The sequence below is a fragment of the Hemitrygon akajei genome, chromosome 9 (genome assembly GCF_048418815.1).
Source record: "Hemitrygon akajei chromosome 9, sHemAka1.3, whole genome shotgun sequence".
NCBI lineage: Eukaryota > Metazoa > Chordata > Chondrichthyes > Myliobatiformes > Dasyatidae > Hemitrygon > Hemitrygon akajei.
In genome coordinates, this window is record NC_133132.1 from 149,749,525 (window position 1) to 149,821,613 (window position 72,089).

A 72,089-nucleotide genomic window follows, 5' to 3' on the forward strand; every position below is an offset into this window, starting at 1 on the left:
CCCACAAATATTCCACATTTTCTGATCCTATGTCACCTCTTTCTAAAGATATACTAATTCCATTCCTGCCAACAGAGCCACACCACTGCCTATGCCTTTCTAACTGTCCTTTCGATAAAAGTATATCCTTTGATGTTAAGCTCCCAACTATGGCCTTCTTTCAGCCACAGATCAGTGATGCTTTGGTGATAACTGGGAAGATTTTAGCATAGCAGAGTTGAGGATGTAATCAGATCAGCCATTATCTTACTAAATGTGGAGTATGGATGAGGGGTGGATGGAGGAGGGATCAGATGGGCTAATTCTTATGATCAAACAGGGATCAGATTGGAGAGGCTGGTCATTTCTCCTTGGAATAAAGAAGGCTGAGGGGAGATTTAGTTTGAAGTATACAAGATTATGGCAGGTTTGAATAAGGCCAAAGAAAAGTTGTTCCAACAGCAACTAGGGGGCCGTAGAATCTGGGCTTCAGTGAAGAAATATACGAGTGCTCTGTAGAGAAAATATTTTCACACATTTGGTGGCAATGAAACAGAGTTGATTAATGAGTATTCAGGAAAGTAAATGCAAAAACATAGATCGGGGAATGGGTCAGTTTGGGTCATTCTAAACAGATCTAGCATGAAAATAATGCGGACCAAGCATCTTTTTTCTCTATCATAATAGCTCTACCTGCAGTTCTCTTTGATATCTGAAAAATCTAGTGGACCACGTATGTCTGGCTGCTTGTGTTTCCTTGCTTTGAAGGAATTTGTATAATTTCTGAACGTATTCTGTCAGGCCCAATTGCCCGCTAGGGATCTTTGTTGGTGGAATGTCCAATGCAGGTATCTGTCCTTTGCCACACCGGCTGATAGAAACTTCTGCCAGCATGAGCTAAAGCAGACAACTTAGTACAAATATTCCTCCAAGTGCCTGTCTGTAAGATTAAAGAGGATTTTAGTTTCATGTCCGAGTGGCATAAGGCTGCAGTGTTAGCCCCTGGCATTGTCGTCTGTGGAGCATCAATTCTAGTTTAACACAAACAAGCCAATGTGGAAAGTACTGGGCAGGTGAATAATAAAGTAAAAGAAATAGGAGCAAGACTAGGTCAACTCTGTCAAAGCCCTCTCTGCCAAGCCAGAACTTATTAAATACACTCATGGAGCATGACATAAGCTTGGGGAAACTAGACTGTTTACCTTTTGGAAAACTATATAATATTTCCTTCAACAGAAGATGAAATTCCCTGCACCGACAGCGAATTTGGAACAACAAAATTTAATTCCACTGCGGAAATTCCCTGTCAGGGAACGGAAGGTGTCAGGAAAAGAAGATGTGGAAAGAATGGGCAATATGATGATGAACATGATTTCTGTCTAATACCTGCAGTTAGTTATCTTCTTAAGGTAGGTACTGCAAATAATGTACTCAAATAAAAGGTTTAACCAAAGTTCAAAGTTCAAGGTAATTTTTTTTATCAAAATCGATAGATGCTATCATATTGAACACTGAGAATCATTTTCTTGTGGACATACTCAATAAATCCAATAACCATAACAGAATCAATGAAAAATTGCACCAGCTGGGTGCACTGCCGGTGTGCAAAAGACAACAAACTGTGCAAATACAAGAAGAAAGAAGAAATAATAATAATAATAATAATTATTATTATTATTAGCTAGAAAGAGCTAGAAAGAAACCCTACAAAATACCACACCAATGTTATGCAAGAAAATAATGGAGATGCAACCCAATGAAGCACTGTTCAAATACAACTACTTCAACTGCTCTGCAAGTTGATGATAGCAGCTTGATGATAACAAACACAGATGTTCAACCTCTGCAGAATGCTGACAATGACGCTGAGTTTACAGACAAAATTATCCTAATATTTAACAGAATATATGGGCATGGACCTAACAAAAGACCTTACATTTCAAAGCAAAATATGACATCAAAATTGGCAAAAAAATTATTTGCAAAAATCTCAACAATATTATAATACCACAATATTTAGGAAAAGTTGAAACATTTGAAGATCTACACATAATAATAATATACTGTGCAACATTAACAGCAGTGTAGTATAATGACTTCAAAGTAGAGGCACTCATTAATAGAAACACAAAAATGGGAGAAAAAATTAAGAAACAAAATTGAAATCTTCATAGCAGAAATACCCCACCTAATGGAGTATAAAATGGATAACCTGAGCAAGAAAGTTAAGAGAAAAGCAAAGGACATACTAAAGAAATATAAGGTCCATACAAGATATGATCAACTTAACAAAAGCATTGTAGAATTTAGAGATATGCTAACACAAATGCTTGGTGCATATAAAGCAAGATAAATAGATACATGAAATGTGCCAGTTGAAGAAAGCAGAATGATCAGTTTAGAAACAATGAAAAGGGATTTTACAGGACATTGAAACTAAATTTAAGGTGCCAAAATGTCACCAACCCCAACACATAATTACCAACAAACACAGAGATAATGAACTTTTGGTCTAATATCTGGTCAGACAGGGTGTTGCACAATGATAAAGCAAGCTAGATCAGGGAGGAAAAAGAACGCACTCGTACAAATGAAGAAATGCAAACACCTGAAATTACAATGAATATGATAAAAGCAATTATAAAAAATAATTCCAACTGGAAAAGTAATAGCAATGATACAATTGGTATAAAAATTTACTTAACCTTTATCTGTACTTATTAATACACATCAACAATTTTCTTAAAAATTCTGAAAACCTACCCAAATTTTTGGCAGAAGGTCAAACATATCTCTTATTGAAAGGAGAAATCATAAATGATCAATCAAAACATTGTCTTATTACTTATTTATAAACTTTAAACCCACTTTCTAATTTACTGAATTGAATGAAAATTGGGAATCAAATAAGAAACAAATAACTGAATTAGACCTTGACACACCTTCTATATATGGACACATCTTCATCATTGAAGATAAAGCAATTAATACACATAGTAGAACTATTTTCTAAAGATATAAACATTAATTTTGGACTTGATAAGTGCAGAGCATCAAACAGAAAGAAAGATGCAATAGAGCTGATAGAATACAAAACAGAGCAGCAGGATACAATACAACCAACGGATGAATATGAAACATATAAGTATCTGGGATATCAACAAGCAAAGAAAATACGGTAGATCATAGTGCGATATAAGAAAAACTTCCAACAGAATTTATTTCAAGGCTTAAGAAAATCTCCCAAACTGAGTTCAATAGTAAAAATATAACAAAGCAATATACACTTTTGTTATATCCACGTTAAAATATTCTTTTTTTTAATATAATCCTATATAAAACAAAACAATATGACCAGGTGGTTAAAACAGAAATATTATCTAAAATACATGGTAAAAGACCAACACATTCAAGATGATAAATGCCAAGAGAACCAGAAACAATTCAGTACATTTCAGGATCCTGCATCAGTTCAACTCAATTTGATTACTTACATGGACATAATCAAGTGATAAAGATAATTCACCAAAATCTTGCTTTAAAATACAATCTCATAAAAGAAACTATACCTTACTATAAATACAAGACTGAACAAGTTTTAGATTCAGAGTCCTACAAATTATATTATTCACTAATATGTAGTACAGTTCAGAAAATCCATAATAACCATTTGGATATAATAATAAAGGATAAACAAGCAAGAACAAATTACTTAATAGATCCACAAACGTGAGAAAACCTGCAGATGCTGGAAATACAAAGCAATACACTCAGAATGCTGGAGGATCTCAGCAGACCAGGCAGCATCTATGGAGAAGAATAAACAGTTTTGGGCCGAGACCCTTCACCCAGATTACATTGTTCCAATAGTAACATCTACAACTGGTATCATCCCAAAGTCACTACGCAATAGAATTAAACAATTTGGCCTACACAGCAGTATTTATGTAAACCTTTAGAAACCACAATACTAAACAACACCATAATAGTCCGAAAGTTCCTAGCAACTGAGAAGTGAATGTTCTTGGCTATGCCTGTACCTCAGGTTTTACCAGTCGAGCTGAGTAAAAATAAAAATACTCCAAAAATAATAATAAATAAGCAACAAATATTGAGAACATGAATGGAAGTATCCTTGAAAGTAGGTCCAGTTGTTGTGGGAACAGTTTAGTGATGGGCAAGAGAAGGTCAATGAAGTTATCTCCTCTGGTTCAAGAGCCTGATGGTTTAGGGTTAATAACTGAACCTGGTGGTGTGAGCGAGTCCTGAGGCTCTTGCATGATCTTCCTGATGGCAGCAGTGAGAAAAGTGCTTGACTTGTGTGGTGGGATTCCCAATGTGATACAATGGAAGGATTTAACCAAACTCTTTGCTGTATTTTAACACATCTGAGAGCTGGTTTAAAGTTGTTGTGCTTTTGATTGCTTGATTTTGGAAAGATTTGATGAGACAATTACAATAATGAAGAGATTACACCGTGACCAGTTATAAACCCAAATAGTCATCCCTCAACACTGTAACCAAAGGAGTATAGTTTGGGTGTCTGGAGTTTGTGCTCAGAAGCTCTCGGACCAGTTACTCGGATTGAATATTCACAGGGATTCTGCTAATTGGGATGTGCTCTCATTGTAAGTAGATGTCCTTATAAGCACTTCTACTTTCATTTTGCAGGTGACAAAATCTTCTGCTGAAGTGACAAAGAATTTTTCCAGTCTTCTTCATCAATTATCTATGGCCTCACAAGAGCAAAACATCACCAAACCTGGAAATGTAGAAGCTGTCGTAACCATCCTGACAACATTTTCAGAAATAAACAATACTGTTAATGAAACAGATTTGGAGGTAAGAACAAGCATCTAGCAGGAGAAGTCCAGGGCATTTTCTGCAATGTGTCTTTTACCATTAAAGTGGTTCAGCAAGGTGAACAGTATGTAAGCAGTTCGTTGAATCATCTCCAGCAACTCTGGGTAATGCATGATGAAACTGATCTTTCACCTCAGTGACTTTGCCCAACTCAGAGTCCATTTGATGTGAGGATCTGAGTTTGGGCTTGTATTATCTAGTTTAGGGCATCTTTGATGTGCAGCCCAGAAAATGGACCACCTTTCCCTGGCACATTAAGGGGGCAGCACAATATTAAGCCCTGAAGCTCATAGGATCACCTGCAAATCATTGTAAAACGGCAGCAATCTGTGTTTGAAATGATCTATGGTGTTTTACAGCCAAAAATCATGCATATATAGGGTCAAATGTATTTTGTAGTAGTTCACCCTATTCCCTACTGTAGTCACAGAGGGCATCAGCATTTAATGCCACATAAAGAGGCAAAACAACTTCACCAACCTCGGAGGAAATAGAGGCTTCAGCGATGAGACAGGCAACCTGTAGATTTACTGAACAAGATCCGGACTTTCTCATTAGTTAGATAGATATAAAGAGGGAGCTCCTGTGTAGAGCGAGCCCAGAGCTCAACCAAAGACACCACATGAAGAACCTGGTGTTGATACGTGGCTGTTTCCTCCATTGTGTCAATCCGCCCTCACATCCTCAGGAAATGTCAGGGTGAGCTGCACAGTTATATTGACAGACTTCAGCAATGGGATCAGAGATTCTTTCATTACTATGTTCTGATTGTTGCAGGTAGTCCTGCAAACGATGGTATGAGGGACGTGTCATCAGGGCTCACTTGGGATAATAACTGATGAACATTGCAGGTATTAGAGACACCCCAGCGAGTGGTTTTGTGGACTATGATTATGTATTCTCCTTTGATAAGATGTTTCTTCTCAATGGGCTCTTTATTACCGGTGTCTCCTGGAACATCTCTCCTGTAGTCCTGCACATCCTCCTGCTCCTCTGCCTACTCCTCATGCCCCTAAGGATTTTGTTCTGTGTGCTGACCTTCCTCTGACACTTACTACTGTCTTGCAATGTTCAAGTTGTGGAGCAAACACAAGAAAATTGGAGCAGGAGCTGTCCACCAGGCTTCCCCAAAGCCTGTCCTGCCATTCGAAATGATCCTGGCTGATCTCAGCCAGCCTAAATTCCTCTTCTGTGTCAGGTCCCAAAAGCCTAGCATTCTCTGATCTTTCAATTACCCTAACTATACCTATTTATCAATTTCTGATAATCCACCAATCATAGGGGCAGCAATTACAGACTCACTACTGTCCAAGAGAAGGAATTTCTATGATTCTAGGTTTTAAATGACTGGCCTTCTAACTATACAGCAGACAATAATTTCATTTCTGTAACCACCAGGATGTCCCTGGATGGATGTCAGCATTGGGATCCCATTTTCTTGGAACACATTAGAGGTCCTTTAGCCTATGATGTGCCAACCTTTTCACCTAATCCAAGATCAATTTAATCCTTTTCTCCTACATAGCCCTCCAATTTTCTTTCATCCATGTGCCTATCTAAGAGTTTTTAAAATGCCCCTTATGTATCTGACTTAATCACCACACCCATCAGTACATTCCACGCACCCTTCATTCTCTGTGTGAAAAACCTAACTTTGACATTCCCCCTATGCTTTCCTCCAAACATCTTGAAGTTATGTCCCCTTGTATCCACCCTGGGAAAAAGTCACTGGTTGACCCCTCTATCAATGCCTTTCATCATTGTATTCACCTCACATCCTCCTTCTCTACAAAGAATACAGATCACGTTCACTCAACCTACAGTACCTTCATATGACATGCTCTCCAATCCAGGTAGCATCCTGGTAAATCTCTGCACATTCTGTAAAGCTTCCACATCTTTTCTGTAAAGAGGTGACCAGAACTGAATGCAATACTTCTTGTGTGATCTAACCAGAATTTTACAGAGCTGCAACATTACCTCATGGCTCTTCAAATCACGTCATGTTTAATTGTCATTCAAACCATACATGGATACAGCGAAATGAGACAGTGTTCCTCTGGCACCAAGGTGTGAAAAACATACATGACCCTTCAAAATATTGAGAAAGAGAAAAGGAAGAGCATAGAAAACACATTTTTAGTCCAAGAATCTGAGCAACAAGTCCTGCAAACTGATGGTTCCCAGCTGGTAATTCCTCCAATACAACACTTGAGGACAGCACTGACGAGAGAGGCCACCCCCAACCGAGCCCGGACACCATGCTACAACATAAGCCGGCAACTAGTGGCCGAGTCCTCACTACAACTCAGGTGACACTGCTGCCTCACTGTCTATTTCTTCACCAATCATGGGAAGCAGGCCTGTGGCAATCGTTGTCTAACAGGGTCCTGCGATCGCAAAAGTAATGACCAAGACAGTCGCTCACAGTTTCACTGTATGCCACCTTTGCTCCATCTGGTCCCAACATATCGATGCAGCTATAAAGAAGGCAAGAGAGTGCCTATACTTCATTAGCATTTTGAAGAGATTTGGTGTGTCAACAAATACACTCAAAAACTTCTATTGATGTATTGTGGAGAGCATTCTGACAAGCTGCATCATTATCTGGTATGGGAGGGGTGCTACTGCATAGGACTGAAGGAAGCTGCAGAGGGTTGTAAATTTAGTCGGCTCCATCTTGGGTACGAGCCTCAACAAGCAGTGTCTCAGAAAGGCAGTGTCCATTATTAAGGACCTCCAGCACCCAGGGCATGCCCTTTTCTCACTGTTACCATCAGGTAGGAGATACAGAAGCCTGAAGGCACACACTCAGCGATTCAGGAACAGCTTCTTCCCCTCTGCCTTCCGATTCCTAAATGGACATTGATCCCGTGAACATTACTTCACTTTTTAAACATATATTATGTCTGCTTTTGCACGATTTTAATCTACTTATTACACATGTAGTGTAATTTATTTATTTATGTATTTATTTATGATTATTACTTTTCTTCTTCTATATGATGTACTGCATTGAACTGCTGCTGGTAAGTTAACAAATTTCACGTAACATGCCGGTGATAATAAACCTGATTCTGATACTGAATCAGACGATAATACACAACCACCTGCACATTTGGAAGTAGAAAGCTTTGTAAGTGAGTAAATGATCTGGATTTTTATGCCCTGATTGGGACACAAGTGTATTCAGTGATGCCTGACTGATCTATGCAGGCTTCATCTCCTCTCTGTACCAGATCCCCGTAACTCCTACTAAACTTGCAAGAAACTTACAGTATCTCACTGCACAGGCGATTCCACAGATGCTGGAAATCTTGATCAACACACGCAGAATAACAGAGGAACTCAGCAAGTCAGGTTGACTATAGAGGGGAATAGACAGTCGGTGTTTCGGACTGAGACCCTTCATCAGGATGGAACCGTTGACTATTTATTCCCTTCTATAGATGCTGCCTGACTTGCTGAGTTTTTCTAGCACATTGTGTTTGTTGTTCTGTATCTTACTGCACAAGGTCCCACCTGCTCTTCACTGAGATAAAGTGGGTGAAATAATCTCTGTACGAGCACAGTGCCTGATGCAGTCATGAGCAGCAGATTGCAAGACAAAGCGGAGATTTAGAGGAGGTATTTGGAAAGATCCCACGGTGTGAAGGTTGGGAATCCACATGACCCTGAGCTTTGTGAAGCTGAGTGTGGTTAATGATCCTTATTCAGCATTTCACATATTTCAGTGATGACAGTTGTTTGTTGAAATATTCCAGTGTGATGAATCTCTGGAATTCTCTATCCCAGAGTGTTGTGGAGACTCTGGGGGAATTTAAGGTGGAGGAATCAGGGAACAGAAAGCCCTGGGAACTGGCATAGGAAAGGAGATGAGGCCTGGAGCAGATAATCCTTTTTCATATTGAATGGCAGGGCAAATTTGAGAAACCGAATGGCCATTTCCTGTTCATACATTCATACACCCTTATGCAGCTAGGATATGTGTTTTTGCCATTCTTTTTTGGGGAGGGTGTTTCTCTTTGAACTGACTTCCTTGTTTTTTTTTTGTTTTGTGATAATCCGGAAAAGAAGAATCTCAGAGTTGTATTTGGCATACATACTTGGATAATAAATGAACCTTTGAACATTTGACCCTTGTTGAAGCTTTGAAGATGGTGGAAACAGGCTGTTTCCAAATGGCTTCCTGCCTTGAGCTCCTCAATCAATTCTGCAAGACCAATCATTCCAATGATGCAGTTGTTTCCTTCAGTCATGGGGTGCTGCCTGCAGTGGCTATCTTACAACAGTGGGAATCTGATGCCTTGTATTAAGAATTAGATCCAGTTCTTTGGTTAATAATTAGCGAGGCATGAATTACCAGCTCTTTTCCTTCAGGGATGGCGTCAGACACTACAGTTACATTTGTGTTTGTGAATGGCCTTGAAAGTTACGTTCATCATCACAGTGAGTAGGTTTGTTAACAATTTCAATATTTCTACACTTGAAGTGTTCCCTCTGATGGGAGAATAGGTTAAATGATATTTTTGCTTAAAGACAATACATCTTGATGGTCACAGCAGAGAATTAGATTTGAAATTAGATTAATTATGTGCACAGTTCACTTTAGTGCTGTGACTAATCCAGAGAAACATCAGCAGAATAAACAGGATATTGAATGATGTTTATAGAATCACTAAGTGCTTATTAAGAATTATAAGTTTTCAATAGATTTTTGGGATACATTGCATTGTTTTTAAGTGGTTGAAGGATAAATGGCTAATGTTTGGAAAAAAAAAAGAATAATTCATAATGCAGAACATTTTACAGATTTGGCAATTTAACAATTAGGGAGGACCGGTCAGTCACTTGTCCTTTCCAGGAAGAGGAGGCTGTTCTTTTCCCAGAGTAGCTGGAATATTTTGCTGTCTTGGGTTGTCCCTCTGCAAGCCTTCAAAGAGAAATTGCAAAAGTTCTTGGCTGAAGCAAACACCACATTGTAGAAAAAACTGGGTGTTTTCAGTTCTTGTACATATAACAAGAATGATGTTCTAGAGCGGTTTTGCTATGGACAGCTGTGGAGCCTAAGTCATTGGGTATATTTAAAGTGGAGGTTTATGGGTTCTTCATTAGTAACGGTGTTAAAAGTTATGGAGAGAATGCAGAAGAATAAATCAGTCATGAAAGAATTACCAAGCAGACTTGATGGGCCAAATGGCATAATACTGCTTCTATGTCTTATAGTCTTAGAGTCATAGAAAAGTACAGCAGAGAAATAACCATTCAGTGTCAAACCATTTAAACTGCCTACTTCCATCGACCTACACACAGACCACGGCCCTCCATACCCTTACCATCCACGTACCTATCCAAACTTCTCTTAAATGTTGAAATCAAGTTTGCACGCATCACTTGTGCAGGCAACTCAATCCAAATGCTCACGATCTTCTGAGTGAAGACATTTCTCCTCATGTTCTCCTTAAGCCTTTCACCTTTAACCCATGACCTCTAGTTGTAGTCCCACCCAACCTCAGTGGAAAAAGCCTGCTTTCATTTACCCTGTCTATACCCCTCATAATTTTGTATAGTTCTATCAAATCTCCTCTCAATCTTCTACATTCCAAGGAATAAAGTCCTAATCTATTCAATCTTTCCTTACAACTCAGTTCCTCCAGACTAAGCAACCTCCTTGTAAATTTTCTCTGTATTCTTTCAACCTTATTTACATCTTTCCTATAGGCAGGTGAGTAAAACCTGCATTCAATAATCCAGATTAGGCCTCACCAAAGTCTTATACAAATTCAATGTAACATCCCATCTCCTGTACTCATGTTTATAATTATCCAAGGAGGTGGGGGAAAATTTTTTTCAAACTTTTTGACTTTACTAGCCCTTGCTTCTCTGATTCAGTATCTCTAAAGATATTTTGTGGCTTTGAGGAGGAGGGGTGCTGGGGGGCTGAGTAAAGTTCGAGTCAACTTGCTTCAGTCATTTCTTGAATGTTTTGTATGTTCAAGTCTTTATCTTTGTCCACTTCTATTTTAAAAGTATGTGAGTTGCTGAGAATTACATTTGATTGATTAATAATGAATTCCTTTTGTGCTTTTCAGAATTTCTTGCAAACTGTAAACACCGTGATTTCTCATGAATCAATAGAAGCCTGGAAGTTTCTCTCCAGCCTAACAGCTAAAACAAATATCAGTTCTAAATTATTACTGTCAGTGGAGACATTTAGTTGTCAACTCAATCTGATGAATGACACTTTAGATATTAAAATGGAGAATCTACAGTTCAGAGCTACTAAAATTGACAGCCGTGGATCAAAAAGCCCCTTTGATGTAACCTTTGATAATTTTGGCACTGAAGGCTACACCAGTTTATTTACTAATATATTCATTCCCACTGATGAACTTGAAAAGTTGGTAAACAAGGTAGTTGTCACAATTGCATATCCAACATGGGTTGATATTTTACCCAGCAATGCAAACTTCGAAGGAAATTTCTCAATTAATGGTCTTGTTGTGACAATAACATTAAGTGATAAGAAACCAATTAATACGAAGTTGACCTTCTCAACGAGAAACCCTACACTTGATTTTAACTCTGCCCAATGTGCATTTTGGGATTTTAGTCGTAATGGTATATGGAATAATGATGGCTGTACGCCAGATCTTGATGGAGAAAACATCATTTGTAATTGTGAGCATTTAACATCCTTTTCCATTTTAATGTCCGCTAAGCCAGTGAAGGACAGTATTCTGAGTTCTATAACCCAAATTGGAGTTGCCGTTTCTCTAGCAAGCTTAATAATAACCATCATTATAGAAGCAGTGGTATGGAGGCACGTGACCAAGAGTAAAGCATCACATATTCGCCACGTGGCAATTCTGAACATTGCTATCAACTTGCTAATAGCAGATGTATGGTTTATCATGGCAGACACTGTAAAACAAGATACAGCAGCTTGTGTGGCTGCAACCTTTTTCTTTCATGTTTTCTACCTCGCCGTATTCTTTTGGATGTTCACCCTTGGCCTTCTACTTGTCTACCACCTGGTTTTCTTACTCCACAATATCAGCAAATCTGTTTTGATGGGAATCTCATTTGGCATCGGCTATCTGTGTCCAATAATAATTTCAGCCATTACAATTGGAGTTACCTATCCACAGAACAGTTACATAAGAAAAGATGCCTGTTGGCTCAGTTGGAGGGAAAAATACCCAATACTTGCTTTCATTATACCGGCTTTGTCTATCGTCGCAAGCAACTTTATTGTTCTAGTTGTGGTCATATTCAAGCCCCTACAACCAACAATTGGAGACAGGCGCAAAGGCCATAATGAGGAGAAGGATACAATAAAACCGATTGTGAGGAGCATTGCAGTGCTAACACCAATCCTTGGACTCACGTGGGCATTTGGAATACCAACCTTTCAAAAGAACCCCCATATTGCTTTCCAATATATATTTACAATTCTCAATGTTTTTCAGGTATGCATTAAAAAAGAATTATGACCTTTGTTGTATAACGGCATAGTTATAATTATGTACTAGATTTTATGTAAAGCAATCAAGATCAATTAAATATCTTCTAGTGGTTCAGTTCAATAGATAATTTGATTAAAGTCTGCACAACATTTTCTATGTGACAGTAACTAAAGTCCAACACATGGATGTGTCCTGCAGAGTAGGGATCATGGAAAATTTTGTTTTTTGACAACCCATTCACCATGACAGTGAAATAGAATATCACTGAAGTTGCTTGATCTGAGCGCTTGCAGCACTTTGTTTTTTATTTCAGATTTCCAGCATCTGCAGTTTTCTTGATTTCCGTGTCACTACTCCATGGGGTGCTTCTCTGAATTGGAATTTCAACATTGCTAGCACATCTCAACATGCATCATGGGGAGCACTGCCATACTTTTAAAGGATAACCACAATTGTAGTGAAGACAAAGAACCATAGATAATATTTAATCAAACTACTGAAGCACTTCAGGGTTAAATAAGTGACACAAATCTCAATCCAAAAATGGTAGCTGGAAAATTTAAATTCAATAAGTTAATAGTGAATCTGAGGAATAAGCTAGTACCATAAACACTGGGCTAGAACACTAGAACACCACAGCAGAGTACAGGCCCTTCAGCCCTCGATGTTGTGCCGACCCATATATTGCTTAAAACGAGTACTAAACCCACACTACCCCGTAACCCTCTATTTTTCTTTCATCCATGTGCCTGTCCAAGAGGCTCTTAAATAACCCTAATGTTTTAGCCTCCACCACCATCCCTGGCAAGTCATTCCTGGCACCCACAACCCTCTGTGTAAAAAACTTATCCCTGATATCTCCCCTAAACTTCCCTCCCTTAACTTTCTACATATTCCCTCTGGTGTTTGCTATTGCTGCCCTGGGAACAGGTACTGGCTATGCGCCCTATCTATGCCTCACATAATCTTGTAGACCTCTATTAAGTCCCCTCTCATCCTTCTATACTCCAAGGAGAAAAGTCACAGCTCTGTTAACCTTGCCTCATAAGACTTGTTTTCGAATCCAGGCAACATCCTGGTAAATCTCCTTTACACCTTCTCCACAGCTTCCACATCCTTCCTATAATGAGGTGACCAGAACTGAACACAATACTCGAAGTGTGGTCTCCCCAAAGATTTGGAGAGTTGCAGCATGACCTCTCTACTCTTGAACTCAATCCCCCTATTAATGAAGCCTAGCATCCCATAGGCCTTCTTAACTATCCTATTAACCTGTGCAGCGACCTTGAGGGATGTATGGATTTGAACCCCAAGGTCCCTCTGTTCAAACACACACTTAAGTAACTGACTATTAACCCTGCACTCAGCCTTCTGGTTTGTCCTCCAAAATGCATCACCTCACACTTATCTGGATTGAACTCCATCTGCCACTTTTCTGCCCAACTCTGCATCCTGTCTATATCCTCTTGTGACCTTCGACGACCTACAGCTCCATCTATAACTCCTCCAATCTTTGTGTCATCCGCAAACTTACTCACCCATCGTTCCGCCTCTTCATCTGGGTCATCTATAAAAATCACAAAGAGCAGGGGTCCCAGGACAGATCCTTGTAGCACTCCACTAGTCACTGAACTCCAGACAGAATACTTTCCTTCCACTACTACGCTCTGCTTTCTTCCTGTAAGTCAAATATTCATCCAAACAGTCAAGATTCCACTGATCCCATGCCTCATGACTTTCTGGATGAATCTCTCATGGGGGAACTTCTCAAATGCCTTGCTAAAATCCATGTAGACCACATCTACCACCCTACCCTCATCAATTTCTTTTGTTACCTCTTCAAAAAACACAATTAGGCTTTTGAGGCACGACCTTCCCTTCACAAAGCCATGTTGACTATCCTTGAGTAGACTGTATTTCTCCAAATGCTCATAAATCCTATCCTTAAGAATCCTTTCCAATAGTTTGCAGACCACCGACGTAAGACTCACCAGTCTATAGTTCCCAGGATTCTCCCTATTACCTTTTTTAAACAAGGGAACTACATTTGCCATTCTCCATTCCTCCGGCACCTCCCCTGCAGCCAAAAAGGATTCAAAGATCATAGCTACTGATCCAGCAATTTCTTGTCTCACTTCCCACAGCAACCTGGGGTATATTATGTCCGGCCCTGTGGCTTATTAATCTTGATATTTTTAAGAAGATCCAACACTTCTTCTTCCTTAATTTCCACATTGTCCCTCACACAGGCCTGTTCTATTTTGACCTCACCCTGATCAAGGTCCTTTTCACTTGTGAATACTGAAGCAAAGTATTCATTTAGGACCTCCCCAACCTCCTCCTCCACATGTTGCCCTCTTTATCCTTTAGCAGCCCCACCTTCATTCTTGTCATCCTTCTGTTCTTCACAGACACATAGAATGCCTTGGGGTTCTCCTTAATCCTACATGCCAAGGCCTTCTCATGCCCCTGTTGAGCTGTCCTAAGTCCTTTCTTAAGCTCCTTCCTGGTAACCCTATATTTCTCATGAGCCCCTCCTGCTTCCTGCTTCTTATATTTAACATATGCTTCCTTCTTCCTCTTGACGAGTTGCCTCACATGTTTCGTCAGCCATGGTTCCCTTTTCCTACCATTTTTTCCATGTCGCAGTGGGACAAACCTATCCTGAACCCAGCACAAGTAGTCCCCAAACTGCTTCCGCATTATTTCTGTGCTTTCACCCTTGAACATCTGTATCCAATTTACTCTCTCTAGTTCCTGCCTCATCCCTTCATAGTTAGCCCTTCCCCAGTTAAGCACTTTCCCATTTTTTCTGTTTTTATCCTTTTCCACAGCTATGCTGAAGTTAAGGGAGTTGTGGTCACTCTCACCAAAATGCTCCCCCACCAAGAGGTCTGCCGCCTGACCAGGTTCATTACCCAGAACTAGATCCAGTATGGCCTCTCCTCTCGTCAGCCGGTCTACATACTGTGTCAGGAATCCTTCTTGAATACACCTGACAAATTCAGCTCCATCTATTCCCCTTGCAGTCAGGAGGTGCCAGTCAATATGAGGGAAGTTGAAATCACCCATAACTACAACCCTGTATTTCCTGCAACATTCTAAAATCTGCCTGCTTATCTGCTCTTTGGTGTCCCGAGGGCTATTTGGGGGCCTATAGACTACTCGAACACAGTGATTGATCCCTTCCTATTTCTGACTTGCACCCACACTGACTCAGTGGACACTCCCTCTGCAGCATCCTCTCTTCCTATAACTGTGATACTATCCCTGACCAGTAATGCTACTACCCACACCCCGCCCCTGCTTTTCTACCACCCACCCTACTCCTTTTAAAACACCTAAAACCCGGTACCTGCATCAGCCAATCCTGCCCTTCCTCCAGCCAAGTTTCAGTAACGGCCACACCATCATAGTTCCACATACTGCTCCATGCTCTAAGTTCATCCCTTTTATTCTGAATACTCCTAGCGTTGAAATAGACACATTTCAACCCCTCTGACTGGCTACATTTATGTTTTGTCCCCTGCCTGTCCTTCCTCACCAACTCAGAACACATAGCATCATGCCCTTGTCCTTCTACCCTAATATCTGCACTCACATTCTGATACCCACTCCCCTGCCAAACTATTTTAAACCCTCCCCAACAGCTCTAGCAAACCTGCCCACCAGGATATTGGTCCTTTTCCAGTTCAGGTGCAGCTTGTCCTTTTTGTACAGATCAGACTTCCCCCGGAAGAGATCCCAATGATCCAGAAATCGGAACCCTTGCCCCCTGCACCAACTCTTCAGCCACGCATTCATCTGCCATAACTTGCTGTTCCTACCCTCTCTGTCTCATGGCACAGGCAGCAATCCCGAGATTACCACCCCCGAGGTCCTGCTTTTCAACTTCTTTTTAACTCCCTATATTCCTTCTTCAGGACCTCATCCCTACTCCTATCTATGGTCATTGGTCCTCACGTGGACCACGGCATCTGGCTGCTCACTCTCTCTCCTGAGAATACCAAGAACTCGATCCGAGATATCGCGGACCCTGGCACCAAGGAGGCAACAGACCATCCGGGATTCTCGATCTCTCTCACAGAACCTCTTATCTGTCCCCCTAACTAATGAATTCCCTATCACTACTGCTCTCCTCTTTTCCCTCCTTCCTTTCTGAGCTGAGGGTCCAGTCTCGGTGCCAGAGACGCGACCACTACAACTTGTCCCCGGTAGGTCGTCCCCACCAACAGTATCCAAAACAGTATACTCATCATTGATGGGAATGGCCAAAGGGGTGCAATGCTCTTTCTGTCTATTTCCCTTCCCTCTCTTTACAGTCACCTAGTTACCTGTCTCCTGACTTTTAGGGGTGACTGTCTCCCTGAAACTGTTACTGCCTCTGCCTCCCGAATGATCCAAAGTTCATCCAGCTCCATTTCCCTAGCTCGATTTAACAGGAGCTGCAGCTGGATGTACCTTTTGCAGGTGTAGTCATCAGGGACAATTGTGCTGTCCCTGACTTCCCACATCCTACAATCGGAGCACTAGACTGCCCTATCTACTGCCTCCATTACCTACTCCTAAGTTAATTAAATTAATTAATGAAACTTACCCGGCTTTACCTCACTGGGAGCAAGCTCGTCCTCTGCCTCTTCTCGCCAAAGCCTCTCGAGCCAAAGCCTTAAAGCTTCACTCCTTCACTGGCCCACTCAATCACTGACTGCTCTCCACTGGCCGACTGCTTGGGTTATGGTAAAAATAAACTGTTTTACTAATTCACTTCTATACTCTGGGAGGGAAATCTTGTTTATATTGGTAATTGGTTAATTATTGTCACATGTCCTGAGATGCAGTTAAAAAGTCCTGTCTGCTCACCATCGATGTGGATCATTCCATACACAATACATTGAGGTAGTACAAAGGAAAGAAATCAGAATGTAGAAAATAAGGTATCATAATGACAGTGAAAGAGCAGTACTTTCTTACTTACCTACTGCCTGTTATACCACTGACTTTTTGGGCAGCGATGAAGGTCCTCAATCTCTGTCTATATAAAAGCATTCTTCATTGCTCTTTCTGTAACTTTTTTATTGACCAGTCAGGGTTGATAGTTCTGAGCTGGACCACCGAACCTAGAATGGAATGTTACAAAATGTTTGAAAGGTTTTAAGGATCTATTTGTTAATTTCTGAAATTTATTTTTAATTTCTAGGGTTTCTTTATTTTGGTCTTCGTAACATGCATGGATAAGAAGGTGAGCTTCTGCTGTTATCTTCACCAGTTTTCCTGCAATTTGTTTTGTAGCGAACCTAAAATGATGTTTTATTCTTTTGCTAAAACAGGTGCGAGAGGCTCTATTGAAGAAGTTCTCATTGACCGGAGTTTCTTCACGATCAAGGGTAAGGCAGTTAAAATAATACACGCGCGCACACACACACACGGTTGATGCTGAAAAAGAAAATAACTTTTTACGGTATGTTTAGGGGTTTGGAGAAATGTGGATAAATGTGAGGTCAGAAAGATGAGTTTGGTATCGGCTTCTCATGGAAACTGGAGAATTAGAGACATCAAGACACCTGATGTTCCTTGGGACAGGGCTCTAGCAGCACAAACTTTCTGTGCAAATGAGAATGTAGATAGCAAGAGAAAAGGACAGTGTCAGGAGTCTGAGTGATGGAGATAGAAAAGAATGCAAGAATTGGACAAGATGATAAGTGTTTCTAAGGCAGAGAGTTGTGGAGGAAAGGCCACCCACCCACCACACCAACTCCACCTTCACCATCAACAATCACTGAGCATGTTAACGATGTGTGACGAAGTATAATATGGTGACTGCATTTCTCCATGAATGGTCCAATTTCAGTTCATGTGCACACTTCTCAAAAATCAAAATAAAATCACGTCAAGTTTAATCGTCATTCAAACCATACATGGATACAACCAAATGAGACAGCGTTCCTCTGGGGCTAACGTTCAGAAACAGGCACATGCATTCATAATACGAGAAAAGGAAAAAAGTACAAAGTCACATAAGAAAACACATTTTTAGTCCAAGTCAATGAGCGACAAGTTAAGCAAATTGATGGTTCCCCACAGTACAGCCTGTAATTCAACCAATCCAACACTGGAGGGCAGCACTGACTGGAGCAGACACCCCCAACTGAGGCCATATGCCATGCTACAAAGCAAGCTTGTAGATTGACCCTAGTCCTCTCTACAACCAAGGCGACATACTGCCTCGCTGCCTGTCTGACCACCAAACATGGGAAACATGCCCATGGCAATCAATATCCAACAGGGTCTTTCGATCGCAAAAGAAATAAACAGATAGTCACTCATGGTTTCACTAGATGCCACTCATGCCAATTTGAAAATGCCAACTCTGGTGCCTTGAAGTAGTAGGCAGCAGCATTGTCTGCACCCAGGTCAGCTTTCTGAACAAAGTCCGGCTCCTCTTGCAGCCCAACAGCCCAACTCAGTTCCCTCAGCTCAAAGGTTGACTTGACTCCCTCGACCCGACGGCCTGACTCGACTCCTTTGGTTCAACAGCCCGATTCGCCTCCCTGATCCAATGACCCAACTCGCCTTCTCTGAACTGTCAGCTTGCTCTTATGACAACTCAGCTGGCTCTTCCTAAAAATTGCATCTGCCATGAATTTGCCCACTCACCTAACCTATCCAAGTCACCCTGCATCCTCTTAGCATCCTCCTCACAGCTAACACTGCCGCCCAGCTTCATGTCATCCGCAAACTTGGAGATGCTGCATTTAATTCCCTCGTCTAAATCATTAATATATATTGTAAACAACTGGGGTCCCAGCACTGAGCCTTGCGGTACCCCACTAGTCACTGCCTGCCATTCTGAAAAGGTCCCGTTTACTCCCACTCTTTGCTTTCTGTCTGCCAACCAATTCTCTATCCACATCAATACCATACCCCCCAATACCGTGTGCTTTAAGTTTGCACACTAATCTCCTGTGTGGGACCTTGTCAAAAGCCTTTTGAAAATCTAAATATACCACATCCACTGGCTCTCCCCTATCCACTCTACTAGTTACATCTTCAAAAAATTCTAAGATTTGTCGGACATGATTTTCCTTTCACAAATCCATGCTGACTTTGTCCGATGATTTCACCTCTTTCCAAATGTGCTGTTATCACATCTTTGATAACCGACTCTAGCATTTTTCCCACCACCGATGTCAGACTAACCGGTCTATAATTCCCCGGTTTCTCTCTCCCTCCTTTTTTAAAAAGTGGGGTTACATTAGCCACCCTCCAATCCTCAGGAACTAATCCAGAATCTAAGGGGTTTTGAAAAATTATCACTAATGCATCCACTATTTCTTGGGCTACTTCCTTAAGCATTCTGGGATGCAGACCATCTGGCCCTGGGGATTTATCTGCCTTTAATCCCTTCAATTTACCTAACACCACTTCCCTACTAACATGTATTTCCCTTAGTTCCTCCATCTCACTAGACCCTCGGTCCCTTACTATTTCTGGAAGATTATTTATGTCCTCCTTAGTGAAGACAGAATCAAAGTAGTTATTCAATTGGTCTGCCATGTCTTTGTTTCCTAAGATCAATTCACCAGTTTCTGACTGTAAAGTACCTACATTTGTCTTGACCAATCTTTTTCTTTTCACATATCTATAAAAGCTTTTAGTCAGTTTTTATGTTCCCTGCCAGCTTTCTCTCATAATCTTTTTTCCCTTTCCTAATTAAGCCCTTTGTCCTCCTCTGCTGGTCTCTGAATTTCTCCCAGTCCTCAGGTGTGCCGCTTTTTTTTGCTAATTTATATATTTCTTCTTTGGACTTGATACTATCCCTAATTTCCCATGTCAGCCACGGGTGCACTACCTTAGCTGGTTTATTCTTTTGCCAAACTGGGATGAACAATTGTTGTAGTTCATTCATGCGATCTTTAAATGCTTGCCATTGCATATCCACCGTCAACCCTTTAAGTATCATTTGCCAGTCTATCTTAGCTAATTCACGTCTCATACCTTCAAAGTTACCCTTTTTTAAGTTCAGAACCTTTGTTTCTGAATTAACTATGTCACTCTCCATCTTAATGAAGAATTCCACCATATTATGGTCACCCTTACCCAAGGGGCCTCGCACGACAAGATTGCTAACTAACCCTTCCTCATTGCTCAATACCCAATCTTGAATGGCCTGCTCTCTAGTTGGTTCAGAAAACCATCCCGCATACATTCCAAGAAATCCTCTTCCTCAGCACCCTTACCAATTTGGTTCACCCAATCTATATGTAGATTGAAGTCACCCATTATAACTACTGTTCCTTTATTGCATGCATTTCTAATTTCCTGTTTAATGTCATCCCCAACCTCACTACTACTGTTAGGTGGCCTGTACACAACTCCCACCAGCGTTTTCTGCCCCTTAGTGTTATGCAGTTCTCCCCATATCGATTCCACATCCTCCAGGCTAATGTCCTTCATTTCTATTGTGTTAATCTCCTCTCTAACTAGCAATGCTACCCCACCTCCTTTTCTTTCCTGTCTATCCCTCCTGAATATTGAATATCCCTGGATGTTGAGCTCCCATCCTTGGTCACCCTGGAGCCATGTCTCTGTGATCCCAACTATATCATATTGATTAATAACTATCTGCACATTCAATTCATCCACCTTGTTACGAATGCTCCTCACATTGACACACAAAGCCTTCAGGTTTGTTTTTACAACAGTCTTGGCCCTTATACAATTATGTTGAAAAGTGGCCCTTTTTGCTTTTTACCCTGGATTTGCCTGCCTGCCACTTTTACTTCTCACTTTACTACTTTTTGCTTCTACCCTCATTTTACACCCCTCTGTCTCTCTGCACTTGTTCCCATCCCCCTGCCACATTAGTTCAAAGCCTCCTGAACAGCAGTAGCAAACGCTCCCCCTAGGACATTGGTTCCAGTCCAGCCCAGGTGCAGACCGTCCTGTTTATACCGGTCCCACCTCCCCCAGAACTGGTTCCAATGCCCCAGAAATTTGAATCCCTCCCCCTTGCACCATTTTTCAAGCCACGTATTCATCTGAAATATCCTCCTATTTCTACTCTGACTAGCACGTGGCACTGGTAGTAATCCAGAGATTATTGCCTTTGTGGTCCTACTTTTTAGTTTATCTCCTAACTCCCTAAATTCACCTTGTAGGACCTCATCCCGTTTTTTACCTATATCGTTGGTACCTATGTGCACCACGACCACTGGCTGTTCACCCTCCCATTCCAGAATGTCCTGCAGCCACTCAGAGACAATAGACAATAGACAGTAGGTGCAGTAGGCCATTCGGCCCTTCTAGCCAGCACCGTCATTCACTGTGATCATGGCTGATCATACACAATCAGTACCCCATTCCTGCCCACTCCCCATATCCCTTGACCCCGCTATCTATAAGAGCTCTATCTAACTCTCTCTTGAATGCATCCAGAGACTTGGCCTCCACTGCCTTCTGGGGCAGAGCATTCCACATATCCACCACTCTCTGGGTGAAAGTTTTTCCGCATCTCTGTTCTAAATGGCCTACCCCTTATTCTTAAACTGTGGTCTCTAGTTCTGAACTCACCCATCAGCGGGAACATGCTTCCTGCCTCCAGTGTGTCCAATCCCTTAATAATCTTATATGTTTCAATCAGATCCCCTCTCATCCTTCTAAATTCCAGTGTATACAAGCCCAGTCGCTCCAATCTTTCAACATATGACAGTCCCGCCATTCCGGGAATTAACCTTGTGAACCTACATTGCACTCCCTCAATAGCAAGAATGTCCTTCCTCAAATTTGGAGACCAAAACTGCACACAGTACTCCAGGTGGGGTCTCACCAGGGCCCTGTACAGCTGCAGAAGGACCTCTTTACTCCTATACTCAATTCCTCTTGTTATAAAAGCCAGCATGCCATTAGCTTTCTTCACTGTCTGCTGTACCTGCATGCTTGCTTTCATTGACTGATGTACAAGAACACCTAGATCTCGTTGTACTTCCCCTTTTCCTAACTTGACTCCATTTAGATAGTAATCTGCCTTCCTGTTCTTGCCACCAAAGTGGATAACCTCACATTTATCCACATTAAACTGCATCTGCCATACATTTGCCCACTCACCCAACCTGTCCAAGTCACCCTGCATTCTCATAACATCCTCCTGACATTTCACACTGCCACCCAGCTTTGTGTCATCAGCAAATTTGCTAATGTTACTTTTAATCCCTTCATCTAAATCATTAATGTATATTGTAAACAGCTGTGGTCCCAGCATCGAACCTTGCGGTACTCCACTGGTCACAGCCTGCCATTCTGAAAGAGACCCGTTAATCGCTACTCTTTGTTTCCTGTCAGCCAGCCAATTTTCAATCCATGTCAGTACTCTGCCCCCAATACCATGTGCCCTAATTTTGCCCACTAATCTCCTGTGTGGGACTTTATCAAAAGCTCTCTGGACCCTTGACCCTTGCACCAAAGACATCCTTGACCCTTGCACCAGGGAGGCAACATACCATCCTGGAGTCTCGTCTGTGGCTGCAGAAATTGCTATCTATTCCCCTTACAATCAAATCCCCTATCACTATAGCTCTCCCACTCCTTTTCCTTCCCTCCTGTGCCGCAGACCCCCCATGGTGCAATGAACTCGGCTGCTGCTGCCTTCCCCTGATGAGACATCTCCCCCTACAGTATCCAAAACAGTAGATCTGTTTAGGAGGGAGATGAGCTCAGGGGACTCCTGCACTACCTGCCTACTGCTACGCTGTCTAGTGGCCACCCCTTCCCTTTCTGCCTGTGTAGCCTTTACCTGCGGTGTGCCCAACTCACTGAACGTGCTATTCACGACTTTCTCAGCATCGCGGATGCTCCAGTATGAATCCAATCGCAGCTCCAGATGCTCAATGCGGTCTGCCAGAAGCTGCAGTTGGACACACTTCCTGCACACATAGTTGTCAGGGACACTGGAAGTATCCCTGATTTCCCACATGCTGCAGGATGAACAAACCACGGGGCCGATCTCAGCTGCCATGACCTACCCAATACTTGCCTCAACTTTTGAAACTTTCTCCTTTGAAAGGAACTTACCCAGCTTTACCTCACTTGGAGTGAAGCTCGTCCTCAGCCTCTTCTCGTCGAAGCCTCAAATCTCCGCTCCTTCACTGGCCGCTTTCCACAGGCGTGGTGAATCTGTGGAATTCTCTGCCACAAGAAACAGTTGAGGCCGGTTCATTGGCTATATTTAAGAAGAAGTTAGATATGGCCCTTGTGGCTAAAGGGATCGGGGGTATGGAGAGAAAGCAGGTACAGGGTTCTGAGTTGGATGATCAGCCATGATCATACTGAATGGTGGTGCAGGCTCGAAGGGTCGAATGGCCTACTCCTGCACCTATTTTCTATGTTTCTATGTATCTAAGTTTGCTGATGACACTAAATTGAGTGGAAAAGCAAATTGTGCAGGGGATACTGAGAGTCTGCAGAGGGATATAGATAAGTGAGTGGGCAAGGGTCTGGCAGATGGAGCACAATGTTGGTAAATGCGAGGTCATCCACTTTGGAATGAAAAATGGATAATCAGATTATTATTTAAATGGTAAAAAAATTGCAGCATGCTGCTGTGCAGAAGGCCTTGGGTGTGCTTGTTCATGAATTGTGAAAGGTTGGTTTGCAGGTGCAGCAGGCTATCAAGAAGGCAAATGGAATGTTGGCCTTGATTGCTGGAGGGACTGAATTTAAGAGCTGGGAGGTTGTGCTGCAACTGTATAGGCTACTGATGAGGCTGCATCTGGAGTACTCTATGCAGTTCTGGTCTCCTGACTTGAAAAAGGATATTCCGGCTTTGGCGGTAGTGCAGAGGAGGTTCACCAGGTTGATCCCAGAGATGAGGGGGTTAAACTATGAGGAGAGATTGAATCGCTTGGGACTGTACTCACTGGAATTCAGAAGGATGAGAGGAGATTTTATAGAAACATATAAAATTATGAAAGGGATAGATAAGATAAAGGCAGGAAAGTTGTTTCCACAGGTAGGTGAGACTGAAACTAGGGGACATAGTATCAAGATTCAGGGGAGAAGATTTAGGATGGAGTTGAGGAGAGACTGTTTTACCCAGAGAGTGGTGAATCTATGGAATTCTCTGCCCAGAAAATCAGTTGAGGCTTCTTCACTAAATATATTTAAGACACAGTTAGATAGGTTTTTACATAGTAAGGGAATTAAGGGTTATGGGGAAAGGGCAGGTAGATGGAGCTGAGTTTATGGACAGATCAGCCATGATCTTATTGAATGGCGGGACAGGCTTGATGGGCTGGATGGCCTACTCCTGCTCCTATTTCTTATGTTCTTATATAAGGTTGAGGGGAGTAGATTCAGGATGGAGATAAGGAGGAACTGCTTTTCCCAGAGAGCGCTGAATCAGTGGAAATTTCTGTCGAATGAAGCAGTGGAGGCTATCTCAGTAAATATATTTAAGACGAGGTTGGATAGATTTTTGCATATGGAGGAATTAAGGGTTATAGGGAAAAGATAGGTCAATGGTCAGATCAGCCATGATTCTATTGAATGGCAGAGCAGGTCCGACAGGCCAGATCACCTACTCCTATTTCTTATGTTCTTGTGTTCTCAGAGTGGTAGCTGAAGAGATTGTGGAGGTGTAAGTCATGAACTTTCAAGAATCACATGGTTCTAGAGGACCGGAAAATTGCAAATATCACTCTACTCTTTAAGAGGAGAGTGAGGCAGAAGAAAGGAAATTATAAGCCAGCAACCCTGACTTCTGTGGTTGGGAAGATGTTGGAGGCAATTATTAATGACAAGGTTTCAGGGTACATGCAGACAAGTGATGAAATAGGCTTAAGTCAGCATAGTTTACTTAAGGGGAAATCTTGCCTGAAATATTGGAACTCTTTGAGGAAGTAACAGGCAGCTATACAAAGGACAGTCAGCAGATGTTTTTTACTTAGATCCTCAAAAAGTCTTTGACAATGTGCCACACGAGACTGTGTAACAAGAGTCTACGGTATTGCAAGAAAAAAAGCATGGATAAAACACTGGCTGATTGGAAGGAGGCGAACAGTGGGAGTAAAGGGGGCCTCTTTTAGTTGGCTGCCGGTAAGTAGTAGTGTTCCACAGGGGTTGGTGTTGGGACTGCTTCTTTTTAAGTTATATTTTCATGAATTGGATGATGGAATTGATGACTTTGTGGCCAATAATATGGTAGATAGAAAGACAGATGGAGGGACAGGCAATGTTGAGAAAGTGCCAAGAGAGACATAGACCGATTAGGAGAATGGGCAAAGAAATGGCAGGTGGAATATACTGTAGAGAAGTGTATGGTCATGCATTTTGTTAGAAGGAATAAGGGTATAGACTATTTTCTAAACGGGCAGAAAATTCAAAAAGCAGAAGGGACTGACTTGGGAGTCCTTATGTAAGATAGACTGAAGGTTAATTTGCAGATTGAATCAGTGGGAAAGGTAGTAAATGCAGTATTTTCTTTTCCTTTCCTGAAAGCAAGGATGTAATGCTGAGGCTTTTTAAGGTGTTGGTCAAAATACATTTGGCATATTGTGAGCAGTTTCAGGCCTCTATATCTAAGAACAGATATGTTGGTTTAGTGGAGGTTCACGAGAATTATTCCGGGAATGAAAGGCTTGTCATATGAGGGGCGTTTGATGGCTTTGGACATGTACTCACTGGAGTTTAGAAGAATGGGGGGGGGGGGGGGGATCTCACTGAAACCTATGGAATATTAAAAGATGAAGCTAGAATGAATGTGGAAAGGATTTTTCAATAGTGGGTGAGCCTAGGACCACAGCATGAGTACAGAGGGAGCTCGATCAGAGATGAGGAGGAACTTCTTTAGCTAGATGATGGTGAATCTGTAGAATTCATTGCCACAGATGGCTGTGGAGATCAAGTCATTGGATGTATTTAAAGAAGAGTTTGATAGGTTCTTGATTGGTCAGGGTGTCAAAGGTTACATGGAGAAGGCAGGAGAATGAGATTGAAAGGTATTATAATATGGCCTTTGTGGAATGGTGGAGCAGACTCAATGGACCAAATGGCTGAATTCTGCTTCTATGTATTAATGGTTTTATGGTCTAATTCCATAGAAACATGGGGATATTGTTAGGTTCAATTACCATAGCTGTTGGTTTTTGCCCTTTATTGCAAGATGTGCCAGAGGTGTGGTGAGCACCAGATGAGGAATTCTTGTTGTAACTGTGTGCAGTCAACTTATTTATAGCAAGTTATACTTGCTTTGGAAGTAGCACATATTTTCTCATTTGATTTCATCCTGAATACAAGTAAAGAAAGAACTGGGCTTAGTCCAGAAAAGTTAGAGGAGATTTCATAGCGCAAAAGGATGTTATTCCCTGTACCCTGTGCCCCGACCAGCTTTCCTCCATGCCTCAACCTTTAACACACTCAAACTCCAGGGGGCTGGAGGCAAATAGTCATTGTGGTAAACTTCAATAGTTCTTCTTTGGAACAGTGTGATATCTGAGATATGGTTTATAGTTATTTATTTCTTTATTTGAGATACGGTGGAAGTAGCCCCTTCCAGCCCTTTGAGCCATGCTACCCAGCAATCCCCAATTTAATATGAGCCTAATTATGGAACAATTTATAATGGTATGTCTTTGGACTGTGAGAGGAAACCCATATAGTCAAGGGGAGAACGTACAAACCCCTTACAGACAGCAGCAAGAATTGAACACAGCACAGGTTCCCAGTACTGTAAAGCATTGTGCTAAATACTGTGCTGCTCATAGTTCAATGCTTCCAAGTGCGAACATTATTTCCAGTAGGAACATTTTATGTAGTTCTCAATTGCATTCTCATAATTGCTGATGTAAGTCCCTGGTTAAGGTTTCTACTGCTATGCTCTGAGATATTTTATTTTAGCAGTTTTCTGTTGAAGCAGTGTATCCTGCTAGAAAGAATGTTTCTGCTTCATCTAAAGACAAGGAGCCATGTTGTCCAACTTAGGAATGTTGTGTCAGCCAATCAGGATTGCTTAATGTGTGAGAAGATTCTGGAGAGCTGGGGTATGGGGGAAGAGTTTTCTGAAGGACAGCTTTTTGGTGGGAGGTGCAGAGAGAAGAGCACCAGGGGAGATGCTGGTAGGATCCGATCCAAGGGGGTGACCTGATTGCAAGAAGTGCTTCATAGGTGGATGATTCCAAGAAGGGAAATTCTGCTTGCAGTTGCTGATGAGCTGTCGCGCTGTGAGTAGAGTGCTACACCCAGCTAATACAGGAATGAGTCCTGATAAAGGGTCTCTGCCAGTAATGTTGACTGTTCACTCGTTTCCATGGACGCTGTCTGGCCTGCTGAGCTTCTTCAGCATTTTATTTGTGTTGCTAATGATTATGAGCACATTTAGACTGGTTTAACTGTAGTGGGCCCTTTTATCTTTTTTTCTTTCTCTGTAAGCTGTTTGATAAAGTAGAAAATTGGTAATATATGTTCTTAAAAATTTTATGCTTGTGTACGATCTGTCTTTTCTGGGTTACCGATAACTGTGCATGGGCAGTATTTATAAAGCATTTGCTCAAATTGACATTTCTTTAATTGGAACAGCACGACGTTCCTGTTTGGTTGAACCCCATATCATATATATATAGGCATCCGTTAGTCTCGTGAGACCATGGATTTGCGCCTTGGAAGGTTTCCAGGGCGCAGGCCTGGGCAGGGTTGTATGGGAGACCGGCAGTTGCCCAAGCTGCAAGTCTTCCCCACTCCATGCCACCGATGTTGTCCAAGGGCACTAGGACCCAAGCAGCTTGGCACCGGTGTCGTCGCAATGTGTTGTTAAGTGCCTTGCTCAAGGACACACAAACACGCTGCCTCAGGCTGAGGCTCGAACCAGTGACCTTCAGGTTACTAGTCCAATGCCTTATCCACTAGGCCACGTGCCAACACAACCCCATATCAGACTTACCCTATATGTTTATAACATTTTATTGCTTAGGAAAGGTGGCCTTCTCACCACTGAGTAATATGGTTGTTCGCAGAGTTAGCTAACGAGCCAAGTTGGTGTACGAGCCCTGGTGACAGGATTGCACTGAGATAAGTGTTGAGACATTCTGAACTGAGAAATGGATGAAGGAGGAATTAGAAGGAGGCTGTTTCTTCATGCATTGACGCCATCCCTTTCCTTTTTCAGTCTGAACAGACTACTTCCACAGGAGAATTTACCTCGAAGCATGAAATTGCACTTTCTGAGAGTATAAGTAAGTATAACATAAAACTGAGCACAGCTGGTCTGAAGTAATTACTGTAACTTTACTTTCTTAGAAGTAGCTATCATTTAGCAGTGAGTAAATCAGTAGCTTGTAGTATTTTAATTATTTGGTTAAATTGGCTACATAGACCTGATTGAGCATAACATAGAACAGTACGTCACAGGAACAGACCTCTTGGCACAGAATATTGTGCCAAAAAATTAATAATCAAACAGCCAACCAAACTATTCCCTTACGCCGACACAATGACCATATCCCTCCATTTTCCTCACATTCTTGTGCCTATCCAAACATCTCTTAAATGTCCCTAATATATCTGCCTGTACCACCACCCCAAGCAGTGCCAACCAGACACCCACCACTCCCTGAGTAAAAAATCTGGTCTCTCACATCTCCTTTAAAATTACACCCCCCGAAACACTTTAAATCATGTTCTCTGGTATGAGGCATTTCAACTCTCGGAAAAAAGATGCTGTCTGCCTACATTATCCATGCTTCACTAATCTTATAAACCTCCATCCAATCTCCCCTCAGCTTCCACCACTCCAGACAAAACAAACCAAGTTTGTCCAACCTCTGCTATAGCACAACCCGTCTGCCAGTAAAATCGTGTGTTCACCCCCTCAGTAATATTCGCTATCTCCACTTTTGCCTCTCTCCCACTACTGCCTGTTTCTAAGCTTGATGAATCCTCTCTTGCCAATCACCCAACTTAGACTAAAACTCATTGTAGCTTCTACCCTGCCTGTGGTATACAGCAGCAAGCAACTTTCTCCCTTTCCATCTTTTTTCCCTTAAGTGTTTCTTCACAGGATGTGGACTAAGTAGATAAAGCAAAGTGAGTTGCCTTTCCTAAAATGCCTTCTTATTGATTGGATTGTTTAACCTATTTTGGATGGTATTTATTGTGAGCCAAGTCAAGCACTCTTTATATTCAGTAAGGAGAGTATACTTTGGCCGGTTGCAATCAGTGAGCATAGTGAAAGAAGGAAGGTGCAAGCAGTTAGACTATTGTGAGAGTTGGTCAGTATTCAAGTGGTCAACCTTTGGCTCCACAGGGTCAGTGTCAGAGTGGTTTGGGATTGGTTCAATAAGTTTGGATGAGTGCAGACTTGGGCAAGCATAGGTGGAACTTTTAAGTAAGTAAATGAGTAAGTTTATTTCTGTTAACACATAGCTAGTGCACTGAGAATGGATTCAGAAGTAATGGTATGTTCTTTGTTTGAGATGTGGCAACTGTGGGAAACCTCCAGTCTCCCAGATAGCTGTATCTGCATGAACTGCACTGAGCTACAAATCCTTAGAGATCATGTTAAGTACATGCATCTGCAGTTGGATGACCATCAGCTCTCATGAGAAAGTGAGGAGGTGATAGATAGGAGCTACAGGGAGGTAATCACCCTAAGTGAATAAAATTTTAAAATTCTGACCATACTGCCTTATTCTTCCTGTGTTTGACACCTCCTCCAGAATTATGTTATAGTCTGTGTTCTCTGCTCTTCCTCCTCACTCAACCCATTAGATGATAACATTTGGGTATCTCAGTTTCACACTCTCAGCTCTGTCTACCAATCCCTCTGCATTTCTGTCTCTCATCCTTTTGAAGATTCCTCATATGATCATAACTTTGCTCATCTTACCTCGCTTTTCTCCCATCGTAGCTCATCAGGTTCTAATCACAGTGCTTCATTGGCAGAGAAATTGCACTGGAAGTACAATCTGTTGTTAAAACTGATGTCTCGTTCAGTACAGAAGTAAAACAGCAGATGAACCAGTAAAAAGATGTGCATTAATATGGCATTTCTGCTTAACTTTAACCATATAATTTCCTCTTGCTCTTTCAGAGAAGCCCAATATTTCAGGTTGTTTACATTCATATAGCAAGGACAAACTCCTGGGCTATTCTACTCTGAATTAACTGCTGAAGCTCAAAAGATAGAACTGACTCTTCAGATGCAGAGGAGATTTGATTACCAGCTCAACAAAACTATTTCAGCAGTGAATTAAGAAGAAATGATTATTTATGACAGAAATTTCAAAACTGTAGGGAATATTTGGTATGTAATTAATGTGCATTATTCCAAAGGATAAGCAATTTTTTTCTTTGTACTCTAGGGCAATAATTAATATCAATGAAGAATAAGAACATTGTGGATATTAAAAACAATGAACTATTTTATTGTATGGATTGGCATAAGATTTTGCCATTAATTAAATAATTCACCCATAGATTTTTCAAACTGGGTGATTGTTATGTAGACAATATTCAGATTTCATTTTAGATAAAACACACATGCTGGAGGAACTCAGCAGGTTAGGCAATATCCATGGAAATGAACAAGCAGTTGATGTTTCAGACCATGATCATTCTTCAGAACTTCTGCTTTGGATTTCAAGCATCTGCAGAGTTTCTTTTGTTTTTTTTTTCATTTTAGATAGCTATATTTGTGTACTGCTTATTTTGTCTGATTACAGGTCACTCCCCCTAGCTCTCCCCAACAGCCAGTGCAATCTCAGGTATATTCTTTATCTCCTATAATGGATCTACTGAATGTCCCATGGCTTCTTGGGTTTTGTACTTTTCCAAAAGTATAGGATTACTCTGAGCCTCTATAATTTGTTTTGTTTCTCATTGGAAGTGCGTAGAACTTTGCAGAAACATTTCTCAGGCTCAATGGACATTGTTACCTTCCTTTACTAACCTTCTTATTGAATACACCACAGATCAGCATGAAGATATCATTTGGGTGACAGAAGATAATAGTATTCCATGGGCAAGGGCAATGAAATAAAAATATGGGTAGGAAAGGGGATATAAATTTGCCATAGTATCCACTTTTGATTGCTGTTCCCTGAACCCTGCTGTAACATATACTTGTTTGGAAGCTGCGTAATGACAGGAGCAGGCTTTGGTGTGATTGAGTTGCCTGTTGTCACCGACCAAGTTCACACATCCATTCATCCTCAGTAATATGATTCTATTTGGCTTGTCTGGGTTTAGGGTAAAAAAATTAAAGGGTCTTTTCCATGTTTTTTCAAACTGGATTGATTAATTCCCAAATCCTATCAACAATACCATTTAAATTCATCAATATAAGTCAGCCGTGTATTCCTCTCACTTCACTATTTTTTCAATTCATACACACGATTTAATACTTCTTGTGAAGCCAGGAGCAAAGCAATGGTTCTGAAAGGAGGGTAAATGAGCCACACAGCCTTCTCTATTTCTGTTGGCTTAGCATATGTCACATCAAGAAAATAATTCATTAAATCAACTCATTAGGTGGAATCAAAACATTTCAAGTGCCCTCTAACTAACAAATGCAATAGTATGATAGGTTATAGTACGAATTACTCCTACCACAGTGCAATTGTTGCCTTGTTCTGTTTGTTCTACATCATTACTGCTCACTGTGCTCTCCTGTTTCTGGGCTTCCACACATCTCACACTGTGGTAAGTTCTACAAATCTGTGTGTTTGTTCCACAGCAAGATTCAATTGAATGGCAGATCACTCACTGTTGAGATGTAGCAAGATGCTCATTTAATATGAATTTCCTAACTTTCTGGCTGTTAATTTGAAATTATAGAATATTGCTCATATTATTGAATATTGATAGATCTAGATAGAGTGGATATGGAGAGAATGTTTCCTTTCATGGGGGACTTTCGACCAGAGGGCACAGCCTCAGAATACAAGGATGTCACATTAGAACAGAGATGAGGAAGAATTCCTGTAGTCAGAGGGTGGTGAATCTGTGAAATTCATTGCCACAGATGGTGGTGAAGGCCAAGCCACTGTGTATATTTAAAGCGAAGGTTGATAGATTCTTGATTAGTTACGGCATCAAAGGTTATGGGGAGAAGGCAGGAGAATGGGGTTGAGGGGGATAATGAATCAGTCATGATAGAATGGCGGAGAAGACGCGATAGGCTGAATGGCCTAATTCTGCTCCCATGTCTTATGGTCTTAAATGCTGTTTGAATTAATGGGTAGTGCAACAATAACATTGAATTGTATTCTGTTGAGTCTTTCTATTACATGACATTTCAAGATGCATTTTTCTTTCCCTTTGGAAAAATTCCCAGATAAATTTTAGTTTAGTGCTTTTGTTTCAGTGCATGATATGAAGGAGAACATTCTGGGAATCAAAGATAAGGAGAAATTTCTTTATCCGGACAGCGATGAATCTGTGGAATTCATTGTTGCAAATGGCTGTGGAGGGCAAATGATTGGGTACATTTACAGCAAATGTTGATAGGTTCTTGATTAGTAAAGGCATCAAAGGTTACAGGAAGAAGAAGGGCAATGGAGTCAAGTGGGAAAATAAACCCGGCAAGACTAAATGGCAGAGCAGACTCGACAGGCCAAATGGCCCAATTCTGCTCCTATGTTTTATGGTCTTATACTCGCAGCTTGAGGGTGCTAGTAATAGGTAATTATGGATCCAAATTAGTGGTCATGTATGTATGAATAGATTTCAGTTCTGCTTTTATCTTGCACTCTACTTTACTGCCATACAATTATTTATTAATTTGAATTTTCTGAACAATCTCATTCACCTGCTGACGACTATAAGATATAGGAGCAGGATCAGTAATTCAGCCCATTGACTCTGTTCCGATAAGCCATCCAAAAGTAGAGCTGAGATATTTGGTATGGATGAACTGCAATAATGGAAGATGATGAATTAATAATTATGGTATGACTGTTTTAGCCCATTGAATTCTGATAACTGAAGCCACAGAAGAAATAAAATTAAATTTTATTAATAGCTGATTAATATAAATTTAATAATATGATTATGTTTAAATATTCTGAGTACTGAGGGGAGATCTGACAGAAGTAGATATCGATAGGGTAGACAGTCAGAAGTAGTGTAGAAACGCCAAACACCAGAGGATATAATTTTAAGGTTAGTTGTTTGGGGTGAATTTAAAGTTGACATGAGGGGCAAGTTTTTTTTATGCATAGGATAGGTTACTGGGGTGTTAGTGGAAGCTGGCAGTTTGCTGGAGTTAAATAGATGCATGAATATGATGCATTTATATGGTTTCCTTCCAATTTTATTTTATATAAACATGACTTGGTGGTTGATGATTCTGATTTTTTTTAATGTATATAGATGATGGTAAGTCGTGTTGCTCCGGGAGTTGATTCATAATGGGTTTTTTTCCTTTTTCTTTCTCTTGTAGTTAGTGGAGTTTGCTTTTTTTTAGTAAGTTGGGGTCCTCTTTTTCCCTTATATAATTTTTTTTCATTATCATATATTATCCTTTTTGATAAGTTTTTTTCTTCAGGTTTATTAATTGCATATATATCAACTTGAAGTTTTGTATCATTTTATAGCTATAGAAGATTACGTAACAATAAAAAGATTTTAACAATAAAATGAATATGAATGGAATGTAGGAATATGAAGTAGGTACAGGAGGAGGACATTTAGTACAAATTGGCATCAAGATCTGCTCAACATCATTCTATGTTCGATGTATTATAGCAATTTTAAACTGTTAAAGAAATTAACAAGGTTCCAAAAACTCCTGTGAAAAGCATTTTTGTGGCAGATGGAAGCATGTTGTTGCTTTCATACTTCAAATTCCCTTTAATAATGTCTTAAGTATTGAAAAATATGTTTGTTTAAAAATAATTTGTATGTTAGGGGACCTTTTAACAACAAAGAGTTATGAATGGAGAAAACTTTTGTAAAAAGTCATTGTAGCGGACACCTGTCAATGTACTCTGTTCCTCTTCATGCCTTACTATTCTACTCCATGATACTTGTGAATACAGAAAACAATTGTAATAGATCTGATGTAACTTGTTAAGTAAGTGATAGGCTGTCAATAAATAAAATCAATGTAAAGTGAATGTAATAAACATATTGACAGGCAGTGCAAAGTCAATTCTCATGATTCATTCTACTGTAATATACAAAGATTTTCATTTGTTCTCAATATAGTGTTTACTTATTTCTGTTACCTCCAAGAGGACCACAAACTTGTTGTGGTTTAAAGGCTTGCATGCCTCAATGACTGGAATGGCTGGAATTAGTGCTATATGCTTTGGCTCTTGGTAGGATCACCCATGCCAAACAGGTTAAAGAGTAGAGGCCAGACTAAGAGTGGTTATCTGTCTTCCAAGTTCGGGGTTCAGCTCAGGGCTAACAGCCACTGACTGGTAAAGCAAAATTGTTATGGAAACAGCAATGAAGAATCCTTCCACATCTGAGTGTCTAAAGACAGAGATGGAGGACCGTCATTGCTGCCCTAAGTGCCAGCAGCATAACAGGCAGTAAGAATGTAAGTTAGTTCTGTAAATATTGTATCTTGATACAAAGTTTTAATAGATAACAGGAAAGAAATACATTTCAGGTTATCAGCATTAGAACTGATGAGAGACAGAGACTCTTACAACATTTAAGAAGTATCTAGAAACATACTTGACTTGCTAAGACAAAGAAGGCCACAGACCGACTACTGTAAATGGGGTAAGTGTCATTATGTATTCGATGGTCAGGCTGGGCCAAAGGGTCTGATTCAGTGCTGGATAATTCTATCACTCTTAGAACTCCCTACCCAAGCCCTTGTTACCAACAGCAGAGCTTTGGCTGGATTATTCCACTCTAACAAGGGAACCAGTTTAGTAATCAAAGTTGTCCAAGCAGAGAGCAGTAAATTAGGTCTCTATTCATTGGAGCGTAGAAGGTTGAGGGGGGGATTTGATCGAGGTATTTAAAATTTTGAGAGGGATAGATAGAGTTGACGTGAATAGGCTGTTTCCATTGAGAGTAGGGGAGATTCAAACGAGAGGACATGATTTGAGAGTTAGGGGGCAAAAGTTTAAGGGAAACACAAGGGGGTATTTCTTTACTCAGAGAGTGATAGCTGTGTGGAATGAGCTTCCTGTAGAAGTAGTAGAGGCCAGTTCAGTTGTGTCATTTAAGGTAAAATTGGATAGGTATATGGACAGGAAAGGAGTGGAGGGTTATGGGCTGAGTGCGGGTAGGTGGGACTAGGTGAGATTAAGAGTTCGGCACGGACTAGGAGGGCCGGAATGGCCTGTTTCCGTGCTGTGATTGTTATATGGTTATATGGTTAAATTCAACACAGGCTATTGACTAAGTATTTGCTTTCATGAAACAAATGCCTTAGATTTTTAATCTGCTTTTAAAAAAACATTTTAAAGTAATATTAGCAGCAAAGTGTCACTAATAGTTTGGCCACACACTAAGTAAATTTGCTAAATTGCTGTGAAAACTTGACCTGTGTAATTCCTCATACAATAATTGTTATTTAATGAGACAACATTAAGTTTGTTTCAAATCTAATAACAATCCATGCTGTCGTGTATGCACCAGCATGATGCCAAAATCTGTGCATTCTGGACTAACTCTGGACCTCACTATGAAGAACCTGAACAAGAATTGACCCTAAAAACCTGTCAAAGTTGAAATCTGCTTTCCAGTCTGTTTAATTGAGCTTGAAAAGTCTGATTTATGGAGGAGTAATACAGCATTGAGGATGGTTGAACATCGTACATTAGTAGAAAATACTTAAAACATCGCAGCTTCTCCATGCCCATTGGTAATTGTGGTTATGTCTTGGATAATTTCCATCACTTTACTTTTATGCACAATGATCTAAATGAAAATTTGTTGAATATTTACATGACTAGTACTGGACCTTTTTCTTCTGTCAATTCTTTTCTTTCCATTGCTATAAAGAGAAATAAATTCAATACTCTTTAATGATGAATATTTGTACCAGTGTTTCTTGTAAAATATTTATAGCAATGATTAACCAGAACCAATAATGCACTGTATTCCATAAGTAAGTTGGATTTCTAACACACTTCCTTGACTATAGGGTCTGTCAATCATAACCATTCCAAATATTAATCTTTGTTCTATGTGCAGGCAAAACAACAGGTACTCAACGTAAAACTGCACACTGCCGGAAACTATACCATCAACTTGTGGGACATAACACTCAGGGACTTGGACAATAGTTACTTTAATTTTTTTTTTGAGTGACTGTATTTGTTTGCTCACTGTTTCAAATGTGCTGTGTATGTTTTGCACCTTGACCCCAGGGGATCGCTGTTTCGTTCGGCTGTATTCATGTATAGTTGAATGATAGTTAAATTTGAATTTGAATGTTGCTGGAGTATTGTGAGCAGTTTTGGGCCCCTTATCTTAGAAAGGATGTGCTGACACTGGATTTCAGGATTGAACAGCTAGTCACATGCAGAGCTTTTGATGGCTCTGGGACTGTATTCAATAGAATTCAGAAGAATGGAGGTGACCTAATTGAAACCTATGGAATGGTGAAAGGCCTTGATAGAGTGCATGTGAAGAGGATGGTCCCTGTGATGGGGGTGTCTAGGACCAGTGGGCACAACTTCAGAATAGAGAGGCATCCTTTGAGAATGGAGATGAGAAGGAATTTCTTTAGTAAGAAAGTAGTCTGCAATTTACTACAGTGTTGTCGGCTGAGTCCTATTCATGCTATTTACTGGTCAGGCCTTCATTTTAAATTTAATGTAAAATCCATATTCAGAACTGAAGGTTGGTTGCTGAAGTTAATATTTGCTATGTACCCTAACTCCAGAATATGTCCTAACAAACCAACCGTCTGTCTCCTCTTCAAAGCCAGTTATAAACATCACAAAGAGAACCCAAAACAGATCACCCTGGAATAGGACAGTCACCGACAATCAGGCAGAATATTCTCTATGTACGTACACCCTCTGCCTTTTTTGGGCAAGCCATTTCTAAATCCACATAGTCGAGTTCCCATGGATCCCATATCTTGTGACTTTCTGAATGAGACTATATAGGGAACCATGTCAAACAGCTTGCTAAAATCCATATACACCATACCACCACTCTACTCTCACCAATTTGTTTTTTCACCTCCTCAAAAAACTCAAAATTAGGCTCGTGAGGCATGACCTGCCCCTCACAAAGCCATGCTGACTATCCCTAGTAAGATTATGCTTTGTACCTTGTTTTCCTGTCTGTAAGAATACTCTTCATTAGTTTACACAGGATTATCCCTATATCCTTTCTTGAAAAATAGAACAATATTTGTCATCTTTCATTTCTCTGGTATGGCTCCTGTGGGCAGCAAGGATGCAAAGGTCATTATTAACATTCAATCTCTTTCCTTGCTTATTGTGGTTACCTGGAGTACAGTGGCTTGCAAACGTTTGGGCACCCCTGGTCAAAATTGTTGTTGCTGTGAATAGCTGAGTGAGTAAAAGACCTGATTTCCAAAAGGCATAAAATTAAAGATGACACATTTCTTTAATATTTTAAGATTACTTTTTTTATTTCTATCTTTTACAGTTTCAAAATAACATAAAAGGAAAAGGGCCCAAAAGAAACGTTTGGGCACCCTACATGGTCAGTAATTAGTAACACCTCCAGACATGTCACCTCTCTCGGAAGTTGCAGGAGTCTCCTGCATATTGAATCAGGCCCCCTGATGCCTGCAAATTATATACAGTATCCTGGAAACCGATGAGAGGGAGAGGGAGAGGGACAGATGTAGTGAGAGAGTGACAGACAGAGCATCCTGATTGGTCTCTCATTGTGCTAAGTAGACCTATCAGTTTTCTCTGTGGGCGGGCTTTACAGTCGACCTCTCTCTCTCTCTTTGTCCATCAGTTTAGTTTAGTGTCCTGCAGCACCATGGCAGAGTGTTACAAAAAAATATAAAACATACTTCGCCCCAGACTACACTAAAGTGTACCCTGCCTAATAGGGGTCAAAAATAATGACAGTTTTGCTCACTGCACTGTTTGCAACAGTAACTTTTCTATTGCCCGTGGTGGGTTAAATGACTGTAAAAGACATGTTGAGGTGAGTTTAACAGGTGTCATTCATTCATTAGCATAGCTAATATTTAAACTAGCTGGTTAGCTGCTAAGGAGCTACTCTATTGATGTCCTATGTAATGAGGCCAAATTCCCTGTAGACTTGCTTAAAGATGTAATAGAATAAAAAATGACTCCATGATAATTGTGAATCTTGTGAATGTGATGTCTTGCAAGATTAACAAATTCATTGACACAGACTGCTAGAGGCTGGGCAACATCCGTGGAAACGTTGACTGCTCGTTTCCAGGAATGCTGCCTGACCTGCTGAGTTCCTCCAGCATGTTGTGCGTGTTGCTTTGACCACAGCATCTGCAGTGTACTTTATGTTTACTACTAGAGGTTAAGATTTCCAGGAAAATGCTCAAATCTGCCAAGCAAGCCACATCACAGTAGAAGGAAAGTTTGCAAAATAGAAAAGCTACTTGCATTATCATTTAGCTACAGTATTAGCATTGAGACTGCCAACAAAATACTCACCAAGGAATATATTCCACCGATGGGACAGTCCAGGGCAGTACCAATGGGAGAGGGCCGCCCCCATCCAAGCGTGGATACGTGCTACACCGTCTCTGGAGCCTCCTTTCCTGGACTGCAGCAGCTGACAAGCCCACAGCTTAACATCTAGTTCTCGCTACAACCAAAGCCACGCTGCTCCCTGGTCGTCTGTCGCACCACCAAACAAGAGAAGCTGGCCTGTGGTATCTGTCATTCCTTAATGTCCAACAGGGTCTTGCGATCGCAAGAGAAACGTTGAAGACCATCACCAACAGTTACACTCCACCTCACCTTCGCGCACCAGCCCTGATGCCTTCGATGCCTTTCTGTAGCAGGCAACAACATGGTCTGCACCCATTCCAGCACCTCCGCCAATGAGCAGCTCAGACTTGCAGTACCCGAGGTTCTTGGAGAAAATAAAACACCTTAGGTTGGCCTCTGAGATTCCGCTGTGTCTGAACATGTCAATATCTTACTGGAAGTCATAACACGATTCCACAATGCATGGCGAATAACGATGAAAGGATCATTTCCGGTAAATAATCAGGTCTGGGGTAGATATGATATGGGTAAACACAAAACAGAAAAGTCTGCATGTTCCTTTAATGGGAAATAAGACTTATCACTTGTATGAATACTAACAGTCTCATGAAAATTCACCATTTGTGAAGAAGCAATAATTTAGCTCACACCAGTATAAACTTAAGATTAAAATTATACTGACAAAATATTTTGAACTATAACAAAATAAAGGGCCCATCATAAATACAGTATTTCCGTCTACTGCATGCATTCAATGGTTGGAGCTCATGGTTGCATAATCAATCCACTTTGCTTCACTTCGTTTACTCACGGTCCTGAAGTGGTTCCCGCTGAAGAACCAGCCCAAGCAAAACATAAAAATCCACGCAACGTCCAAGGAAAAAGCCGTCGAACTTCCTCCAATGTGTGTTAGCTAACTAACTGAAAATTATCTGCACATTCTCCGTGAAACCATAGCCTACATGAGTATTTTCTCTCATCAGTATCTGTTCTTTCAGGAGGTTTCTGAGAGCATTTCACCTTGTTTTCCGGCAGCATTTTGTTGTCCATTTCCATTCTCCGTCTTCCACCAAACGTCTTCACGACCCCGCGCTCCCTGGAGAAAATGGCTGCCCCCGCCCTTTCTCGCGCCCTCTCCAGAACATTCCCAAACCTAACTGAATTTTTATTTTAAAACAAAAAGAATGAAACCCCGTTTGTATAAGTTAAAGGAACAGTTACTGCATTAAATAAAATACCCAACAGCGTGACTGTATTATAATAAAGCATGGTCTTAAACCAGCATTTCACAATCTTTCTCGACTGGTTTTCTGCTCTACGTTCAAGTCTACGACAGCCTCTCCAACTGAATCGACGTGCCAGTGTCCTGCACCTGGGTTCTCCGCCATCGCCTCTTGTAACAGGTTTCCTGACTTTGAGATCTTAACTCTGTTTCAGTTTCATCTACCTTTAGTAGTTGATTCTCAGTCAATATTCATCAGTTTTACTATTTTCTCAGAATTTTTCATGTTTACCTTGAGATGTCTCATCCTGCAGCTCAGTTTCTCCCGTCCTCTGACTAGACTCGGCTTCATCTTCAATTATATAGCAGTCCAGTTCCCCCCTCCACTATCTAATATCGCTTCTGATTGTCCAGTATACTAGTGAAAGGTTCTGACATCTCTTCATCAGCTCCGCTTATGAACTAGCAGCTGTTTCAGCTGGAAATAAAACCAAGAAAACAAGTGAGATACGATCAAAATATTAAAATTTTTAATCTTTTTAAACTTCGAGACGATGTTCGGCTCGCCTTCCGCATTCACCTCGATGTCTCAATCTTCCTGAACGCTTTAATCGGCGATTAATGGCGCCGAACATCGTCTCACAACCCGCCTCGAAGCCGTCCGAGTATGCGCTCGCTTCGCTTGGAGGAAATGTAATCTTCCGATCGTATCTTTTCGTATTTTCTTGGATTTATTTTCCAGTTGAAACGGCTGCTAACTTATAAGCTTTTGCAGTTCTTTCTTCATATCGAACACATACCCGAGGTAAATTTTCTGTGGCAAGTTCTTACTAGAGATTCCAAAACAAAGATTCACAGGTAATCTCGCTTCGCGCCCGAACATTAAATTCAAAGTCAAAGCCAAATTTGTTATCAGAGTGCATACAAATCACCACATACCACCCTGAGATAATTTTCTTTTTCTTGAGGGCATACTTAGAATCGTAACTGTAAACAGGATCAATGAACAGCAAACAATGCAAATGCAAATTTAAATAATTAGGATTAAATAAGGAGAACATGAAATAACTAGAGTCCTTAAAGTGACACCATCTTTTGAGGGAACACCATAAATAGAATGAGTGCAGTTATCTCCTTTTGTGCAAGAGCCTGATAGTTGAGGGGTACATACTGTTCTTGAACCTGATGGTGGAGTCCTGAGGCACTTGAACCTTCTGCAGGATGGCAGCAGGAGAAAAGAGCATGACCTAGGTGGTGAGGATCTTTGATGATGAATGCTGCTTTTCTGTGGCAGATGCGCTCAATGGATTAAGGGAGGATTTTAGCCATGATGCACTGGGCTGAACCACTACCTTTTGTAGGATTACCCATTCAAAGGGCATTTATGTTCCGATACTAGGCTATAATGCAGCCAGTCAGCACATTTTCCACTACACAACTATAGGAATTTGTCAAGGTTTTGATGTCATGCCAAATTTCCACAGATTCCTAAGGAAGTAGAGGTGCAGTCATGCTTTCTTCGCAAGTATATTATGGGTTCAGGACAGGTGCTCTTAGTGACACCCAGGAATTTAAAGTTGTTACCCCTCTCCACCTTGGTTTCTCCAATGAGTGCTGGCTCATAGACCTCTAGTTTCCCTCTCCTAAAGACGATAATCTTGGTCTCACTGACGTTGAGTGAGAGGTTGTTGCTATTACACCACTCAGCCAAATTTTCTATCTCCTTCCTGTATGCTGATTTGTCACCACCTTTGATAGAGCCCACAAAAGTAGTGTCATCAACAAATTTGTATCTGGTGTGCTTAGCCACACAGTCATAGGTGTAAAGTGAGTAGAACAGGTGGCTAAGCACACATCCCTGTGGTGCTCCTGTGCTGATGAGGATTGTGGAGATGTTTTTGTCATTAAATAGTATGTAAATAGTATGTTGAGTAGTTATAACAATGTACCAAATGTCCAAATGTTGACTCCACTTGCTATTTTTCTTGGTATCAAGAGTTCCTAGCATGTCTAGCAATGTCCTGTTGTATCTCTCAGACTGAGGAATGCCTTGAGAATGATATTGCATGGTGCTTGACTTCTCGACTCTAAGCATGCTCAGTAACTCATGTATGAGATGGCTCTCAAAATCCCTTCCCTGATCACTGTGCATCCTTCTTGGGAGGCCATAATGAATAAAGTATTTCTCCCACCACACATTTGCAACTATGGATGCCTGAGTGTATCTGGTGTAGTGATCAGTGATGACCAAGACTTTTGTAGTGTTACTTGAAACGGCTGTGTGAAAAGAAAATCCATACACACTAGATCCAGCACTTTGCATGTGAGACAGAGTGCAACTCTATTAGGTCGTGTCTTTCTCTGAATACATCAAATGCATGAGCTACAGTAATCTACAGCTTCAGGCTGCATTCATGGCCAACAGAAATTAACTTTGACCAATGATATCCCAGATGACCTGAGGCATCATGAAGTGACCTCAGTACAATCTTTCTGTACTTCTCAGGAAAAATCAATTGAGAATGCTGAATTCTGTTTGGAGGAGAAGTAACCCTGTAAATGACTTTATTCCTGAGCTTCAGTTTTTCTCATTCTCTCATTAATAAGGGTATATTAGGATGTTTTGTCTTTGGAATATCTCACTTGAAAACAGCTTACCAAATTTCACCAATACAATTTTCACCTGTCTTGCTGGGCTATTGGCAACTCAGCAAGGCTCAAGGCAGGAAACATGCCAACACGTCCACATTAATGTTCCGATTTCTTGGCCAATATTGAAGGCTGAGATCATTGGCAGACAATACCATCAGCCAATGATGACCTGCAGCATCCAATTTTGCTGAAGTCAAAATATAAGCTAGTGGGTTGTTGTCGGTTCATACCTCAAACTTGGCATCATATAGGTAGTCATTGAATTTGTCTAACACTGTCCATTTCAATACTAGAAACTCCAATTTGAGAGCAGGGTAATTTCGCTCAGGTGGTGACAAACTCCAGCTAATGAAAGCAATAGGTGTCAGGCCTTCATCTTGCTCTTGATATAAAAAGCCGTCAAACTCTTGATGGCTAGTATCTGTGTGCAACTGGGGGTTTGCAAAGACAAGCACAGGTGCATTATTTAGTAACTTTTTAAGTATCTGAAATGCTTTTTCACATTTTGAATTCCAACTTCCATTTCCATTCCATTTTGCATTTGCAGGATAGAACCAGACTACAGCGCACAGTGAGGACTGCCGAGCGCATCATTGGAGCCTCCCTGCCCTCTATTGTGGACCTGTACTCTTCCAGGTTGAAGAAGAGGGCGGGGAACATCATAAAGGACTCCTCCCATCCTGCGCACAGTCTGTTTGATCTGCTTCTGTCTGGTAGGTGCTTCAGATCCCTCCAGACTAAGACTAATAGGCACTGGAGAAGTTTTTTTCCCTACTGCGGTCACTTTGCTGAACAGTTAACTGCCGGTTAACTGTCAGCTAACTATTACTTGGATTGCACTACCTGTATGTATAATCTATATTTTCATTTATATTTATCATTATTATTGTTATGAGCAGAGAGACAACATCTGCCGGAAGTAAATTCCTTGTATGTGCATAGGTACTTGGCGATTAAAGTCTGATTCTGATTCTGATTCTGATCTTTCCCTGAGAGGCTCCAAAGTAGAAAAGATAAGCCTTGTCTTCTCCCTTTGGCTTTTTCCATTTCTTCACTGAGGGGAGAAAAACATGCAGGAGTTGATTCAAAGGGTAATTTACTCCGGAGTAGTTCTTCACAAATCTCCAGTAGTAACTACAGAAGGCAATGAATGAGCACAGAACACTCACAGTTCTGGGTCTTGGCCATGTGGTTACTGCCTCAATCTTAAAAAGGTCTGAAGCCACTCCATTCTGAGGGACCATGTGTTCTACTTAGTTGACTGATGTTTTACAGAACTGGCATTGTCCAATGACAGTCTTAAACATTCATCTTTCTGGTGGTCTAACACCTTCAGTAGTTTTCTCTCATGCTCCTGTAGTGCTGACCCAAACTCTATGAGATCTTCCGAGGACACCAATATTTTAAGCAGGTTCATGTCCCCTACGGTCTGCTTCATAACACATTGGAGGGTAACTGGTGCTCTGGATATACCTTGTGGCATCTTTCCAAGCTGAAAAAAAATCCATGAGGATATATAAGTGCTGTCTTTTCTTTATCAGATTTACTCATTGGTATTTGATAATACCCCCTTCTTAGATCCAACACACTGAACCATTGAGTCAAAATGGTGCCACTGAGCAACAATTCCTCAGACAACATCTTCCAAATAGTCTATGGAACTGATTATTTCAGTTTTTCTGTATCTTCTACTCACTCTAAGTAGTTAAGCTAAGTAGTTACGGTGCCCAATGGCAACTCCTTTGCTTGCATCTTCAAAAACAATCCTATTTCCGTCTTTAATATCTCTATTTTTCGCTTTCAGGGTTCTTTTGAAGACCCTGACTAGGAGTTACACTCTGACTGCAGTTCTTTGTGGGAATGGGACCCGCTCTTGGGGTTCCACGATCGGCCACTATTCAGCATGCCAAAGTCTCAGCCTAAGATTTTGGCATGGATTCAGAAGGCTAGAATCTGGAGACAGGTGAATCAAGGGTTGGTGTCGCCACATCTGTCTGTTGTTGGGAGAGTCAGAACATCTACTTTGTGCCTGGGGACCCGGGATCCTTGCGATCTCCAGACACAGAGCTCGGAAAAAGTGACGTAACAGACTTTTCACATCATAATCCAGAGAGTTGTTTGTTATCTCTTCTGCTCGTTGGAAAATGGAATGGAGTCACCTCCTTCTCCCTTATTAGGAGAGAAAGAGCCTGCAGCATGTCAAATTATCAGGTGAACAATGTAGTCTTTTTTTGGGTAACTGCAAGTCTGTGTCTTTGATATTGCTTTGCTCACGCTTGAGTGCTGGTAGCGGGTGTGCTTTATTTTTGCCGGTGGGGGGAGGGGGGATTGTTGCTTGCTGCCACTTATGCGCGGGAGGAGGGAGCTGGGGTGGTCGTTGGGGTTCTAACATTTAACTTCCATTCATTCTTTGGGGCACTCTGTTTTCGTAGATGGTTACGAAGAAAAGGCATTTCAGGATGTATATCGTATACATTTTTCTGACATTAACTGAACCTTTGAACGTTTGAATATGTTTCTGAAATTTTTGGAGGCTGTGACTTACAGTTTGGAGTTTGATTGAGTGATATAGTGTTCTATTGTCTCAGGAAAAATTCCAGGAGGGGAAAAAGGATATAGTGCTTTGCTGTCTCCAGGAAAATTTTCCAGGAAGGGAATGCAAGCATGAGCTGCCCCGGGAATCTCAGAGATGGGGGTGGGGGGGGGGGGGCATCGTGGGACCAGGATTGGCTCAGTTTGTCACTGATTAAAGCATTACGGAAGATTGAAACATCGAAGTGAAGTGGCCGAGTGGTTGCTCTCCATGGAAGGTCACTCTGCTGTGTTTGAACAGTCACACTTCTTGGAATGCTGCTGTCTTCAAAATGGTTGCTCTCATCGATGCTGTCAGGTGAAGTTACGAAATTCTGAAATTCATGTGATTATTGGTGTGAACTGTAGTTAAAATGACTGGACTTCATATTGTTTGAAAAAAGTTCTCTCCCATTCTTTCTTTGCTTGCTCCCATGAGGCCTGAGAATTGTAATAATTTTCCGGCTTGGTTGTGACTAGTAAAGCCTCTATGTTGGAATCCAGCTTTTCATGAGGGAATCAAATACAATGTATCCAAGTTTGTAAAGGATACAAAACAGCTGGCAGTATTAATTACAAGGAAAATGAAGAGGTTTTGTGATTATCAATAGCAAACTGAATTGGTGAAGACAAGAAAGATGTAATATAGTGTGGAAAATTGTAGTTCATCCACTCAGTGTCCACAACAGATGCCATTTCATTGGTTCTTCACTCAAACCTGGAACATTTGAACAGTAAAGATGCATACATCAGGGTGTGTTTATCAACTATAGCTCGACGTTCAATACTATCATCCGCTCAAAACTGTTCAACAAGCTGCAAGGTCTTTGCCTCAATACCTTCTTGTGCAGTTGGATCTTGGATTTCTTCATCTGCAGACCCCAGTCAGTCAGGATTGGCAACAATGTCTCTTCCACAATCTCCATCAGCACAGGTACACCACAGGTCTGTGTGCTTAGCCCCCTGCTCTACTTGTTTTGTAGTTATAACTGTGAGGCTAAGCATAGCTTCAATGCTACAGTTAAATTTACTGACACCATCACTGTCGTTGGCTATTTCAAAGGTGGTGATGAAGCAGCATTTTTGTAATGAGTTCTTTGGGCCTGTGCAGGTCATTGGATATCATTGGGCTCTGAGGTTTTTAGAGTGTCTGAATTGGTTCATAGTTATTTAATGACAGTCATTAATCGTTTAAGACTTCCTTGTACTTTTCTTCGGTGACTCGCTCTTTGTAATGAGATCTTCTGGTGCCTTCTGTTTAAGACGTACAAAAGAGCAGCTGAGTTGAGTGACCTGCTGAGTTCATCCAGCTTTTTTGAACATCTTGATTTGTCCACAGCATCTGCAGTGTACTTTGTGTTTGCCTTCTGTTTAAGCTTGTTAAGGCTCAGGGTTTCCGTGTTACTTTTATTATTTAAACGGACGTCTAATTAGCACTAATCACAGGGTCCAAGTTACGAGAATATTACTTCTCATGGTCTTGCTCAGCTGAGTCACAGATGTCCTTTTGGAATTATTATGACTAAACACTCATCGTGGTCTCTACACCAGAGTCTGTCTGTCCCCTGCACTTGGGTTCCAATATTGCTAGCACACATTGTGACTACATAAGAGGCAGATTGAAAATCTGGCCGAGTGCTGCCACAACAACCTCTCGCTCAATGTCAGCAAGACCAAGCAAATGATTATTGACTTCAGGAGAAGAAAACCAGATGTCCATGAGCTGGGGGATCAGGGGTGGAGATGATTAACAACTTTCAATTCCTCTGTGTTATCATTTGAAAGGATCTGACTGGTCCCAGCATGTGAGTGCCATTTACGAAGAAAGCACAGCAGCACCTCGACTTCCTTAAAAGTTTGCAAAGATTTGCCATGACATCTAAAACTGTGACAAACTCTTATAGATTTGTGGTAGAGTGTGCATTGATTAGTTGCATCATGGCTTCATCTATAAACACAAATGCCCTCGAATGGAAAATCTTACAAAATGTAGTGGATAGGGCCAAGTCCATCACGAGTAAACCCCTCCCCAGTATTGAGCACATCAATATGGAGAGCTGTCATAGGAAAGCAGCATCATCAAGGACCCCCACATTTAGTCCATGCTCTTTATTCGCTGCCTCCATCAGGAAGAAGGTACAGGAGTCTCAGGAGCGAGACCCCCAGATTCATGGATCGTTATTACCCCTCAACAAACAACCTCTTGAGCCGAGCGTATAACTTCACTCATTCCATCACTGAACTGTTCCCATAACCTATGGACTCATTTTCAAGGACTCTTCATCTCATGTTGTCGATATTTATCGCTTATTTATTTTTTATTATTTTGTTTGTATTTTTCTTTTTTGTTATTTCCACAGTTTGGTGTCCTTTGCATATTGATTGTTTGCTTGTCCTTTTAGGTGTGGCCTTTGTGTTTCTTGAATTTACTGTGCTGCCTGCAAGAAAATGAATCTCAGGCTTGTATGTGGTGACATATATGTACTTTGATAATAAATTTACTTTGAACTTGGGTAAAAACAGGAAGATCTGAGTGTTTTTTTAAATTCTGAGAAGTTGAAAGACAATGCTGTTCAGAAAGCCCTGGGTGCCTTTGTACATGATTTATTGAAAGTTAAGGTGCAGGTAAAGAAAGCAAATGATAATCCTTCTTAATATATACTTCTAAAGAAGCATTTGTCTATACCCAAAATATTTAAGTACATGATTCAAATGAAACTTCTGAAACTGTACCTAGACACTCTCTGTTGTCTTTGTGCCTCTATTACAAAATGATTTGGGAGATACCTTGCTTTAACCATACGGAGCCCTGGTTCCGTATGGACATTAAATATTGTGTACAGGTACACTTTCTCTACTTACAGTATGATATACATATTTGCAATAGAAGGATTGATCCTAAATAGGACCAGTTACTAAATACTGTGAATACAAGTGCAAGTCATCTACAAGACATACTGTACTGCTTAGCTACTCTGACAAGAACTCCCAAATCTGTGACGTCTACCACTGAGCATAAGAGCAACAAGAGGATGGGACCACTAATACTTGGATGGTTCCTCAAGTCACTCATCATCTTGATTTGGAAATATTGTATATCACCATTCCTTCATTGTTACTTGGCCTAAGACCTACACGTATACCATCAACCTTCCTTGCCTCCTTCTCAAAAGTTATAATTGTTGATCCTTCACAAATCAATAGTTCAAAAGTTCAATTCAATAGTTCCATTTATTATCAGAGTAATGTATACAATATACAACCTGAAATTCTTGCTCTTTGTGGACATCCACAAAACAGAAGAGGGCCCCAAAGAATGAGAGACAGTAAAACATTTGAATCCCAAAGCTCCCCACTCTCCCCCCCCCCCACAGGTACAAGAAGCAGCAAAGCACTTACTTCAACCAAAAAAAGCATCAGCACCCTCCACCCACCAAGCAAACAATAGCAAAGCCCCCAATAGAGACCCTGATCTGCTGTACAACAAAAACTAATCATTCACCCCGACAATTTGACATAAAGGGACGGAGAGGTGTCACCCTTTCACAGTGAAGGAGATATAAACAAAATAATTTGCTGATTTGCGATGCTGAAGTCTGCTGTGTCTTTTTTGTACTGAGTTCTCTGACTTGAGAAATAGCAAAAACTCTCCCCCACCAATATAAGAGAGATAGGGATACAGATAGAGATAGATAGATAGATAGAGAGAGACAGTAATAGAGCGAGAGATAGAGTTAGAGAGGAAGAGAGAGGGAGGGAGAGAGGGATTGAGAGGGGGAGGGAGGGGAAGGGGCAAAGTGGGGAGAGGGGGGAGAGAGAGGAATGATTCACCGACTATAGAGCTATCGACAACTGATCCGCTTTCACCGATGATCCGTTTTGATCCACAGTGCTTTCCTCAGTGCCCTACCATTTAGCTTGTATGTTCTACCTTGGTTTTTCCTTCTAAAGTGCAATACCTCACACTTGTCTGTATTAAATTCCATCTGCCATTTTTCAGCCCATTTTTTCCAGCTGGTCCAGATCCCTCTGCAAGCTTTGAAAACCTTCCTCACTGTCCACTACACCTCCAATCTTTGTATCGTCAGCAAATTTGCTGATCCAATTTACCACATTATCATCCAGTTCATTGATATAGATGACAAATAACAATGGACCCAGCACTGATCCCTGTGGCACACCACTAGTCACAGGCCTCCAGTATGAGAAGCAAACCTCCACTACCACTCTCTGGCTTCTCCCATTGAGCCAATGTCTAATCCAATTTACTACCTAACCATGCTAATACCTACCAACTGAATCTTCCTAACTAACCTCCCATGCGGGACCTTGTCAAAGGCATTACTGAAGTCCATGTAGACAACATCCACTGCCTTCCCTTCATCCACTTTCCTGGTAACCTCCTTGAAAAACTCTAATAGATTTGTTAAACATGACCTACCACGCACAAAGCCACGTTGACTCTCCCTAATAAGTCTCTGTCTATCTAAATACTTGTAGATCCTATCTCTGAGTACTCCTTCCAATAATTTACCTACTACTGATGTCAAATTTACCAGCCTATAATTTTCTGGATGACTTTTAGAGCCTTTTTTAAAAAATGGAACAACATGAGCTATCCTCCAATCCTCTGGCACCTCACATGTAGATACCAACATTTTAAATATATCTTCCAGGGCCTCTGCAATTTCAACACTAGTCTCCTTCAAGATCCGAGGGAATACCCTGTCAGGTTCCTGGGGATTTATCTACTCTGATTTGCCTCAAGATAGCAAGCACCTCCTCCTCTTCAATCTATATAGGTTCCAAACTACTTGTTTGCCTTATTTCTATTGACTCCATGCCAGTTTCCTTAGTAAATACAGACGCAAAAAAACCCATTTAAGATCTCCCTCATTTGTTTTGGTTCCATACATAGCTAACCACTCTGACCTTCAAGAGGACCAATTTTATCCCTTACTATCCTTTTGCTCTTAATATCCCTGTAGAAGCTCTTCGGATTATTCTTCAACTTGACTGCCAAAGTTACCTCATGTCTTTTAGCCCTCCTGATTTCTTTCTTAAGTATTTTTTTTGCACTTTTTATACTCCTCAAGTACCTTATTTGCTCCCTGTTTCCTATACATGTCACACATCTCTTTTCTTCCTTATCAGAGTTCCAATATCCCGAGAGATCCCTAGATTCCTGCACATCTCCACTAGTTACAGGCCTCCAGTCAGAGAGGCAACTATCTACTACTACTCTCTGGATTCTCCCACAACTCAATGTCCAGTCCAATTTACAATCTCATCTTGAATGCCGAGTGACTGAACCTTCTTTACCAACCTCCTATGTGGGACTTTGTCAAATGCCTTACTAAAGTCCATATAAACAACATCTATTTCCTTGACTTCATCCAACTTTCCTGGTAACTTCCTCGAAAAACTCTATAAGATTGGATCCAGAGTGGGAGGAGCTAAAGATGGTGCCAGTGGTATTTGCAGACTTGGCAATTTCTTCCAGTTCCGACATAAAATAGTTAAATTTCTTCTCTTTTAGTGCCTCTTTTTCCCTTTATAAGGTGGCTGGAGTCCTGTCAGACTTCATGATCTACAGTTGTGCTCAAACTGAGATTCTTCATGGTGGAGTGTTCTTGCTCTCAGAACTCATTGAGCTGCCTGTGTTTCAGGATTTCCAGGTGTGGCTTGGATGATGTACACCTTCAGCGTGCGCACTGGGGATGAACTGATTTGTCACTGGTGTCGCTGACTGATGTATCATGGGAGATTGTGACATTGACACAATGGTGTTTGCTGCCTTTCAAAAGAAGGCCCTCAAGTCAGGGGAACTTGAATAAATGACTCTGCAGATTGTAACAATAAAACAGTGAGCTGTTGGTCTCTCTCTCATCTGTTGCAGGAGCAAAATCTCTCTCTCCCACATTAGTAAGAGAGAGAGCCTGTTTGAGATGTTGAAGTATTGGGATGGACAGTGGCTTTTGATGGACTCTGGGTCATGATCTTTGGGGTCTTTGCTATTGCTTGCATGGTAGGTGGTGGGGACTGATACTTTTGCTAGAGCTGGGGGTGAAGAGTTGATGCTTTTACAGCTTGTTGTGCGCGGGAGGGGGACGGTGACTTTGGGATTCTAATGTTTTCTGTCATTTATTCTTTGGGGTTATTTTCTTCTGTTTCAGGGATGTCTGTGAAGAGTAAGTATTTCAGGTTGTATACTATATACATTCGTGTGGCATGTGGCCAAGTGGTTAGGGTGTTTGTCTAGTGACCTGAAGGTTGTGAGTTCGAGCCCGGCTGAAGCAGTGTTTGTGTCCTTGAGCAAGGCATTTAACCACACAATGCTCCAGTCCACCCAGCAATACCGGCAATAAAATGCTGGGGGGGGTCAACCTCGCGATAGACTGGCGTCCTATCCGGGGGTGGGAGGGGTCTCGTACTGTCAGTCATTTCACGCCACAGAAACCGGCATAAACACAGGCCTAATGAGCCACAAAGGCTTGGGACAGGACTTCGACTATATACGTTTGTAAGGGGGTTTCTTCTATTTTTTGTTACTGCGTTTGTTAATCAAAATGGCTTCTCTGTTTTGTTAAAATAGGAATGCTTCTTTGTTATGATAAGTGCTTTTTCTCGCAGCTTGTTTGGGTTAAAATTACTCCCAGATATGTTGACCTATGTAGTGCTTGAGGAACAGGGCGTGAGGTCTACTGTTTGGGGAACAGTGTCACTGATTGTACCTGGATTGGGTTTTTGTTTCTGCAGGAAGGTTGGCGAGTTATTTAGCAGTCATGAGGACATGACTAAATTTGGTGGGGGGAGAGAGTAAGGGGGTTTCTTTCTTTTTGTTACTGCGTATGTTAATCAAAATGGCTTCTTTGTTTTGTTAAAAGTAGGAATGCTTCTTTGTCATGATAAGTGCTTTCTCTCCCAGCTTGTTTGGGTTAAAATTACTGCTAACGAGAATTGTATTCATTTATTAACCAATTGGGATAGAGGTTATTCTTCTGGTGGGTCTGTTAAGCGAATAGTGTTGGCGGGCTTTTGGGGAGTTGGCATGAGGGGATGAGAGAGAGAGGACTTGATGCTGTAAGCTGGGTGACAGAACGGACCCCGAGCGGGGGTCCGAGGCCAGGATTTTTGGCGAGGAGAGGAGACAAAGACAGACGTGCCGGGGGTGCTTGGTTGATCACTTCAGGTGGTCCTGAGCTGCGAGTCAAGGAGGTCTGAGGGGATCGAATGGTGGCCAAAAGACTTCGTTAATTGAGCTTCAATGGTTGTGCACGAAGTGGTTTGGACTTTGATAAGTTTGGCGCCTTTTACTTTTCCTTTTATATTGTATCTCTATTAAGTACATATTTCCAGTAAAATCTATAAAGTGAACTCATTTAATCGCACATGGTATACTGTCTGTTAATTGGCGGGGTTGGGGACATCACACAGCATCCACACAAGCTGATTACCCAGTTTGGTGGGGCCGAAGGCTGCGCCCCCTAGACAGAAGCGAGCTGAGAGAGCCAAAGGCGTGCCAGGGGACTACATGTTCTCTGATATTAAATTGAACCATGACCTACCATGCATAAAAGCATGTTGACTATCCTTAATCAGTCCTTGTCTATCCAAATACTTATATACATAGTCCTTCAAAACACCTTTCAGTAGCTTTCCCACAACTGATGTCAGACTCACTGGCCTATAATTTCCTGGTTTATGCTTAGGGACGTTTTAAAACAGAACAACATTGGCCATCCTCCAATCCTCTGGTACCTCACCTATCGCTAAGGATGATTTAAATACCTCTGTGAGGGTCCCAATAATTTCTGCTCTTGCCTCCCGTAGAGTACAAGGGACCACCTTGCCAGGCCCTGGGGATTTATCTACGTGATTTGTCTCAGGACAGCAAATATCTCCTCCTCTGTAATCTCTATAGGGTCCATTAAATTGACAATGCTTTGCCTCACTTCCATAGACTACATGTCCATCTCCTGAGTAAATATGATGCAAAAAAAATTATTTAAGATCTCCCCCGTTTATTTTTGCTCCACATATTGTTTACCATTATTATCTTTTAGAGGACTAATTTTGTCCCTTGCAATCCTTTTGCTCTTAATATATCTTTAGTACCACTTTGGATTTTATTTCACCTTGTCTGCTAGGGCAACCACATGCTTTCTTTTAGCTCTCCTGGTTTCTTTCTTCAGTGTTCTCCTGCATTTCTTATACTCCATAAGCACTTCATTTGTTCCTACCTGTCTATACCAGCTAAGACTGTTACAAAATGTAACATTTTAAAAGTGAACCAGCAGCAATAGATTACACATGGAGTCTGGCTTTGATGTGAAAACCATTATCTTTATTAGAATCTACTTATAACATAATAACTCAACCAAGAGGAACAAAAGTTAACAGTGTTATATGCATATATGTGTGTAAATATAGCACCGAAACTATTGAGCTTGGGGGAACAAGGCTTAGAGTCTTGAGATGGTAAAGTAGGAAAGTTCAGTAATCCACAAAATAAAGGATGGAAGAGAGATATTTGTAATCATTGTTGTAACGGAAAGAGAAGGTAAGTATGAACTATTCCACAGGTTCCACATTGGAAATGAGATAACAGACTCCGTAGATCTTGTCCATCGTCATTCCAAATCCACATACGAATTATCACCGAAAGTGACCTGTCACAGGAATATCATCTTCCAGTGGTTACCACACAACAGACCCAGGCAAGGGCTACACAAGTGGTCCCACAAGATATCCCCAAAATCCACTCCTATGGATTATACGAAGCGGTAGTCACACATTCATTGTGCACCGTGTGCCGATGTTTAACCCCAATCTTTTGGGCATCGAAGAGTTCCGATGACATTCCTGCTGGCTGTGGATGGAGTAACAGCTTTTTGCAGCTGCTCCTGGTTTACTTTACTTTTCTTACTTTCCAAGCTGATTTGAAACTTTACTTTTGAACGTGACATTGTCTACCATGGCTACAAGAACTGTTAAAGGTACTAAAAAAGAAGATCCTTCTACATCTTTGCATTCTATTACCAAATTGCTGCAAAAACACAGAAAAGAAGCTTCCGAGGAATTTCAGCAATTCAGAAGAGAATCCTCCGAAGAGTTCCAGCAACTCAGCTCTGAAATTAAACAACTAGGTATAAAACTGGATTCTATTCAAAAATCTTTAACTGAGTACAATAAACAAATAAAAGAGAATGAAGAAATCCTGTCGATTCTGGATAAGAAAATGGATGACCTGCAAAAGCATTATGAAAAACAATCCAAGGCTAATGAAGAATTAAGACAGAAGATTACTGATCTAGAAAACCGAAGCAGAAGAAATAACTTTCGAATTCTTGGTCTCGAAGAGTTAACTGAAGGTGATCACCCTACGGAATTCTTTGCAAACTTTCTGGTTCAGCTATTCTCGAATATTTTAAAGTTGACACCAATGATTGACCAAGCTCACAGAGTGCCAGGGAATAGAATGCCTGGAAACAGACCTCGTTCAGTAATAATGTGTTCTCATGAATTTCAAACAAAAGACCTTATGATTCGTGAATCCCTTCGGAAAGGTATGATCGATTACAATGGCAAGAAGATTAGAATTGTTGAGGATTTTCAGCCGAGATCATGAGGGAGTGTGCTAAGTTTAAAAGTGTCACGTCAGAGCTATTCAACAAAAATTTTAAACCTTAGTCTTAAGATGAAAGGGTTAAATCACCCTGTGAAACGAAATAAGATTTTTGCCTATATTAAAAAACTTAAGGTTCCAATTATTTTTTTACAAGAAACTCACGCACGTAACTCTGATAATTCACGCCTTTTTAGCTGATTGAGAAAATTACACTTTCACTCTTGTTTTCAGGCCAAGTCTAGCGGAGTTTCGATTTTTATAGATAATACAGTTCCCTTTGTTCAACACAAGGTAGTCTGTGGTACTAAAGGGTGTGAAATTGGAATGAAATTTTTAAACTGGTTAACACTTCATTGTTATGTGCCCATCATTCCCTCCTACAATTGAAAGTGGTCCATAGGGCTTATATGACCAAGGATAAGCTATCTCGTTTTTATATGGATATGTCTCCCTACTGTGATAGGTGTAACAATGGAGAAACTTCACTCATTCATATGTTTTGGACATGTCCAAGTCTTGAAAAATATTGGAAGGAAGTATTCCAAACTTTTTCTGTACTTTTTAAAGTTAATTTTAAGCCTAATCCTTTTACCGCCCTATTTGGTATTGTTGGAGGGAAAGATATCATTTTGAAGAGATCTGACTTGCACATTCTGCCTTTTATCTCTCTTATGGCTAGGAGGGCATCCTTGCTTAAATGGAAGGAGGCTGCTCTGCCTAATCATGCCTAGTGGTCAAGGGATGTTATGGCATGCTTACATTTAGAAAAGATTTGTTGTTCAATTTCTGAACCTAACCAAGATTTTCAAATTTTGTGGGGACCGTTTTTGAATTATTTTCAAAACATTTGATTTCCCGTTAAAGTACAGATGCTGGTTAATAGCATATTTCACTATCTGATAAGGTTTTCTTTTTCCCTTTTATTATTTACCAAACAGCTTCGGCTTTGGTAGTGGAGTTAGTTTTTTTTTATATACATAAAAAAATTATTCATATCTCAACATACGAATTAATCTGATCTACATGAATATAGGGTAAGGAGTTCATTAATGTGATTCAAATATAATGTATTATATCTTTCTTTTGTTTTATAATATGTATGTTCTTGAACTCTGTATTCTTCTATGTAGAAATTAATAAAAATATTGAAAAAGAAAGAAAAGTTCTGAACCATAGCAGTGACAAGCTGAAGTTTCAGTTTGCCTGTCCAGTCTCCTCTCTTACGACTGAAGGTCTCTCTCTCTGTCTGTGTAAAAACCACTTCCGCCTGTGACCGACATCATAGTTCCACCTCACTCAGGGGCTTAAAGCAACAGTCCACAGCAAACGAAACCTGCTGGTTTGTAACAAGACATATTCCTTTTTTTATTAACAAGGGCCTCAGTATCTCTTGAAAACCTAGGTTCCCTACCTTTGTTATCTTTATCTTTTATACTGACAGGTACCTGTACACATTGTATTCTCAAAATTTCACTTTTGATGGCTTTGTCAGTGAACAGCCTATCCCAATCCACACCTCCCAGACCATTTCTGATACCATCAAAATTAGTCCTTCTCTAATTTACAATCTCAACTCATGGGCCGGATCTATCTTTTTGCATATTTAGTTTGAAACTGATGGCATTGTGGTCACTAGATGCAAAGTGTTCCCCTGCACGCAAGTTCCTGACAGCTGCCCTGTTGCACTCCCTAACTGCAGATCAAGCATCACAATCTCTCTCACTTGAACTTCCACACTCTGATGAATGAAACTTCCCTGAACACATTTGACAAACTCGGTCCCATCTACTCCATTTACAGTATGGAAGTCCCAGTCAATATGTGAAAAGTTAAAATCACCTACTTTAACAACCTTATGCTTCTTGCAACAGTCTGATCATCTTTCCAACAGATAATTCACCCTGTCTCTCAAATCTTTTTCATAAAGTATTGGTGAGTTTAAATATAATATTAATGACTGTTAAGAGATTTTGGGGAAGTGACTGTTGGGGGTTTTGAGCAGTATTACTATAGTAACATGTTGGGCACCATGGTAGTGTAGTGGCTAGCAGGACAATATTACAGCTTAGGTTGTCAGACTCTGGATTTCAATCCCAGAGTCCTCTATGAGGATTTTGTATATACTCCCCGTGGAATATATGGGTTCTCCCTGGGTGCTCCTGTTACATCCCATGGTTGTAAGATGTACCGGGTATAGTTAGGGTTAAATCGAGCTTCTCAGGGATTAGCCTGGGCCTCATTCCACCGATCATTAATGGCGTATTCTCCTTTTAAGTTGTATGGGCTAGCTGGAGGTCAGCTTGGTTACCAAATTCCACTATGTGTAGCATCACATTTGGAGAAGGAAGTCTGAGAATCAGAACGGGAGTGCTGCAGGAGCCATTTTGATTTTTTCTTCTCATCGGGGTTAAGAGAGGTGGGACTGCGCAGGCGTGTGACGTTGGGCAGTGAAGTGTGGAAGATTTAAAAGGATAAAAATCCTGATTCGGGTTTAATTTGGAGAAGGAAGTCTGAGCCCTCAACACCAGCTCCATAGCAAAGAAAGCCCAGCAGCGTCTCTACTTTCTGCGAAGGCTGAGGAAAGTCCATCTCCCACCCCCCATCCTCATCACATTCTACAGGTGTTGTATTGAGAGCATCCTGAGCAGCTGCATCACTGCCTGGTTCAGAAATTGCACCATCTCAGATCGCAAGACCCTGCAGCGGATAGTGAGGTCAGCTGAGAAGATCATCAGGGTCTCTCTTCCCGAAATCACGGACATTTACACTACACACTGCATCTGCAAAGCAAACAGCATTATGAAGGACCCCATGCACCCCTCATACAATCTCTTCTCCCTCCTGCCGTCTGGGAAAAGGCTCCGAAGCATTCGGGCTCTCACGACCAGACTATTTAACAGTTTCTCCCCCCAAGCTATCAGACTCCTCAATACCCGAAGCCTGGACTGACACCTTGCCTTATTGTCCTGTTTATTATTTATTGTAATGCCTGCACTCTTTTGTGCACTTTATGCAGTCCTGGGTAGGTCTGTAGTCTAGTATAGTTGTTGTGTGGGTTTTTTTTCTGTGTTTTTTTTTTACGTAGTTTAGTCTAGTTTTTGTAATGTGTCATGTAACACCATGGTCCTGAAAAACGTTGTCTTTTTTTTACTATGTAGTGTACCAGCAATTATGGTCGAAATGACAATAAAAGTGACTTGACTTGAGAATCAGAATAGGAGTGCTGCGGGAGCCACTTTGATTTTTTCTTCTCATCGGGGTTAAGGGAAGTGAGACTGCGCAGACGTGTGATGTCAGGCAGTGAAGCGTGGAAGATTTAAAAGGAACACAGCCTTATACAGCAGGCAGTGTTGTTTGTGGGTAGTGGAGTGAGCTGGGAGCAGAGTGAAGGCTTAAGGGCTTTGGCTTAACAAGCTTAGGTGGAAATGGATGAGGCAAGGTAGGTTTAGTTTTCAATCTTTCCTGTTATTTGAGGAAAGGGGGAATTATGAGTGTGAGGGCAGCTTGTTGCTCTCGTTGTCAGATGTGGGAGGTCCTGGAGTTTCCTAGCCTCCTGGACGTCCATATCTGCGCCAGGTGTGCTGAGCTGCAGCTCCTAAGGGACCGTGTTAGGGAACTGGAGCTGCAGCTCGATGACCTTCGCCTGGTCAGGGAGAGTGAGGAGATGATAGAGTGGAGTTACAGACAGGTGGCTACACCAGCACCACGGGAGACAGACAAGTGGGTCACGGTTAGGAGAGGGAAGGGGAAGAGTAAGTTATTAGAGAGTACCCCAGTAGCTGTACCCCTTGACAATAAGTACTCCTGTTTGGGTACTGTTGGGGGGGACAGCCTACCTGGGGTAAGCAACAGTGGCCGTGCCTCCAGAACAGAGTCAGATCCTGTAGCTCAGAAGGGTAGGGAAAGGAAGAGGAAGGCAGTAGTAATAGGGGACTCGATAGTTGGAGGGTCAGATAGGCGATTCTGTGGACGCAATCAGGAGACCCGGATGGTAGTTTGCCTCCCTGGTGCCAGGGTCCGGGATGTTTCTGATGGCATCCTCGATATCCTGAAGTGGAAGGGTGAGGAGCCAGAGGTCATGGTACATATAGGTACCAATGACATAGGTAGGAAAAGGGAAGAGGTCCTTGAAAGAGAATATAGGGAATTAGGAAGGGAGTTGAGAAGAAGGACTGCGAAGGTAGTAAGGGATTACTGCCTGTGCCATGCAACAGTGAGAGTAGGAATGGAATGAGGTGGAGGATAAATGTGTGGCTGAGGGATTGGAGTAAGGGGCAGGGATTCAAGTTTCTGGATCATTGGGACCTCTTTTGGGGCAGATGTGACCTGTACAAAAAGAACTGGTTGCACTTGAATCCTAGGGGGACCAATATCCTGGTGGGGAGATTTGCTAAGGCTACTGGGGAGACTTTAAATTAGAATGGTTGGGGGGTGGGAATCAAATTGAAGAGACTAGGAGAGAGGAGGTTAGTTCACAAATAGAGAAAGCTTGTAGACAGTGGGTGAGGGAGCATAGACAGGTGATAGAGAAGGGAGGCGCTCAGACCGAAGATGTAGGGGAGAAGGAAGAAAACGAAGATAGTAAAGTTGTTTGCACCGTTAGGGATAAACAGAGAGTAAGAGGTGGAGAATTTCTTAAATGATTGAAATTTCTTAATTTTTTTTAATTTTAATGCTAGGAGCATTATAAGAAAGGTGGATGAGCTTAGAGCATAGATTGATACCTGGAAATATGATGTTGTAGCTATTGGTGGAACATCATTTCAGGAGGGGTGTGATTGGCAACTAAATATTCCTGGATGTCATTGCTTCAGTGTGATAGACTTGGAGGGGCAAGTGGGGGAGGTGTTGCATTACTTGTCAGAAAAAATATTACAGCGGTGCTTTGGCAGGATAGATTAGAGGGTTCATCTAGGGAGACTATTTGGATGGAATTGAGGAATGGGAAAGGTGTAGTAACACTTATAGGGGTGTATTATAGACCACCTAATGGGGAGTGAGAATTGGAGGAGCAAATTTGTAAGGAGATAGCAGATATTCATAGTAAGCACAAGGTTGTGATTCTGGGAGATTTCAATTTTCCACACATAGACTGGGAAGCCCACACTGTAAAAGGGCTGGATGGTTTGGAGTTTGTAACATGTGTGCAGGGTAGTTTTTTGCAGCAATACATAGAGGTACCAACTAGAGAAGGGGCAGTGCTGGATCTCCTGTTAGGGAATGAGATAGGTCAGGTGACGGAGGTGTGCATTGGAGAGCACTTTGGGTCCAATGATCACAATGCCATTAGTTTTAATATAATTATGGAGAAGGATAGGTCTGGACCCAGGGTTGAGATTTTTTTTATTGGAGAACGGCTAACTTTGAGGAGATGCAAAAGAATTTAGAAGGAGTGGATTGGGACAATTTGTTTTATGAGAAGGATGTAATAGAGAAATGGAAGTTATTTAAAGGTGAAATTTTGAGGGTATAGAATTTTTATATTTCTGTTAGGTTGAAAGGAAAGGTTAAAAGTTTGAGCAAGCCATGGTTTTCATGGAATATTGGGAACTTGGTTCAGAAAAAGAGAGAGATCTACAATAAATATAGGCACCATGGAGTAAATGAGGTGCTCTAGGAATATAACGAATGTTAAAAGAAGCTTAAGAAAGAAATTAGAAAAGCTAAAAGAAGATACAAGGTTGCTTTGGCAAGTAAGGTGTAAATAAATCCAAAGGGTTTCTATAGTTATATTAATAGCAAAAGGATAGTAAGGGATAAAATTGGTCCCTTAGAGAATCAGAGTGGACAGCTCTGTGTGGAGCCAAAAGAGATAGGGGATATTTTGAACAATTTCTTTACTTCGGTATTCACTAAGGAGAAGGATATTGAATTGTGTAAGATAAGGGAAACAAGTAGCGTAGTTATGGAAATTATGATGAATGAAGAAGAGGAAGTACTGGCGCTTTTAAAGAATATGAAAATGGATAAGTCTTCGGGTCCTGACAGAATATTCCCTAGGACCTTGAGGGAAGTTAGTGTAGAAATAGCAGGGGCTCTGAGTGAAATATTTCAAATGTCATTAGAAACAGGGATGGTGCCGGAGGATTGGTGCATTGCTCATGTGGTTCCATTGTTTAAAAAGGGTTCGAAGAGTAAACCTAACAATTATTGACCGTAAATTTGACATCAGTGGTGGGTAAATTAATGGAACGTATTCTTAGAGATGGTATATATAATTATCTGGATAGACATGGTCTGATTAGGAACAGTCAACATTAATTTGTGCGTGGAAGGTCATGTTTGACAAACCTTATTGAATTTTCTGAAGAGGTTACTAGGAAAATTGATGAGGGTAAAGCAGTGGATGTTGTGTATATGGACTTCAGTAAGGCTTTTGACAAGGTTCTACATGGAAGGTTAGTTAGGAAGGTTCAATCGTTAGGTATTAATATTGAAGTAGTAAAATGGATTCAACAATGGCTGGATGGGAGATGCCAGAGAATAGTGGTGGATACCTGTTTTTCAGGTTGGAGGCTGGTGACTAGTGGTGTGCCTCAGGGATCTGTACTGGTTCCAATGTTGTTTGTCATATACATTAATAATCTGGATGATGTGGTGGTAAATTGGATTAGTAAGTATGCAGATGATCCTAAGATAGTTGGCATTGTGGATAATGAAGTAGGTTTTCAAAGCTAGCAGAGAGATTTAGGCCAGTTAGAAGAGTGGGCTGAAAGATGGCAGATGGAGTTTAATGCTGATAAGTGTGAGAAGCTACATTTTGGGAGAGCTAATCAAAATAGGACATACATGGTAAATGGTAGGGCATTGAAGAATACAGTAGAACAGAGTGATCTAGGAATAATGGGGCATAGTTCCCTGAAGGTGGAATCTCATGTGGATAGGGTGGTGAAGAAAGCTTTTGGTATGCTGGCCTTTATAAATCAGAGCATTGATTATAGGAGTTGGGATGTAATGTTAAAATTATACAACGCATTGGTGAGGCCAAATTTGGGGTATTGTGTGCAGTTCTGGACACCAAATTATAGGAAAGATGTCAACAAAATAGAGAGAGTACAGAGAAGATTTACTAGAATGTTACCTGGGTTTCAGCACCTAAGTTACAGAGAAAGGTTGAACAAGTTAGGTCTTTATTCTTTGGAGCGTAGAAGGTTGAGGGGGGACTTGATAGAGGTGTTTAAAATTATAAGGGGGATAGATAGAGTTGACGTGGATAGGCCATTTCCGTTGAGAGTAGGGAGATTCAAACAAGAAGAATGAGTTGAGAATTAAGGGGCAAAAGTTTAGTGGTAACAAGAGGGGGAATTGGTTGGCAGACAGGAAACAAAGAGTAGGGATTAACTTGTCCTTTTCAGAATGCCAGGCAGTGACTAGTAGAGTACCTCAAGGCTCAGTGCTGAGACCGCAGCTATTTACAATACACATTAATGATTTAGATGAAGGGCTTAAAAGTAACATCAGCAAATTTGCAGATGACACAAAGCTGGGTGGCAGTGTGAAATATGAGGAGGATGTTAGTAAAATGCAGGGTGACTTGGACAGGTTGGGTGGGTGGGCAGATGCATGGCAGATGCAGTTTAATGTGGATAAATGTGAGGTTATCCACTTTGGTGGCAAGAACAGGAAGGCAGATTACTATATGAAGGGTGTCAAGTTAGGAAAAGGGGAAGTACAACAAGATCTAGGTGTCCTTGTTCATCAGTCACTGAAAGGAAGCATGCAGGTACAACAGGCAGTGAAGAAAGCTAATGGCATGTTGGCCTTCATAACAAGGGGAGTTGAGTATAGGAGCAAAGAGGTCATTCTGTAGTTGTACAGGGCCCTGGTGAGACCACACCTGGAGTATTGTGTTCAGTTTTGGTCTCCAAATTTGAGGAAGGACATTCTTGCTATTGAGGAATGTGACAGCGCTTCTTGTAGATGTGCATAACGGTAGGGAGGGTTTAATCTGAGATGGACTGGGCTGTATCCATTACTTTTTCAGGTCCAGAAGCCTTTATCAGAACTCATCAGAACAGAGTTCATGGACTTGAAACTCTAACTGTTTCTCTTTTCAATGATACTGCCTGATCTGCTGAGTTTTTCTAACATCTTTTGTTTCTTATTGGTGTTAATGTGTGTGTGTGCACATACCTTTTGCTACTAGCTCAAGAAAGAATTTAAACTGTGCACAAAAGGTTGTCACTCTCTATTTCATTGGGATGTTAAGTATATTTCTCAATCATACGCAATCATATTTCCTTTTCTGGTTTCTGATATGGACGGTGTTGAAAACTTTGAGTTTGCAATGGTTTGTCTGCAGTTTTAGAACTGGCTTATTTAATAGAGTTTTTATTGAAGAAACTCTGGATTCACTATGTCAAGTTCCAAAGAAGTAAAGCGCATGAAGCACAAAAGAACTGCTACTTCATTTAAAGTGTAATGGCTTATTATCCTTAGAATAGCTTTGGGTTTAATTTCACTTAAAAAATTCAGTGCACACATGTTGTTGTCAGTGGGTAAAAAAAAAGTACAGTACATGATTTCTGTGCATGCTAGTCATTACAAATTAGAGGGAACATTGATCAAAATAATTATTTTGATAACTTCAACAATAAGATATTTGTGATGGTTTAGATAATTAAATATTAAGAATTATTTCCAAGGGAAAATTTGCAGTATTGTGTATTAAAACAGGTTTATATTTCTGCTCTCGTTGCTGATAATTTTACACCCACAACATTGTTGTACAGCAGAGGAACATAAGTAGTTTCAATATTATAATTGCTGCTTTGACTGGAAAATCTTGGTATGGTGGGTTATTTGTTTTATCAGTTACATAGCACTTGTAAACAACAACTCTGCTCTGTACTGTCAAAGCAATTATGTCCTCCCACTTCCTTGCAAATGCTGGATGTTCCAGCAGTTATCACGGAAACTATTTCTGACTTGCGGACAAGACAGCTCTTTCACTGTTGCCTTACGTATCTCAGCCACTTTAGAGTGTTCAGGTAACATTTCCAAGTTAGACATTTCTTTACATATTTCATCACACCTACAAAATCAAGCAATAATAGCTAGCCTAGCTAATGATGTAACATCTGTGTTCTCATCAAGAGAAACTGAAATAAATTTGCAGGAACTAATATCTTTTGTTAGCTATTCTACTATGCTTGCCCTATAATTAATATTTTTTCTTTTATTGTGTTCTGCTCACTGGAAAATATTTAATATGCTGAATAATCATTTCTTTTTCTAGAAACAAGGCAAGAAGAAAAGGAGCACACTCCAGCCATGATTCATAATCATATTCTCCATCACTGAGTAGTTTTCCATGTTGAGCAATAACCTTTGAAACCTCAAAACTAGCATTACTAAGTTGGAACTATCTGAAAAAAATGCCATCAAAATATTTGACTGCATTTTTGATGTTGCTGATTTCTCGAGAAATGAGTTCTTTTTGTTCTTGCTCACATTTTTTCACAAAGCCAGTTTCTTAACACCCCTTTATGGAGGAAGTCCTCAACACCACAGTTTAAGAACATAAGATGCATGCTGCTTTATCACCTTCTTAAATCATTCACTCCATCACTCATGCAATTATGTGCTGCTTCTCCCATCTTTTGAATGTTTTGTTTCTTTGCTGGTATATCTGACATTATGAACAACTTGAAAAAGGTACACACAATTTAAAAATAACTTACACATAAATTTAAATTACACAGTTTTAATGTTTATTGCAAAAAAAATCATGGAGGTGCTGAACTACAAACTGAATATCACTGAATATCCTGTGTTTGCTCACAAATGGAAGAAGAAAAAAACATACCAGAGCGAAGCCAGTTAATAACCAAGTACTGATGTGTACATAAAAACACAAAATGCTGGCAGAACTCAGCAGGCCAGACAGCATCTATGGGAGGAGGTAGTGACGACATTTCGGGCCGAAACACTTCATCAGGAGTGAAGTAACGTGGGATGGTCGAGGGGGGATAAGAAGTGGGGGGAGGGATGAAGTAGAGAGCAGGGAAATGATAGGCTGGAGGGAAATGGGCTAGGGGAAGGTGGAGAATTATGGGAAATAAAAGAGAAAGAAAGGTAGGGCTGGGGGAGATTATAGTGAGGGGGGGAAAAGACAGAGAAAGAGAACCAGACTAAAATTATAGATAGGGATGGGGTGGAGGGGGCAGGGGTATCAATGGAGGTCTGTGAACCTACTGATGTCTGCACCAGGTTTGTGAGGATTTTGAAACAGATCATCCAACATCACATGCTCATGTAACTGTCTAGCAGGCGCCAAGCTGGCATTAATCATTTCATGTGAAAATATCTCTCGGCTCTTGAGTCAGAAAACATTATTTGCTGCTTCATTTGGCAGTAAAATAACCATTACGTATCTTTATAGTATAGATGGGGTTTAAAGAGGCGTGGCACTGCATATTGAGTGCCAACAAGAGGTTTGCATGTGTTATCATGTGCACTCACATCCGCACCCCTGACCTATGCTATATTATCATAAGCTTACGCTCAGCTTAACTTATTCCTTGCTCAATCCATCCCATTGCAATGTATTTTATTAGAAGTCTGCTCTCTCACACTGAAGGTATGGAGTTAATTTTTCATGAGATGGTGCTGATGAAGGGTGTTGCACCAGAAACTTTAAATGTTCCTCTTTCTGCAGCTGCTGCCTGGCCTCCTGAGTGTTTTCAGTATTTTCTGTTTCTGTTGTTAGTTCAGATTTCCACCATCTGCACTTTTAGATTTTGACTTACAGGAGGTGAAAGACGGTAAGTAAAAGGAGAGGACAGAACTCCAGCCAATAAATTTTCCCCTGCCGTATTGAAGCTACAGTTTGTCTCCACCATAAATGTAATTGCAAAGAATGTTAGATAGCTTCTATTTTCTAATCATATGATTCTATTTGTGTTTCCAGTAATTCCAGTGTAAAGAAAATTGTGACGATGCTATCAGTCAGGCTTGAATTACACTGCCTGTTGCTTATTATTTTCTGTCAACATGTTGAAGTTGAAGTTGATCAACTACAGAGTTCAGATCCTCCTCTTCCTGTAAGTAACCAGTTCTGATAAACGTTTTTCATCTGGAAACATTAATCACAAAAATAATAGCTTCACACTTACATTTAGCACTTTAGACATAGCACTTAGATTTTCCATTCTCCTCTTATCAAGGAATAATCAATTCCTTCCTCCGGCAAGTTATGCAAAATATGTCATGTGCTTTATACATGCAGGTAGTTGGTGAAATCATACAAATTCTGCAGTTCATGTTGTATGTGTTTCTGGTTTGTTGGTTGCATATTGTGTGATTTTGATCAGGCCGGACTGTCTCTGCAGCCTGCAATCAATGAGCAATAAAGAGCAAAACTGAACAGAACTTAACTAAGCTGAACATTTCTAGACTGCTTCACTGTGGTTTAATGTTTTATATTTTGTGTTTATTGCTCATCTTTTGCTATTTGTGCAATTTGTTCTTTTTTTGTGTGTTGGGTGCTTGATGTTTTCTTTGACTAGGTTTCCATGGTTTTCCTGGTTTTGCGACTGTCTGTGGGAAGGCGAATCTCAGGAATGTATACTGCAGACATACTTTGATCATTACTTTGAATCTTTGGACTCTAAAGCCAGGAAAGGGACAGTGAGGGTGGAGATTCTGCAATGTCATACTGATTTTTTTTCTCTAAGGGGTTACAAGCTTTTCAGTCACATCTAACTGCTCCTGCCATAACTTCAGCTAGAACCAAAAGTTAGGGTGGGCCCAGTTACATCAAAGAGTATGATATTCTGTCTTCAAATTAATGGTAAGTAGTATTAATTGTAAGACACCTGGCAGTGTGGAGGATTAGACAGAGCTTGGGGTCAGTGTCCACAGGAAGCTCAAAGCTGCTGCACATATTGACAGTGTTGTTGAAAATGTATATGGTGTGTGGGCATTCATCAACCATGGGATTGAGTTCAAGAGCCGTGAGGTAATGTTACAGCTATATAAGGCCTTGATCAGACCCCACTTGAAGTACTCTGTTCAGTTTTGGTCACCTCACTACAGGAAGGATGTGGAAACTATAGAAAGAGTACAGAAGAGATTTACAAGGATGTTGCCTGGATTGGAGAGCGTGCCTCATGAGAATAGGTTGAGTGAACTTGGCTTTTTCTCCATGGAGCGATGGAGGACAAGAAGTGACTTGATAGAGGTGTGTAAAATGATGAGATGCATTCATCATGTGGTTACCAGAGGCTTTTTCCCAGGGCAGAAATGGCTAACATAAGGGGGTATAGTTTTAAGGTGCTTTGAAGTTAGTACAGATGGGATGTCAGGGATTAGTTTTTCACACAGAGAGTGGTGGGTGTGTGGAATGCACTGCCAGCGATGGTGGGAGCGGATACAATAGGGTCTTTTAAGGGACTCTTAGATAGGTACATGAAGCTTCGAAGAATAGAGGGCTATGCGTTAGGGAAATTCTAGACAGTTTCTAGAGTAGGTTACATGGCCGGCACAACATTCTGGGCCTAATGGCCTGTAATGTGCTGTAAATTTATATGTTCTATGACTGTGTTGGCATCTGTACTGATGATGCCCCATCAATGGTTGGCCCCATGAGAGGTTTTGTTTCTCGTTACTGCTTCAACATTGCAAATAAATTTTCATGTTGTAAATAGCGTTAATTAAAATCAATTTACAACCTTTATTTAAATTGAATCTACCGAGCCTACCTTCAGAAAAATTAAATCCTATTTTGGCTTAAGCCACTTAAGCCTTATGAGTCTTTAAAATTTATGACAGGAAAAGAAAGAGACTAATTTCAAGAAAGGTAGGCTAAGCTTAACTACCTGTTTCTTTTCAAGAAAGCTTGGATAAAAATCCATTCTCTACTCCAAAGAAGATTGACAATTATTTTTGGATTATTATATCTACAACCTACTCACCACACTAACAAACCGTGAGCCGTAGATATAATAATTTTTATGGAGGTGTGCACTGAGACCTGAAAATTATTTCAAGATTTCCTCCAGGGCAGAAAGGTTGAGAAAGGCTGGCCTACATGGCCTTAAAATGGTGTAAGATAAGGCAGGCTGGTCAAAAAATTAAAAACTTATGTGAACCAAAGGAGAGTGGCAAATTGGATCTAAATTTGGTGTTGTGACAGGAAACAAAGAATAGTGATTAATGCACATGTTTGCGACTGGAAGTTGGTACCAATGCATTTCACCAGCCTCAATGTTTTCTCTCTTGTTTTTTGTAATATATTATTAATATAGAGTTAGTTGAATGGGACATGCTAAGAAGCTTATAGATATAAAAAAAACTGGCCATATAGATCAGAGAACAGTGTGACTCTTCCACCCACAATATTCTGCCAACTAAAGTGCAAAGTAAATTTATGATCAAAATACGTGTACGTGTTCTGGAGGGAAGACAGACAAAAAGTGTGTTGGATGGGTGGGTCGTGTCCTTGATTATCCTGGCAGCACTGCTCCGACAGCATGTGGTGTAAAGTGAGTCTAAGGATGGAAGATTGGTTTGTGTGATGTGCTGGGCTATGTTCACGATCTTCTGCAGCTTCTTCCGGTCTTGGACAGGACAACTTCCATACCAGGTTTTGATGCACCCTAGAAGAATGCTTTCTATGGTGAATCTATAAAAATTAGTGAGGGTTTTAGGGGACAGGCCAAATTTCTTCAGCTTTCTCAGGAAGTAAAGGTGCTGGTGGGCCTTCTTGGCAGTGGACTCTGCTTGGTTAGACCAAGTCAGGTCATTTGTGATATTCACACCGAGGAACTTAAAGCTTTTGACCTGTTCCACCTGCTCACCACTGATGTAGATGGGGTCGTGCGGTTTGCTACTCCTTCTGAAGTCAACAACCAATTCCTTTGTCTTGCTGACATTGAGGGATAGGTTATTGTCTTCACACCATGCCACCAGGTTCTTAATTTCCTCTCTGTACTCCAACTCATCATTACCCAAGATACGGCCTACAATTGTGGTGCCATCAGCAAACTTATATATTGAGTTCGATGGAAACTGGCTACACAATCATGGGTGTACGGTGAGTACAGCAGGGGACTAAGTACACAGCCTAGTGGGGCACCGGTGCTCAGAGTGATTGTAGAGGAGAGCTTGTCCCCTATTTTTACAACCTGGGTCCTGTCTGTGAGGAAGTTGAAGATCCAGCTGCAGATCTGAGTGCTAAGACCCAGGTTCCAGAGCTTAGGAATCAGTTTATTTGGAATGATGGTATTAAAGGCAGAGCTGTGTTCAATGAAAAAGAGCCTTACATATGAGTCTTTATTCTCCAGGTGTTCTAAGGAGGAATGTAGTGCCAGAGAGATGGCATCTGCCATTGACCTGTTGCTCCAGTAGGCGAATTGCAAAGCGTCGAGGTTGACCGGTAGGCTATGGTTGATGTGTGCCGTAACCCATCGCTCGAAGCACTTCATAGCAATTGATGTCAGAGCCACAGGTCGATAGTCATTCAGACATGCCACCTTGCATTTCTTCGGCATCGGGATTATCGTTATCTTCTTAAAACATGAGGGGATCTTAGACTGAAGCAGGGAGCAGTTGAAGATGTCAGCAAACACTCCAGCTAGCTCGCTTGCACAGGCCCAGAGAACCCGTCCCGGGACGCCATCTGGGCCCGTCGCCTTCCTTGGATTTATCTTCAGGAAGGCTCTTCTAACGTCTTCCTCGGTGACAATGAATCTCGATGCCTCCAGGTCCAGTTCATCCAGAGGGGGCAGGACACTCCTCTTCTGTTCGAATCTTGTGTAGAATACGTTAAGTTCATCAGGAAGAGAAGCGCTACAGTTATTGATATTCCCAGCCTTTTCCTTGCACCTAGTGATCTCATTTAGACCCTGCCATAGTCTACTGGCATCCCTCTGGTTAGCCTGGGCTTCCAACTTGGCTCGATATTGCCTCTTGGCACCCTGAATGGCTTTCCGGAATTCACGCCTGGATTCCGTGTAGTGACTAGTATCCCTGGACCTAAAAGCCACAGCTCTAGCCTTCAAAAGGGACTGGACCTCATAATTCATCCAAGGTTTCTGGTTAGGGAATACCCAGATCATCTTGCGAGACACACAGTCCTCTGTGCATTTCCAGATAAAGTCCATGACAGCTGAGGCATACTCATCGAAGTTAGCTGCCGAGTCCTTGAATACTAACCAGTCCACCAATTCAAAGCAGTCATGGAGGACCTCATCCATTTCCTCTGTCCAACGCAACACCACTTTTGATACCGTGACCTCCCGCTTCAGTTTCTGTTTGTAAGCCGGGAGGAGGAGTACGGCCTGATGGTCCGATTTTCCGAAGTGAGGTCGTGGGACGGAACGGTAGGCATCCTTGACTGCTGTGTAGCAGTGGTCAAGTATATTTGGGCCTCTAGTGGAGCAGTAGACATGTTGGTATAACTTTGGCAGCGCTTTTCTGAAGTTGGCCTGGTTAAAGTCCCTGGCTGTAATGAACAAAGCCTCCGGATACCTGGCCTCAAGTTCACTGATGTTGGCATACAGTGTATTCACAGCACAATCCACGTCCACCTGGGGGGGAATGTAAACCGCTGTCAGTATGACCGAGGTGAATTCCCGTGGCGGATAATAGGGACAACACTTCACCAACAGATGTTCCAGGTCAGGACTGCAGGAGCTTGTCAGTGCCACTATGTCTGAGCACCACACAGTGTTGATAGGCAGACAACACCTCCCTTCGTCTTGCCCGAAGACACCGTGCGGTCAGTCCGATGGATCGAAAATCCCTCTGGTCAGATGGCACAGTCGGGGGTGGGAGGGGAGAGCCAGGTCTCTGTGAAACAGAATACACAGCAGTTCTGCATCTCCCTGCAGTAGGTGAGTCTCCCTTTAAGATCATCCACCTTGTTCTCTATGGCTTGCACATTAGCTAGTAGGATGGTGGGCAGAGGGACCCTAAAGCCCCTCCGCTTCAATCTGACCAGCAGCCCAGCTCTTTTCCCATGTTTCCTCAGTAAATAGTGTATCTTTCCAGGTTTCCATCGATGCAGTGTGTTGTTGGCAGCTCTTTGAGGTTGGTGGACGTGTCCTGTGGGGATTGATCGGCGGGTCGCGTCATCGGGTGCTCCAGGTCGGGCTGAGTGACGGGGGAGGTTCCACTGCCACTTCCAACTGCTGGGGGCCCGGGCTGTCGATCGGGTCAGGCCCGAAGCCGACTCTTAATACCGGAGGGCCGGGCTGCCAGCTGAAACAAGTCTGTGAACTGAGTCACGGTTGCGGAGGTCTCTGCTCCAGCCGAGCCCTGGGCTCGATTTCCAAGGTCAGCGGCGGAGGCCCCACTACCGGCAGCTGTGGATGACCACCAATGGACCAGGCCTCACAGATCGGGTCCAGGTGCGGTCCGGAGTTGAAGAAGCAATTCTGGCGTGTCGATGATCTCCAGCTGGGTCAGTAGCTATGCCAGGGTGTCTTGATCTTGCTAGATGTAGCAAATTGGAGGTTTAGGAGGGTTTCTCGGGTATAGGATAGTGTAGAGGGCAGTTTGCTCGGGAGAGCACGCGCAGAGTCGCCAGATACCGGTGCCATCTTAAACCAACTTTTTGTTGTGTGCATTCACATTAGAACAAAGGAAATCCAATAGAATCAATGGAAAACTATACATGAAAAAGACTGACATAAAGGCAAATTGAAAAAGCAGACAAACTATGCAAGTACAAAAAAAACCCCACAAATGGTAATAAATGAATAGCAAATAATTAATACTGAGAACATGAGCTATAGAGTCCCTGAAAGTGAGTCCATAGGTTATGGAGTCAGTTCAGTGTTGAGGTGAGTAAAGTTATCCCCAGTGGTTCAGGAGCCTGATGGTTAAAAGGTAATCATTGTTCCTGAACTTAGTAGTGTGGGACGAAAGACTCTTGTATCTCTTGGAACATTATAATAGTACTCTACAATCAATTTAACACTTTCCATCTACACAGACTATAACCCTCCATTTGCCTTACATCCATGTGACAACCAAAGAACCTCTTAACTGTCCCAGTTGTATCAACCTCTACCACCATACCCAGCAGTGCATTCCAGACA

General features: G+C 41.3%; 1 protein-coding gene across 1 annotated transcript; it reads left to right on the forward strand.

Moving 5' to 3' along the window:
- The first annotated feature begins 586 nt into the window (after positions 1-586).
- Positions 587-51,103, forward strand: LOC140732687 (adhesion G protein-coupled receptor F5-like). Its single transcript, XM_073055371.1, has 7 exons — positions 587-590; positions 1,216-1,388; positions 4,651-4,821; positions 10,935-12,314; positions 17,509-17,550; positions 17,639-17,695; positions 50,972-51,103. The coding sequence occupies exons 1-7, from the start codon at positions 587-589 to the stop codon at positions 51,101-51,103; spliced, it is 1,959 nt and encodes a 652-aa protein (XP_072911472.1).
- The last annotated feature ends 20,986 nt before the right edge of the window (positions 51,104-72,089 follow it).

What these genes read in the sequence shown, in the direction of transcription:
- LOC140732687 (XM_073055371.1), top strand. An exon ending in CAGTTAGTTATCTTCTTAAG is followed by an intron (nt 1,389 to 4,650) that starts GTAGGTACTGCA and finishes TTCATTTTGCAG; the next exon opens with GTGACAAAATCTTCTGCTGA. An exon ending in TTAATGAAACAGATTTGGAG is followed by an intron (nt 4,822 to 10,934) that starts GTAAGAACAAGC and finishes TGTGCTTTTCAG; the next exon opens with AATTTCTTGCAAACTGTAAA.